The 72,089-nt window shown below is 43.2% G+C and overlaps 1 protein-coding gene and 1 long non-coding RNA gene across 2 annotated transcripts; one reads left to right on the forward strand and one right to left on the reverse strand.

Annotated features, from left to right (window-relative positions):
- Window positions 1-19,219: 19,219 nt before the first annotated feature.
- LOC132401297 (uncharacterized) lies at window positions 19,220-23,076 on the reverse strand. The gene is made up of 2 exons (XM_059983403.1): window positions 22,950-23,076; window positions 19,220-21,344 (listed from the first exon to the last, which is right to left on the reverse strand). The coding sequence occupies exon 2, from the start codon at window positions 21,176-21,178 to the stop codon at window positions 19,628-19,630; it is 1,551 nt and encodes a 516-aa protein (XP_059839386.1). The 5' UTR covers window positions 21,179-21,344; window positions 22,950-23,076; the 3' UTR covers window positions 19,220-19,627.
- A 6,732-nt stretch (window positions 23,077-29,808) lies between these two features.
- On the forward strand, window positions 29,809-35,398 carry LOC132400394 (uncharacterized). Its single transcript, XR_009514238.1, has 3 exons — window positions 29,809-29,913; window positions 35,242-35,264; window positions 35,351-35,398. It is a non-coding gene; the product is annotated as an uncharacterized LOC132400394 (long non-coding RNA).
- Window positions 35,399-72,089: the final 36,691 nt, after the last annotated feature.

Below are 72,089 nucleotides of genomic sequence, written 5' to 3' on the forward strand. Positions count from 1 at the left end.
AATCTAATCTTTTTTTGCATTAGTACTTGCTTTACTTCAGAGTATTCTTTGCGTTTCTGCATGACCGCAGGGAGGGGGCGGTATTCTTTGTTGAAATATATTAATTTATTGTCGAAAAACACTCTCTTCTTACCCCAGGCCCTTTGTAGAAACTGTGCCTTGGTGCTGTACCGAAGGAATTTAATTATTATTGAGCGTGGCTTTCTATCCTGGGTAGATTTCAGGATGAACGTGCATGTGGGCTCTTTTGACATCCAGCTTCATAGCCGAGGGCAGATCCAACGCGTCCCACAGGAACTTTTTGACAAACTCTATCACAGTCGAGCCCTCTGCTCCTTCGGGAATGTTGTAGATTTTGTTATTTTTTCCGCCGTGATCTTCCCTCCAGGTCAAGCAGTTTACCTTCTTGGTTATGTAATATTTTTATTGTCTTACTCAGTATCCGTTCCATGTTTTAAATGCAATCTTCCACCTTCTCAATTCGACTCTCTGCCACCGCTATTTTTTGATTGACACTGGTGAGCTATGACTTAATATCACGGAGCTGCTGCTCTATTTCTTTCTGGAACTCCCTTATCTCTTTCAGGATTTCGATCATACTCACAGCATTGCTAGCACGCGGTCAGGTAGGAGAGCCGCTCACTGCACTCCTCTCAGACGCAGGCTCCGCAGTGTTGCTTTTTTATTTCCATTCCTGTTCCCCATACTTGCCCCTCTTTTCAGTTCAAGTATTTTTCAAAAAATATTATATTTGATGGGATAACGGGGATTAATATGCGTTTTTCTGGAGGAGCTAGTGACTTAAGCTGCCATTCTCGACAATGTCATCACCGGAACTTCAGCTCAGTGGAAAATTTTATTCAGTCAGTCTATACCCCTCATAACCTGTACACATCTTGAGACCAGGTGATGGCAAAGGTGAGTGGGTGATGGAAGCGAAATGAAGTAAAAAGCTGGGAGGTGATAGGGAGAAGGTAATCAGTGTAAAGGAATCATTTAGGATAGAAGTGTGGACCATAGGAGGGGAGGTAGCAGAGGAAGGCAAAGGGAATTAAAGATTTTTTTTAACTGAACATTCAGGATTGTGTTGGCCATTTAATCCTAGTGTAATCATGGGACAATTTACAGTGACGAATTAACCAACCAACCAACAGGTACATTTCTGGAATGTGGGAGGAAAGCGGAGCACCCGGTGTAATCCTGTGCAGTCACGTGGAATCAGTGGATATTGTGTACTTGCATTTTCACAATGCCTTTGACAAGGTTCTGCACATGCGGATACTTGGCAAGATGAGAACCCATTGTATTACAAGAAGGATACAGGCATGGAGCATTGGCAGGAGGCAAAGACTGGGAATAAATTGAGCCTTTACTGATTGGCTGCCAGTGACATGGTGTCCCCTGGGGTTTCTGTTGGGATCCATTTTACATTATACATCAATGATTTGTTTGATTGAATTGATTGCTTTGTGGTGAAGTTCGCAGATAATATGAAGATGGATGGTTGGGCAGATAGAGGAAGCAAGTGTTACAAGATTAACCTCTTGTAATAATGATCAGGAAGGTACAGAGAGAATCTACAATTACTGATAAGTACCTTTATTGTCTCAATGGAAAAATTATGAACTGACACAACCAAATAAATACCTTTGTGTGCACAAACTAAGTTTTCCTGACCTTCCATGAACAGCTAAAGAACAGAAAATAGATAAAAATGAGTTTCTGCTGCTGGCCACATGTTCCTCGCCATCCTGTTTCAAATCTCCTTGTCTCCATCAGGCACTTCACATCAGCAGTAGTTGTTCCCCTTCAGAGTTACCCCCGCCTGCAGGCTTGAAACATCTGATTTTATATTCATTTCTTACCAATTCACATGTAGCATTCCAGTGTCATTGGCTGTCGTGCAATGTGGGACGGGCCTCCACAACCAACAGCCAATGACACTAGAATGCTACTTTTGTATTTTTAAGTACCCAGTGATCTCATCCATACTAATTGACTCCAACATCTTCCCAAACACTGAGCTCAAACTGTTGACTCCTTCCCTTCTTGAAGAGTGGAGTGACATTTGCAATTTTAGACTGCCAACTCCCTTTGCACATCTGATTCCTCAGTTTGCTACACGTTATGACATTCCTGGATGACGTCCTGCCATGTTTACTTAAATGACTTACTGAAGAGCAGGAGTGGGGGAAGTGGGGGAATACAGCCCAGTCCTTCACAGCAAACCTCTCCACACCATCGAATACATTCACATGGACCACTGGCACAAGAATGCAGCATCTATCATCAAGGACTTCCACCATTCAGGTTATGCCCTCTTCTCATCACTACATCTGGGATTGGGATACTGGACCCTTTTGGTCTGACACCATCAGGTTCAGGAACAGTTGTTACCCTACAACCATCAGGCCCCTGAACCAGTGTGGATAACATAAATCACCAACAAACCTCAACTTGTTCCACAACCTACACACTCACTTACAGAGTCTACAACTCAATGTCATTTACACTTTTTCTTTTATTTGTGCCCTTCATTTTCCCTTTACATTGGTTGTTTCTCCATCTTTGTGTCCTGCTGTGTAGTTTTTGATACATTTTGTTGTGGTGTTTCTCTTCTGAACAGCTGCAAGAAATTGCATCTCCATGAACTGTTACGAAGGATGAACAACTCTGATGGGCAGAAGGGTACAGAGTTGCCCATGTCCCCCTCCCCTGGGAGAATTACAAACCGTTACTGTAGCCATGCTGCTAATGAGAGAGAAAGAGATGGAACAAAAACATGCCAGAACATCTGTTACTAACAAGAGAGGGGAGAGAGACTTGTTGTTCCACCATTTTATGACTCCTGAAAGACTTATGGCTCCGGAGAGGGCTGTTTACTTGGTACCATTCTGTTCATTAAAATTCCTCAGTGGACAGCCGGAGTGGGCTGGTTTGATGGACTAACCCTGTGAGTAGGGATAAAAGTGAGGTCTGGGGAGACACCCCTGAGACACCAGGAGACGCACTAGTGAGCAGTGCTTAAGTGTTGGAGCCCACAAGAAGGTGTGGGGACATCGGAGACCGAACAAAGGATTGGTCAATTTTAACTCACAGTATTTATAGCGAGGCCGGTGGGGGCTTGTGTGTGTGTCCACCCTTGCCTGGGTGACGAGTCCACCATAGAGAAACGGTCTAGCTAAAGGACAGAGGGGTCATACCTGAATGGCCACAACACATCGATGGATCAAGAACGTAAAGGAAGGTTTGACTGACTGTAGCTGTCACTGTTTGCTCACTCTCCCTCTCTCTCTCTCTCTCTCCAACAGTTACAACAAAAGAACCAACAACTACCTCAGCCTACATGAACTGAACTGAACTTTATACTTTCCCATGATAATTCATTATCCCCTAGACAATGATAGAGCTTGTTTATTATTGATTATTATTATACCCACACTTTTAGGTTTAGTATTGCTATCGTGTATTATCTGTATATTTGCATTGTTGATATTGATTTGTACATTTTACTAATAAACATTGTTTTGAAAATAGTACCAGACTCCAACGGATACTTCTGTCTTTCCTGGTAAGACACCCTGTTACGGGGTATGTAACAGAAGTATGTGGTGGCATATGCAGGTTGTGATAATGAATTTACCTGGAACTGTCAAGAAAGGTTTATAGGTTTCATTTACTGTTATAAGTGTGAGATTAGTGATGAAGATTTCACAAGAACTGATGTAATCAGCTGGACTTGCTGTATCCAGTCCAAGGGTGGAACAACATTCCAATGAACATTGAACACTGAGCAATACAGTCCAGAAGCATGTCAATAATTTATCTTTTAAAACCCCACCAAATTCTGGCAATACAATGTCCCCACTTGTCCATTCCCTGCACCTGTTTTAGAGCAGCTTGATCCCCTCTGTTGTATTCACCTCGACTGTCACCCCTGGAAGGGCATTTCATGCACCCACCACAATGTGTCAACAAAAACTTGCTCGCACATCTCCTTTCCACTTAACCCCTCTCAGAGTAAATGCATGCCACCTAGTCTGTGAAATTTCAATCCTGGGATAACAAAACTAATTGTCTATTCTATCTATGACTCTGCAATCTTACAAACATTTGTTAATTCTTCCTTCAACCTCTGCAGCTCTGGATAAAATAACAAAAGTTTGTCCAATCCACGTCAGATCTCAGTAATTGTTACACCTGCCCATTCAACAACTCACGTACCAATATTCATATCCCAAACAGTCCCCTGTGAGTTTGTATGGGTCACTGACTCTTTCCAGTCACCTCTGCAGTGACCTGTCCTGACACCTATTGGGGAACTCTTTCTTTAGTACTTTTGCTTTCTCCACCACCACAGATGATTCCGGGTGATGCTAGGAATACAGTGGTTAACATCTGAAGAGTGTTTAGCAGCCTTGGGCCCGTACACACTGGAATTTTGAAGAATGTGGGGTGATCTCATTGAAACCTACTGAATGTTGAAAGACTAAATAGAGTGCATGTGGGAGGATGTTTCTGATGGTGCAGAAATCCAGATCTAGAGGACACAGCCTCAAAGCTGATGGGAGATCTTTTAGAAAAGAGTAAAGGAGGATTTTTTTTTTAGCTAGGGCGGGGGTCGGCAACCTGCGGCTCCCGAGCCATTTGTGGCTCTTTCACCTCTGTGCTGCGGCTCCCTGTGGCTTTGGGAAATAATTGGTCAGTATTTAATTAAAATGTATTTTATGTTAGTTTGTTAGCTTTTGAAATGTAATTATGGTGATCTTGTACATTTCCTGCCACATCCGAAACGGCTCACAATTAGCCGGCATTCCGGCTAAGGGAGATAGCCTACGGGGGTTTGTGAGTACGCGTCTTTTGCAGCATCTGCGTCCATGGGGGCTGGGTTGAGGGAGGCTTAAAAGCAAGGCTGTTTAGTTCGAATAAAGCTATCTTTGACTGCAGTTTACTGACACCGCTACAACGTGTTTTTATTGCTGGCTGTCCAGACGGAAGGTGCTGAAACGCTTTGTCGCGTGTCTGGAAGAAGTGAAAACTTTCCTGGGCAGCAAAGGGCTCACCTTTCCTGAGCTGGAACAGCCAGAGTGGCTGGAAAAGCTACACTTCATGGTAGACATGACAGCGCACCTGAACACGCTGAACACAGCTCTTCAACGGGGTAAGGACGTACAGCCCTGCACATGTTGGAGGATGTTTTGGCATTCGAGCGCAAGTTGACAGTGCTTGCCAGAGATTTACAGAAAGGCACTTTGTCTCACTTCCCCAATTTGAGAGAGTTCAAACAAGGTCACGACATGATAATTTCGGAGTATTTACATTCTGCAATCATCGCAATGCAAACATCGTTTGGGAAACGCTTCTGTGAGTTCAGAGAGGAAAAAAACACATTATCCTTCCCGGTCACTCCCTTAAGCATCGATCCTTCCCTACTGAATACGACTGCATTGGCAGGTGTGAGTCAACCTGATCTTGAGATGGAACTGGCCGACATGGCCGACAAAGACATATGGGTGTCCAAGTTTAGACGCTTGACAGCAGACCTTGAAGATGTTGCCTGTCAGAAGGCCGTTCTTGCTCAGAAACACAAATGGAGTGATATTGAAAACCTCACAGATGACAGCTTGCGATCCTGTGTAAAGATGAAGGTGACATCATACAGCCCTGATGTGCAGACGCTGTGCGCTGAGGTCCAGGAGCAGAAATCCCATTAACCAAGTATGATAAATATTTTAATTGCCTATTATTTTACTTATATTCATATTTTTTCATAGTTCAGTGAAATAGTCCTTTCATTTTTCAGGTTGACAGCTGGCTGACGTTATTTTTGGTTTGCTGCTGGCGGAAAATTTAAGTTCGGCGTTTTTCATAAATACAAGAAGGACTCAAATAGACATTGAATATTTTACTTAAAAGTAACTTTCAACCCAACGTCTTTTTTTCGGAGTTCAAAATGTTTTTGTTGCATGCAGAAATGTAATTTCGTTTTCTCTGCAGGAGTTCATCAGTTTCATAAATGCAACACATTATAGTTTGTTTATACATAGCATAAAGGCAAAAAAAAACGTTGTATGCAGTGTTATTTCATTTTAAATGTCAAACGGGTTTTGCGGCTCCCAGTGTTTTCTTTTCTGTGGGAAACGGGTCCAAGTGGCTCTTTCAGTGGTAAAGGTTGCTGACCCCTGAGCTAGGGAATAGTGAATCTGCGGAACACTCTTTGAGATGTGGTGGAGTGCAAGTCAGATTTAAAGGGGAAATTGATAGCTTCCTGACTGCTCAGATCATCAAGGGATATGGTGAGCAGGCAGATGTGTCAGGTTGAGTGGGATCAAGGATGAGGCATCATGGCTTGGTGGAACAGACTCAATGGGCTGAATGTCCTAATTCAGCTCCTTTGTCTTGTGCTCTTAAGGTCTGGATATCCTGCTGGCTATACATTGTAATTTCACAGCCCATTCCCGTTCAAACGTGTCTGTCCATGGCCTCTCCTAATGTCATGATGAGGCTATATGTTGAAGGAACACCTCGTGTTCTGGCTGCCTAATCTCCTACCTTACAGCATGAAAATAGATCCACGACTTCCAGGAACTTCCTGCACCCCCCACCCCCCACCACCTCCCATTCTCCATTCCGGTTTCCCTCTCACTGCCTGTCTTCTTCTCACATCTCCATCATGTACCCGTCCTCCTTCCCATACTCTCATGAACCACGCTCCTCTCCCATCAGATTATTTCTTCAGCCATTTATCTCTTCTCCCTAATGCCTCTTAGCTTCTTACTTATATCCCCTCCCCCACCCACTCACATTTGACCTCACCTGTCAGCTGCCCACTTGTACTCTATCCCCTCTCACCCCATTCTTACTCTCCCTTCAGACTCACTATTTCCAGTCTGCAAGAACAGTTTTGACCTTAACCATCGACTCATGCGGCATGATTTGCTGAGTTTCTTCAGCAGTTTGTGAGCATTTCTGTTATAAAAATTGCAAAGAGAAATGATCTAGCGCAGTTCCATAAAGAACACCGCATGTCACTGCCCTCCAGGCAGGATACTGTCTATCTACAACCACAGTCTAACTTTTCTGAACAAGCCAAATCTGTATCCAATAGCCCAAGATCTGGGGAAGCCTTTTGGGTCACCAGCAGATTCCCATGGAGCGGTGGGGGTCCTGTGACGTTCTGATCCGTGAAAACCGCATTCTGGTTCACGGTCTGGTCCATGTTCCTGATTCCAGGGTTTCCAGTTTTCCTCAGTTTCTGTTGATGCAGCTGATTCTCGTTTGGGCTGCATTCATAAATAGCTTCAAGATTCAGCCTTGGCTGCTGGATTGTTCCTGTCCAAATCACTTGTCTGTATCCCTTTCCTTCACCTTCCTGCCTGCAGCTTTGCCTTGTCTTGCCTCGCCTCGCCTCATCCTACCTCTGCCTGGAGCCTCGCCTCCGCCTGGAGCCTTGCCTCGCCTTGACTCTGCCTGGAGCCTTGCCTTGCCTTGCCTCACCTCGCCTGTGCCTGGAGCCTTGCCTTGCCTCGCCTCGCCTCAGCCTGGAGCCTTGCCTTGCCTCGCCTCACCTCGCCTGTGCCTGGAGCCTTGCCTTGCCTCGCCTCACCTCACCTGTGCCTGGAGCCTTGCCTTGCCTCGCCTCGCCTCAGTCTGGAGCCTTGCCTTGCCTCGCCTCGCCTCGCCTCAGCCTGGAGCCTTGCCTTGCCTCGCCTCGCCTCGTCTCAGCCTGGAGCCTTGCCTTGCCTCACCTCGTCTCGCCTCAGCCTGGAGCCTTGCCTTGCCTCGCCTCACCTCGCCTCAGTCTGGAGCCTTGCCTTGCCTCGCCTCGCCTCGCCTCAGCCTGGAGCCTTGCCTTGCCTCGCCTCAGCCTGGAGCCTTGCCTTGCCTTGCCTCGCCTCAGCCTGGAGCCTTGCCTTGCCTCGCCTCGCCTCAGCCTGGAGCCTTGCCTGGCCTTGCCTTTCCTCAGCCTGGAGCCTCGCCTCGCCTCGCCTCAGCCTGGAGCCTTGCCTTGCCTCGCCTCGCCTCAGCCTGGAGCCTTGCCTGGCCTTGCCTTTCCTCTGCCTGGAGCCCAGCCTCGCCTTTCCTGTGTCTGGAGCCTTGCCCTGTGTGGTACTGTCTGTCCATGTACATGCCTTCATTAGGTAGGTCCGGCAGTTTTGCCGCTACCTAACATTGGGAACTGTCTCGTCGTGCTTGGTGTTCTGTGTAATGAATCCCGGCCCTACGTCCTGTACCCAAGGAGGGGTCCTGACTCGGTGTTCGATGTCCCTGTCTCTCCATACGTCACGTCCATGTGCCTCGCCCAGCACAGGAGTACCTTGCCTAGCCCAGTGCTGGGATTCCCTCATCCTGTGCTGGGGTTCCCTTGTTCCATCCAGGATTCTCTTGTCCTCGTCCTGTAACCTCGTCATATCCTCGCCTGGTTCTGGACTTCGAGCTCAAGTCAAAACCCAGATTCTGGGTCCTTGTCTAGCCTCTGGCTCAGAGTCCAAGCTCTGTCTCCTAGTCCCCAATTCCATGTCCTGATTCCCTATCCTAGTCAGGTCCTAGCCCAGGCCAGGAGTCCATCTCTCATCTGGGGCTGGTGTCATGTCCAGCATCTTTTCTTCCTCTCTTCCCTGCTTCCTTCTCACGCCTAGTGCTGTTCCTGGTAGTTCGGTGTCTGTGACTTGCATTTGGGTACACTCTCTATGCCCCCCATTATGACAGGAACCTTATCAAATACCTTGTTAAAATCCAAATACACCACATTTTCTGCACTAACTTCATCAATACACTGTGACATGTCTTCAAGAATTCAGTCCAGATGTTTACAAAAGTGTTACAAATACTGAAATACCTTGGTTCTAAGGAAAGATTGCTTGGGATAATTTGAGGTCAAGAAAGGTGGGTTGATAGATGTGTATAATTTATCAGGTGTCTAGATAGGGTGAATAAAAGCTTCCACTGAGCTTGGTTCAGCGACAACTGCAGATGACAGGATAATGGTAAAAGGTGAACAAAATTAAAGAAACTTCTTCACTGAGTGTATGGTGAGTGTGTAGAATGAGCTGACAGCATAAGTTCAATTTCAACATTGAAGGGAAGTTTGGACGATTGCATGTGTGGGAGATATATGGTCCAGTAGACGTCGGTGGGACCTGGCAAAATAACAGTTTGACAAGACTAGTTGGACTGAATGGCCTGCTTTGTGTTGTGGTGCTGTAATCAATGGTGTGAGTGTGATGAGAAACTTCAGGTAAAATCTAGAAGTAGAAACATGGATTGGAATAGTGACGATAACCAAGTTTTAGGACCTTCACTAATGATATTATAGTGTGCACTGGTTGTTGTCATAGAGATTTGGTTTTGCTCTTAGACCTCAGCCTAATTATTTTATTGAATCATCAGGACCTAGGCTGTTACTTCATGAATTCTTTCTTCTATCAAAATGGAGCTTTACTGGTAATTTTGTCAAGTAGGAATGTAAAAGCTGTACTACCTTCATACTCAGGTAGATCAGCTTTCACTGTTCTCCTGATGTGCTGTGGTCTGCATTAGGGAACCTTCCTATTCCCACAGGACTTCAGAGGTTTCCTGCTTACATCAACACCATTCCTTACAGTGTCTGCAACTTCAGTTCCCCGTGACTGTGTCTCAAATAAAGTTGGTTCAATACTTTTGTCCAAAATCAATTAGAGCACATGACCATACGACATAAGAGCCATTTCATCATGCTGATTTTTTTATCCCTCTCAACCACATTCTCCTGTCTTCTACCCATAATCGGTCACACAGTGAGCAATGAGGAAACTATCACCTTTGCCTTAAATACATTCAATGATGGGAAATAATTTCATGGATTCGACACACTCCTCATAAAGAAATCCCTCCTCATTTCCATTCGGAAGGAATGTCTCTCTATTTTGTGGCTGTTTCATAGGTTGCCATGCTAGAAGTGTCCTCTCCACATCAACTTTAGGCCTTTTTAATATTCAGCGTGTTTCAATCAGCACCACTCAGTCTTCTAAATAGTGGTGAATATCGACCCAGTGCTATCAAACTCTTTTCATGTAAGCCTTTTATACCTGAACCCGTTTTGTGAACCTCCACTGAACCCTCCCCAATATCAGCATATCCCTTCCTGTATAATTAGCAAACGGTACTCCCAATATTCCAATTGGGGCATCACCAGCACTTAAAAATCCTAACGTTACATTCATTGTATATGTTATATATTCCTCTTCAAATGGACACAAACAGTGCATTGTCCTTCCTCACTACTGACTCAACCTGCAAGATAACCTCAAAGGAATCCCTCAGGAGGATTCGAGTCCTATTATGCCATGGATTTTTGAATGTTGTCACTGATTTGAAAAAATGGTCTGCACTGTTTTTCCTCCCAAAAGGTGTGGTCATAATCTATCTAATTTCTTCTGCAGCAACTCTGCTTCCTCAGCACAACCTGTACCCACCCCACATACCTGCCTGCACATTGTCTGATAATTTGGCCACTGAGGCTTTAATTCCATCATTAATTTCATTGACTAATAATATGAAAAGAAACAATCCCAACAGAGAAGAACCCTGTGGCAGCCAATCAGGAAGAGCTCCTATTATTCACACTCTTTGTCTGCTGCCAACCAGCCAATGCTTTATCTGTGCTAGTATTGCTCCTGTGACATGCACACACCTATCTTGTTTAGCGGCCTCACCTAATCAAAGACCTCCTGAAAATCCAAGTACACAAGATTCACTGATACTAACTTGTCCATCTTGCTTTTTATTTCTTTAACAAATTCCAGCAACTTGTCAGGAAAGATTTTCTCTAAATAAAACTGTGCAAAGATTGGCCTAGTACACTTAAATCTCATTCTTACTAATCAACACCAACATCAACACTGACCTCAATCTACTCAATCTTTCCCTTCTTGATGAGTGGAGTGACATTAGAAATCTCAGATTTACACACTTTTGATCAACTCCCAACACCCTTTGTCACATCCGATTCCTCAATTGGCTACATGTTATGACATCCCTGGATGGCTTACTGCCATGTAGATATCATAAACCCTCAATAAATCTCAACTGATTCCACAACCGCCAGACTCACTTTCAAGACATCTACAGCTCAATGTCATTGTCTTATTACTTTTATTTGCAAATTTTATTTTACCTGCACTTTGGTTGTTTCTTTGTCTCTGTCTCTTCCTGCAAATTTTTAAATAAATTCTTTTGTGTTGTTTTCTTCTTTAAATGGCTACAGGATATTGAATGTCATGAAGCATGTTTTAAAGTATACAGGCTTTGATAATACATTTATCTGAAACTCTCGAGAAAGGATTGCAGGTTTGATTTATTGTGAAAAGCATGAGAATGGCGATGATGATTTCACAAGAACTGATATAATCAGTCAGAAATGATGTATCCAGTCCAAGTGTGGAACAACATTCCGATGAGCATCAAACATGAAACAATACATTCAGGAAACATCATCATTTCATCATTTAATGTCCCACTAAAATGCCATCTGACAATACAGTGTCCCCACTTGTTCATTCCTTGCACATTGAAGAGAATCTTGATCTCTCTGTCATATTTACCTTGAGTGCCACCCCTGGAAGGGTATATCTTGCACCCACCTAATGTGTCAACAAAACCTTGCTCCACACATCTCCTTTCAACTTATCCACTCTCAGTGTAAATGCATGCCACCTAGTTTGTGATGTTTTAATCCTGGGACAAGAAAACCAATTGTGTATTTTATCTGTGACTGTAATCTTACAAACATTTGTTAAACCTTCCTTCAACATCCTCAGCTCTACAGAAAACAAGAAGTGTTTGTCCAATCTTGCTTATAATCTACGTTGGGTCTCTAAAATTGTTACACCTGCCCATTCACCTGCTCACATATCAATAAGCAAGGCCCTAGACCAGGGGTTGGCAACCCGCGGCTCCGGAGCCGCATGCGCCTCTTTGATCTCTGTGCTGCGGCTCCCCGTGGTTTGTTAGTTTGTAATTCGAAATTTGAAGATTATGGTGATCTTGTACAATCTAAAAATGTTGTGGAGACCCCATTTCCTGGCACATCTGAACCGGCTCACAATTAGCCACCGTTCCGGCTAAGGGAGATAGCCTACGGGAGTTTGTGAGTACGTGTCTTTTGGAGCATCCGCACCCATGGGGATGGGTTGAGGGAGGCTTTAAATCAAGGCTGTTTAGTTCGAATAAAGTTACCTTTGACTGCAGTGTCTTTATTTTAGCGCTGTGTGTAGCGCTACACCGCTACAACGTGTTTTTAATCGCTATTAATATACATCACCACTGCCAATGCCTGACACCCGCCAGTGCACGCTTTCTTTTAATTCTTCGATCCAAGGTAGGCTACCTATGGAGTAACCTTCAACCCAACGTCTTTTTTTCGGAGTTCAAAATGTTTTTGTTGCATGCAGAAATGTAATTTCGTTTTCTCTGCAGGAGTTCATCAATTTCATAAATGCAACACATTATGGTTTGTTTATACATAGCATAGAGGTAAAAAAAAACGTTGTACGCAGTGTTATTTCATTTTAAATGTCAAACGGGTTTTGCGGCTCCCAGTGTTTTCTTTTTTGTGGGAAATGGGTCCATATTGGCTCTTTCAGTGGTAAACGTTGCCGACCCCTGCCCTAGACACACTTCCTCAGAGGATGTGTCACTCCTCCCTTGAGTTTGGCAGTGACCTGTCCTGACCCCTACTGGGGAACTCTTTGCTGAGTTATTTTGCTTTCTCCACTAGCACAGTTGATTCTGGGAATGAAGGGGTTGGCATATGGGAAGCATTTAGCAGCTTCGGCCTGTAGTCACTGGAATCTCATTAAAATTGACCAAATGTTGAAAGATTAAATAAGGTGGATGTGGGAGCATGTTTCCTGTGGTGCAGATATCTAGAACTAGAGAACACAGCCTAAAAAATGAGGGGAGTCTTTTTAGAAAAGAGTCAAGGAGTTTTTTTGAGCCAGAGAGCAGGGAACCAGTGGAACACTCTTTGGGCTGTGCTGGAGTCCAAGTCCATGGGTAGATTTAAAGTGGAAATTGATAGTTTACTGACTGCTCAGAATGTCAAAGGATATGGTGAGCAGGCAGGTGTATGAGTTTGAGTGGGATCCAGGGTCAGCCATAATGCCTTGGTGGGACAGATTCAATGGGCTGAATGGCCTAATTCTGCTCCTATCTCTTGTGCACTTAAGATCTGGATCTCCAGTTGGCTATCCATTGTAATTCCACTCCCCATTTGCATTCAAACATGTCTGTCCATGGCTTCTCCTACAGTCATGTTGAGACTATATGGTGGAGTAGCACATCATATTCTGGCTGCCTAGTGGCCTACCTTACAGCATGAACAATGACTCCAAAACTTCCAGGAACTTCCCCAATCCATCTCCCATTCTCCATTCTGGTTCCCCTCTCACCACGTGTCTTCTCACATCTCCATCATGTACCCGTCCTCCTTCACATACTCCCATGGAACATGCTCCTCTCCCATCAGATACTTTCTTCAGCCATTTAACTCTTCTCCCTAATGCCTCTCAGCTTCTTACTTACTTTTCCTTCCCCACCCACTCACCTTTCCCCTCATCTATCAGCTGCTCACTTGGACTCCATCCCCTCCCACCGCATTCTTACTCTCACCTCTGCCCCTCCCTTTCCAGTCTGCAAGAAAGGTCTTGACCTGAACAATCGACTCATTACGTTTGCATCTCCATAGATGGGGCCTGATCTGCTGAGTTTCTTCAGCACACGCTGTTATAACAATTGCAAAGTGCAATGATCCAGTGTAGGTCCATGCAGAACACTACAAGTCACAGACCTCCAGGCAGAATACCCTCTATCTACAACCACCCTCTACCTTCTCTGAACAAGCCAATGCTGTATCCATGCTGCCTTGTCTCCTTGCATCACATGCCTCATGCCTCCTGACTTTCTGAATGAGCCTACTATGTGGAAAGTTATCAAGTGCCTTGTTAGTATCCATATACACCACATCCTCTGATTTAACTTCATCAATACATTTTGTCACGTACTCCAAGAATTCAGTCCAGATGTTTACTAAAGTGTTACTAATACTGAAATACCTTGGTTCCAAGGAAAGATTGACTAGGAAAATTTGAGGTTGAGAAAGATGGGAGATTTGATAGATGTGTATAATTTATCAGATGTCTAGATAGGGTGAATAAATGTTTCCACTGAGCTCGGGTGAGCTACAAGGTGAGATGACCGGTTAATGGTGAAAGGTGAAAAAATTAAAGAAACTTCTTCACTGACAGTATGGTGAGTGTGTAGAATGAGCTGACAGCAGAAGTTCAATTTCAACATTGAAGAGAGGTTTGGATGATTGCATGTGTGGGAGGGGTATGGTCCAGTAGAGGTCGGTGGGACCAGGCAGAATGCCAACCATCCGACACTTTAGCCATGCTAGTATTGCTCCTGTGATTCCCACACTCTTATCTTGTTTAGCAGCCTCACTTAATCAGAGGCCTTCAGAATATCCAAGTACACAACAAACACCAATACTACTTTGTCCATCTGGCTTTTTATTTCTTTAACAAATTCTGTCAACTTGGCAGGAAAGATTTTTTCTTAAAAAATTGTGCAGAGATTGGCCTTGTATGCTGAAATCTCATCCGTACTAATCAAGGCCAACATCAACACTGAGCTCCAGCTACTCACTCTTTCCCTTCCTGACAAGTGGAGTGACATTATCAATTTTGGATATTTTACTTTTAATCAACTCCCAACACACTTTGTCACAACTTACTACATGTTATGACATTCCTGGATGACATCCTGCCATGTTTCCCTAAATGACTTACTGAAGAGAAGGTGTGGAGATAGTGGTGGATACAGCCCAGTCCATCACAGGCAAATGTCTCCACACCATTGAATGCATTCACATGGACGACAGGCAGAAGAAAGCAGCGTCTGTCATCAAGGTCACACAACAGTCAGGATATGCTCTCTTCTTACCATTACATCAGGGAAAGGTATACTGGACAAAGTTGGTCTGACACCACCCGGTTCTGGGACATTTTTTACCCTACAAACATCAGGCTCCTGAACCAGTGTGGATAACATAAATCCCCAAAAATCTCAACTGATTCCATATCCGCGAGACTCACTTTCAAGGAGTCTACAGCTCAATGTCATCATCTTATTATTTTTATTTGCAAACTTTATTTTCCCTGCACATTGGTTGTTTCTCTGTCATTGCCTCTTCCTTCGAAGTTTTTAATAAATTCTGTTTTGTTGTCTTCTTCTAAATGGCTACAGCATATTGAATGTCCATGAAGCATGTGTTAAAGTATACAGGCTTTGATAGTAAATTTACCTGGAACTGTCGAGAAAGAATTGCAGGTTTGATTTATTGTGAAAAGCTTGAGAATGCCGATGACGATTTCACAAGAACTGATATAATCAGTCAGATTTGCTGTATCTAGTCCAAGGGTGGAACAACATTCCGATGAACATCGAACATAGAAGAATACATTCCAGAAACATCATTTATTTATCACTTAATGTCCCACTAAAATGCCATCTGACAATATAATGTCCCCACCTGTTCATTCCCTGCACATTGACTGTTGATCTCTATGTCATATTTACATTGAGTGCCACCTCTGGAAGGGTATTACATGCACCCACCACAATTTGTCAAGAAAACCTTGCCCCACATATCTCCATTCAACTTATCCCCTCTCAGTGTAAATGCATGCCACCTAGTTAGTGATATTTCAATCCTGAGAGTTGGATGAGAGGGGTATGATGCAGTATATGTCAGCGGGCCCAGGCAGAATAATAGTGTGGCAAGCGCTAGAAGGGCCGAATGCCCAGTTTGGTGCTGTATTGCTCAAATAAAAGATACTGATGTGAAGGGAAACCACAAACAAGGTCTTGGTGAAGAGACGTGGATCACAGCCCGACGACACCTACATTTCTGGAACTTCACTATTGGTATAATAATCTGCACCGGTTGCTGTCACAGAGAATTGGTTTTGCTGTTTAACCTGTGCATAATCATATTATTCAGTCATCGGGACCTAGTCAGTTACTTCATGAATTCTTTCTGCCATCAAAACGGAGCTTTACTGGTAACTTTGTCAACTGGGAATGAAAGGCTGTACTAACTTCATACCCAGGTAGATGAGATTTCACTGTTCTCCTGGTGTGCTATGCTCTGCAGGAGGGACCCTTCCCATTCCCACAGTACTTCACAGGCTCCCTGCTTTCCACAAACACCATTCCTCACAGTGTCCGTCATTATATTTCCCTGTGCCTGTGTCTAAAAGACAGTTGGTTAGGCAATTGATTTCCAAAGTCAATTAGATCACAAGAGCATAAGACATAGGAGCAGAATGAGGCCATTTTGTCCATCACTGTGCCATTCCATCATGGCTGATTTATCCCTCTCACTGACATTCTCTTGCCTGCTCCCCATAATCTTTCACACATTGACCAATCAAGAATCTATGGGCCTCACTAACATCCTGTCTAATTGTATTTCTAAATGGTGTCTTCAAAAGGTTTAGGATTTAGTAATACACAAACAGCTTCACAAGTCCTGCCAGCGAGGCGGCCCGAAAAGTCCATTCTGCCTGGCCTGCCGAGTTCCTCCAGCAATTTGTGCGTGTTGCTTTGATTTCTAATATCTGCAGGAGCTTTCTTGCTTCCTCTAACAATACCTCGAGCGGGCTAAACAAACACACAGGCCGGTATCCTAGCAACAGTAAGGACTTGCAGCCGACTCAGACAAACAGGTTTGGTAAAACAATGCCGAGGGCTGTTGGGGGTTGGGCAGAATACTCCGGGAGCGGGAAGCACAGATTCCCAATGCAAATCCGACAGTAGATTCCCTTGAGAAAGCGTTGGTACCGGGTTAAACTGTAGAGGTTCTCCCAGTCTACAATTAATAACCTGAAATTACAGGTACCATTAAACTTTAAAATGAGTTTCACAGGAAGAAGATTCCAATAAAGGCAAGTGGGGACTGGATTATGAAGACGTAGGCCAAATCAAAGTGGCAGGGTGAAGTGATGTGGAATCTCCAGTACAAAATCAACAAACACTGGTGGGATATATTTCACACTGTCCGCATAATTACATTTTTACAGTGACTCTGGTCGGGTGTTGAAGTCTGCGTCTGGTGTGCAGGCCTTCATTAGTCGGGGCTTTTAACTCAAGAGCCTAGAGATCATGTTGCAGCTCTCTAAACGTTTAATTAGATGATGCTGAGAATTGTGTTCAGTTCTCATCTCCTGATAGGAAAGATGTGGAAGTTTTAGAGAGGGTGTGTATAAAATTTACCAGGGTATTGTTTTTTTTTAGCTTTATGGTGTTGTGTTGCTGAATGACGGTAAACTGAAACTTGAAGCGGTTGGGGAAAGGCTGCTGGAATGTAAACATGCCTCGCTGTAGACGAGCCAGCTCTACATTAACCCTCCTTTTCCTTCTGCAGATTCCAACAGTTCTGAGTGTGAAGACATTGGAGGATTCTGTCCCATGGGACCGTGTGTATACTGCTGTTGTGGACAAAAGCTTCTGTGATAATGAGCTCGATTGAGGAGACTGGCCACATTCAGGGTGGACAACTAGTCATCAGCAAACATCCTCCCATCATGATTTAGGAACTATACATGTTCAAATGACAAAAAAACAAAGTACGAAGCAAATAAAAATAGCCAAATCTCTGATACATGTTGGTTACTGATTCATATCCGCTTTACCTTTGGCAAATCGTGGTGAGAGGGCAGAAATGAGGGATCCACTGTTACAGAGCTGATGCTGGCCAAGAACATAGAATAATAGAACCGAAACAGGCCATTCAGCCCATCTATCTGGTGCCAACTACCATGCTGCCTCGACCTTTCAACCTGATGTGTAACTCTCCAAAGCTTTCCCCTCCATTACATGTGCAGATTTCACAGACATGTTGAAACAGAACCCGCGTCCACCACTTGCGCTGGCAGCTCGATCCACACTCTCACCACCTGAGTGCAAATTCCCCACCTCACTTTCCCTTTCAGCACAGCAATGAAAATAATTGGCTGAAACCACTCCTTATATTTTTGTAAGAGTGACGAGCACCACCTATGAGGCGGCAAAACACATCATCCTTAATTACCCACAAAGTTAATTTAAAACTGCCCATGTTAGAATATGATCCACTCAAACATATAGTTACAATCATGTTACAAAATAAACACAATTATCCATTTGTATCCAGTATATCCAGTGACTAGTGGTGTTCTGCAGTGATCAGTGTTGGGACCCTTTTTATGCTGTACGTAAATGATTCAGATGTACATAAATGACTCAGGTAGTGTTGAGGAAACAGGTAGGACGCAGAAGGACTTAGATGAGGAGAATCGGCAAGAACATGACAAATGAAACACAATGGTCATGGTCCTACCTGTTTCCTCAACACTACCTGCCCCTTCACCAATCTTCTCATCATCTGCAAACTTGGCAACAAAGCCCATCTATTCTATCATCTGAATCATTTACGTATAGCATAAAAAGGGTCCCAACACTGACCACTGCAGAACACCACTAGTCACTGGATATACTGGATACAATGAAACACAATGGTCATGCATTTTGGTATTAGAAATAAAAGTGCAGACTATTTTCTGAAAGAAAAAATACAGGAATCTTAGATGCAGAGGGACTTGGGACTTGGGAGTCTTTGTGAACGTTAACTTGCAGATTGATTCGGTCATAATATGAACAGTCTGCCCCCCTCATCTTAGAAAGGATCGGCTGGAATTGAAGAGGGTCCAGAGAAGGTTCACAAGGATGATTCCAGGAATAAAAGGGTTATCATATGAGGAACGTCTGATGGTTCTGTGTCTATTTCTGCTGGAATTCAGAAGAATTATGGGGATGTAACGTTCTCCTTCGCGTGTACTGATAATGTCGAATTTAACGTCGAGATAAACCAGTTAATAAGAACCAGATCGCAGTAAGATTAACCAGTTACTGTTCACTCTTCGCATTAACATATGGTGAAGACTGTTGATAAAACAATACAAGATTGATACAGTATTTGTTCCTTCCTTAATATCACATTTCAAGTGTAAATACTTGCAAAGGTGACTATAACTACATTACACTAAGGTGCAGTATACAGGGAGAGTTTACCTGCTCCATTGACTACTTTAAATACACTTCCATGCAAACTATCCGCAACTCTTTAACTAATGAAAGCATAAACATTATCTACCGTCGTTACTTCTAACAGGATCGGCATTAACATCTTAGTTCAATATATCGATTATCTATTAACTTACAGCGTTGCTCTCACTGTGATTTCTCATGCCTGCAAAACTACTTCTGCTCAGGTGAGCCTCGTGGAAAGCCCCCACGCTCGCGCTAATTTCAAACCGGTATTTTCCCACAAGACGCGGCGAAACCGGATGTGACGTCATCGCATGCCGATATATTTTACATGCAATGAATATACTTTAAACACTTCTAATTCTAACTAGAAAATACTATTGAATGAATTACTAAGCGAAAATATTATAAACTAAATAACTGTCGTAAAGACAGCACACTCCCCGCTTGACCTTCGTAAGGTCACAATGAGCAGAGTACAAACTTAGTCTCTTAATCAGTCATTGGGTAGAAGTAGAATAACTTCTGTAACTGGCCTTTGGTAAATTTTCACATCGCCTTGGTCGGTAGTCTTCAATTCGATCTTCCTGACATGTCCATCCTCGCTAGGGAATGTAGCAGTGATTCTGGCCGTTGGCCAGCTGTTGCGGGTGGCTTGCTTGTCCCTGAGCAGGACTAAGTCTCCAACTTGAAGATTCCTGTGGGGTTCTGTCCACTTTTGTCTCTGTTGCAACAAAGGTAGATATTTTTGTCTCCAGCGAGGCCAGAACTGATTTGCCAGAGCCTGGACTTGTCTCCATTGCTTTGTGTACAAATCCTTGTCTGAAAAGTCTCCTGGTGGAGGAGGTGCTCCTGCCTTCTGTGTAAGGAGCATTGATGGCGAAAGGATGAAGGGGTTTTCTGGGTCAGAGGACACAGGCAGGAGTGGTCGTGAGTTCATAATGGCTGTGACCTCTGCCATTAGGGTGCACAGTACCTCGTGGGCCAATCGGGTGCGTTTCTGCATCTCAGGTTTCCTTTTCTGGGTTTTCCGTAAGGACGTGAACCGTTTGACTGCCTGCTCTTTGTTATCTGGTGAGCGCTGGCGTGGTTCTCTGAAAGGCAATGGGGCAACCCCATTATTTGCTTCATCTCTGAAGACCTTGGTGTCTTTGGGTTTTAAAGAAATGGTATCTTGAGCTGATTGTGCAAGTTTGTTTCCGTGCTCGGTTTGAACGAAAACTGACTGGCCTAGCGTCTCGTCGGTTACTTTACGCTTGGTAATGTCTTGTTGTGCTTCTTTAGGGTACACCTCAGTGAGGCAGATCTTGGAACAAGAACGGCTTGACTGAGTTTGACCGCAAACTTCTGTACAGTTCGAGCTGACAATTGTTGTCCTGGAGTGAACCTCTCCCTCCCCGCCGTCCTGTTGTGGGGGTGAAGGAGCGTTGACGGTTCTTTCATTCTTGACTTCATCACGGAGCCGTGAGGGTAAATTTCCTTCCTCGTATGGATGTGATGCAATCGTGACTCTCTGAGGTTCCTCGTAGCTGGGGAAGTTATCGAATACGTATGGAGAGGGGAGACGAGCCTGCCTGTCTATTTGAGATTGTACATAGTCGCTTGTGCGTTCCAGTCTGGTCCTTTCTAAAGTAGATCTTGCTGCGGTCAGATCACGCGACCCTTCAGCTTCTTCTATGTACTTTGCTTCCGCCATGGCAGCTTCTTCTTCTCTTTCTAGCTGCAGCACTTGCAACTCTGTCGATATTTTTGCCATTTCCAACTGGATTTCGGCTTCTCGGGCGGCCGCTTCGGCTTCTCTGGCAGCCTTTTCTTTCTGGATTTCGGCTTCTCGGGCGGCCGCTTCGGCTTCTCTGGCAGCCTTTTCTTTCTGGATTTCGGCTTCTCTGGTGGCCTGTTTCATTTTCAAAACTGCTTCTTGTCTGGCGTAACGCAGTCGCACCTTGGCGGCTTCTGCCTTGGCTCTTGCCTGGGTGGACTTACTTGATGTCGGTTTACCGCCCTTGTCGCTGGGCGGCGTCGACTTGATGGTGGATTGAGCTGACATTGCAGCACTTGAAACACCTGATAATGCCGCTTTTTCACTGTAACGTTCTCCTTCGCGTGTACTGATAACGTCGAATTTAACGTCGAGATAAACCAGTTAATAAGAACCAGATCGCAGTAAGATTAACCATTTACTGTTCACTCTTCGCATTAACATATGGTGAAAACTGTTGATAAAACAATACAAGATTGATACAGTATTTGTTCCTTCCTTAATATCACATTTCAAGTGTAAATACTTGCAAAGGTGACTATAACTACATTACACTAAGGTGCAGTATACAGGGAGAGTTTACCTGCTCCATTGACTATTTTAAATACACTTCCATGCAAACTATCCGCGACTCTTTAACTAACGAAAGCATAAACATTATCTACCGTCGTTACTTCTAACAGGATCGGCATTAACATCTTAGTTCAATATATCGATTATCTATTAACTTACAGCGTTGCTCTCACTGTGATTTCTCATGCCTGCAAAACTACTTCTGCTCAGGTGAGCCTCGTGGTGAGCCCCCACCCTCGCGCTAATTTCAAACCGGTATTTTCCCACAAGACGCGGCGAAACCGGATGTGACGTCATCGCCGATATATTTTACATGCAATGAATATACTTTAAACACTTCTAATTCTAACTAGAAAATACTATTGAATGAATTACTAAGCGAAAATATTATAAACTAAATAACTGTCGTAAAGACAGCACAGGGGATCTCATTGAAACCTTTCGAATGTCGAAAAGACTAGACAGATTAGATGTGGAAAGGATGTTTTCCATCGTGGGGGAGTCCAGGACAACAGGGCAGAGCCTCAGTATAGAGAGGCACCCTTTCAAAACAGAGATGTAGAGTAATTTCTTTAGCCAAAGAGTGGTGAATTTCTGGGATTTGTTACCATATTCAGCTGTGGAGGCCAGGTTGTTGGGTATCTTTAAGGCAGAGATTGATAAGTTCTTGATTGGACATCTTGATCCTATAGATGCCAGGTGGGGAGTGTTCTGGCCTCTAGAGACACAGTACGTTTTGTATGAACATCACTTCCTGTGCATAAGCTGCTTTTTAGGTAGAAGGCCAGGAACTGGAGTTGAGGAGGAGATAGAAAAAAAGGATCAGCCATGATTGAATGGCAGAGCAGACTCAATGGGCCAGATGGCCTAATTCTGCTCCAATGTCTTATTGACTGACGGTCTTATATTAAACAACATATACACATTGACACATCCCCTCACCAGAGACATTGAATATTCTGCTGTATCTGTCAGCAAGACACCAGAAAGCTGATCTGAGCATATAAACCAGGTGAAAATACACCGGGAAGACACCGAAGTGTGTACATTCAGCTGATGGACAGCAGAACAAGACAATATTTGAGTGTGTAAGGAGTGTGTTTACCGAACGCTTTCCATGACAATCTGAATGGCAGAATCCTGCTCCTGTAAGTTAAGTGTGTAATCATCATAGATGTTGCTGCGCAGGTTCATTGACCGAAGGACCATGAGATAAAGGAGCATAATTAGTCCATCTTATACAACTTATTATTAAAAACTGTTTTCCAGCAGTCTCCCATTTTGATTCTTTATGAGACATAGGCAGAATTACAGCTCAAATTTCAGTGCAATTGCTGTTAATCCAACACAAACAATGTAGATTATGATAATAATGTCTAATAATTATATTTGTGCTGGAAGTCTTCCCACAGTAGTTGTCTAAATCTGTAGTCACTTTAGCTCACGGGTAGTGGCTAGGGTGTGTCCACTTACTTTTAACTCTTACCTTCCCTGCTGAGCTGATCTCCCAGGGTCTCCTTAGGCAGTTTCATGACCAGGACCCACTCGCCACGAATCAAAGTGTGTTCTTCTTCTGATGGACCACTCAAAGCAGCAAAAACCTATTGAGAATCGGACTGAACAGCTTGTGTTAGTTTTGCAAAAGAATCAACTAAACTGTCTAACAGAACATCCATATCAGCCTCTCTCAGATCAAGAGCTTCCAGTAGTGACATAGGTCATCCCGTCATCACTTCAAATGATCTCAAATTTTGTTCCCTGATGCTGCATAACACTAGGGTGTGTGGTAGGACATGGCACTCCTTCCTCATGACTCTTAGTCAGCCATTGACAGATGATACCATTTATACTTTCATCTTGTCCCGATGACTCTGGACAATATGGACAATAAAAAGACCACTCAAAGTTCATCATTTGAAATAATTCTTGACATACATTTCCAGTGAAATGTGTCCCTCGTTTAAAGTCAATGGGACATGGTCATGCCCATCGAGGAATATATTCCTTAATCCGAGTTCCGGCTGTGTATGTGGCAGGTTTTCTTGCTGGAACAGCTTCCCCCATCCTGAAAATGTATCCACTACTACTAACACATGTAAATCCTTGGCACTTTGGTAATGTAATCCACTTGCAGATATAAAAATGGACCAGGTGGGGCAGGAGTGCTCAGTTGAGGTAGCTTCCTCATTGATCACCTCCACTGGGGGAAAAAAACCTCTTGATCACCTTTTGCACTGGACTGTGTCCTCAGGAGTGTATTAGGCGTGTCAGACAAGGAAGCAGCTCAGCTGACACTACCAGACTAGGAGTCTCACCAAATCTCCAAATCCCATTGTCATTTAATAATCCACCATTTTCCATCCAGTATCACTTCTCTTCAATTGAGTACTGATCATTCATTTCTTGACTATCTCGCATGTTGGTCTATCACACAGTGTTTAACTTGGTTTCAGTTACCGAGTTTTCTACAATTGTCTTTATTCCGTCTCTTGCTGCCTTCTTTGCAGTTTCATCTGCAAATGCTTTTCTATGGCTTTCCACTGTGGTTATGTTAGACTTTTACAGTTTAACACGGAGATGTCTGATGGTAGTTGCACGATTTCCATAAATTATCCTTTTCGTTCGTCATTCTAGATTGGAATTCCTACAGCTTTAAGAATTCTTCTTTGTCTCAACTCGGAAAGAATATCGAGAATCTTTAGATAGATATCTTTAGTTAGATATGGCCCTTGTGGCTAAAGGGATCAGGGCGTATGGAGAGAAAGCAGGTACAGGGTTTTGAGTTGGATGATCAGCCATGATCATACTGAATGGTGGTGCCGTTCAAAGGGCCGAATGGCCTACTCCTTCCCCTATTTTCAATGTTTCTTGTGTTTTTAATGTTTGTCGATATTGGCTGACCTTCCTTCTGCTGAATGACAGGCTTGAAGTAAAGCTTTCAGCTCTGCCTGTTGTGCCGAGGTACAAGGGCCCATGTTTCCTGAGGCCCTGCCTTCATTTTCCGATACAACAGCCCGAACAGCCATTCAAATTCCTGTCCGAGTGGATGAGGAGCAATCAATCCTGATTTATATTCTTTTTCATTCTGCTCGTTTAGAATGTTATGTGTTTTTCCCCCTAAATCAGTGATTTTGCATTTCAAATTATTGATCTGCATTTACAATTCAATACGGTCTCAAGTTAAAGTTGCCCGTGTCCAAGCTGTCATTTTGGTTCCCTGCCACATCCTTTTGATTTCACAACACACTTCTTCAACATCACTGTCAAGCCCGTCCCCACCAGTGAGCATCGATAGCAAAATCATTCCGCAGTTCTTTACCAACGGTGTCGAGTTTATCTGCATGACTTATGTAAGCGTTTAAAATTCAAATTAACGTTTCTCTCTCAGGTTTCGCCATTGTCTTAGTTTTCATCTTAAGGAGTATTCTTCACTTTTGTATGTCAGAAATCTCACAACCCCATTGTGACTATAATTTGCAACCAAAGACGCACCCATCTGTCTGAAACAACTGGCCAGGTTGGATAGTGCTGCTCGGTGGGTTTAAAATAATTTAGCAGAGGGATGGGAATTGGAGTGATAGTGCTCAGATGAGGTAGCTTGTTTACAAACAGAGGCAATGTGAAGACAGGAGAGGCTGATGATAGGGAAAATTACAATCAACATGTTGATTTGCAAATTAAAAGGTGGAAAACTGGAAGAAGGTGACGACAGTACTGAAGGTGCTAAGTTTAAATGCCCGGAGTATACTGTACAGAACAAGGTCGGTGAACTTGTAGCATAGTTACAGATTGGCGTGTATGATTTTGTAGGCATCTCTAAATTATGGCCGAAAGAAGATTATAGTTGGGAGTGTAATGTCAAAGGATACACGTTGTGTCAAAAGGACAGGCTGGAAAGCAGAGGGGGTGACGTTGCTCTGTTAGTAAAAAATGAAATCAAACTATTAGAAAGATGGTTGGAAGGTGTTGAATCATTGTGGGTAGAGCTACAGGAAAGACTCTGATGGGAGTGATATACAGATCCCCAAACAGCAGTAAAGGTGTTCTACAGTTTAGAAAACGCATGTCAAAACAGCAATGTTACCAGAGTCATGGAGGATTTCAAAATGCAGTTAGATTTTCAAAAATCAGATTGGTGTTGGTTTCCAAAAGGGGAATTTCTAGAATGCCTATGAGATGATTTTTAGATCAGCTCCTGGTTGAGCCCACGAGGGGATCAGCTATTCTGCACTGGGTGTCACCCTGTGACGATATTGCCCAAGTGCGGAATGAGAGACACTGAAGCAAGTTGATAGTTTACAGACTTTTTGCGAACAGTGTTAAAGGGAAAAGAAAACAATAAATGCTAGGCTAAACAGGGCTGTTAACTAAACTGTCACATGGAAAACAAAACCAACACTGCGGCTAAAAGAACAATTAGGAACAAAACGAATACCTCTAGTATTCAGAGTCGGTTGACTCGGCAGTCCAATTTCTCAGGCCAGGCGAAGCATAGCTTTACACGTCTCAACAAATATTACTATGGAATATTACCATCACAATGAAAAAATAATTAGCTGACATGTGCATATTCATAAGTGCAATTGCCGAATCTGCTCTGCTGCCAAGTCCGTGGTTCTGAAAACATCCCCCCACCCCCCACTGTGCCCAGCCCCTGAGTCACAACAGACCTGTGTCCGCTGGAAGTCCTGAATGAGGGACATGCCCAAGAGATCCTTGTTCCTTGTCCTTGTAGAGCAGTGGACTGAGCAGGCATCGTTGAGGCGTGACAGTGTTGATTGTCAGCAAGGAGGAGGTGCTATCTCTGATCCACACAGTAACCCTATCAACAGTAGTTTTAACCTCTTGATGAAAGCCATGGTACAGACTGGGAGAAATTAACTTTCATGCAGCAAATCAAACAGATCTACAGTGAACCAACTCGCTAAGCAATGACAGAAACCTGTCCAAAACAAAAATTTGAAAAACTAAACACTTTGAGCAAGATTTGAAAAGGTCCTTAATGATGCATTTCTGGGAAACTATCTTGGGCCCAACATATTGATGCAGTTATAATGAAGGCACAACATTGTCGATATTTCATTCGGAGATTGAGGGGAACTGGTCTGTCACTAAAGACACTTGCAAATTTCTACAGATGTACTGTGGACAGCATCCTAACTGGTTGCATCACTGTCTGGTGTGGAGAGGCCACTGCACAGGATCTGAAAATGCTGCAAAAAGTTGTAAACTCAGCCAGATTCTTCACGGGCACTGGACTCCACAGCATCCAGGACACGTTCAAAGATGATGCCACAAAAGGTGGGATCCATCATTATATACCGCCCTCACCCAGGACATGCCTTCCTCTCATTGCTACCATCAAGGAAGACAGACAGGACTCACCGTTTCAGAAACAGCTTCTTCCGTCCACCATCAGATTTCTGAATTGACAATGAACCCATGAACATTTTCTTAGTATTTTCCCTCTCTCTTTGCACTACATTTTACTTTTAATTTTAAACATACCAATTGTAATTGATAGTTTTATTACTGTGTATTGCAATGTACTGCTGTCACAAACAACAAATTTCACCACATATGCCGGTGATATTAAACCTGATTCTGATACACAAACACACACAGCTGGGCTCAGACATACAACACTCCCACATTCCTCCCTTTGTGACACCCTGCTTGCTCCGTGGCCCCTGGTATGAAGCTCAAACTGTTGCAACACCTGTCCTCAAATTCATGGCTGAGAGCGTGTTGCGTCTTTTCACTGTTTGAGCTTGATGTTAAATGAACAGCATTGAATGGGAAGGAAGGTTTGAATGCAAGAATGCAAGATCTCCTCTGAAGGTATATGGGGTCCTGGTGAGAGTGTGCATGGAACACTGTGCACGGGTCTGGTCTCCCTCCCAGAGTCAGCCTGTGGAATGAAGGGAATGGTGTGAAGGTTTCTCAGATTGGTTTGGTGTGGGGGAGGGGTGTGGTGAGAGTGTACAAGGTCTGGTCTCCCTCCCAGAGGCCTGTGGGATGAAGGGAATGGAGTGAAGGTTTCTCAGATTGATTTGGTGTGGGGGTGTGAGGTGAGTTTGTGGTCTCTGACAGGCCACACTGACTGGGAATGTCTCAAATTTAGATAAATAAGAAGTGGTCTGACTGAGACAGACACAGTCTCACAGGGTATTGTCAGGCTGGAGGCAGGAATGATGTTCCCATTGGTTGGGGTTTGGAGCCAGGGTTCACAATATCCGAGATCAGCTCAGCAGGGCAGAGATGAGGAGAAATTTCTTCACCCACGTTGCAGTGAAACATTGGAATTTTCTGCACAAGGTTTCTAAATTCAAAAGGTAAATTTAGGGGCTCAGCGATGTTGCGAACGTTGCAGGAAAGTGGCGCTGAGGTGAAAGATCAGCCATGTTCTGAATGAAAGGTTCAACAGACGCAACGGCCCGAATGGCGATGCCTGCTGCTGTTTCTATTTTTTTTATTTTTTAAAGCACGAGTTTGCCTTTGTGCCTTGTTCTTCATTCTATCAGATTGCTGAGGGGAGTGGCGGGAGCACTGGAAATCCATCAGCCGCTGAGAAAAAGGAAAAGAAACTCCTGGAGGAACTCAACCGGTCAGGCAGCATCTGTGGACAGAAATGGACAATCCGCATTTCGGGTTGAGACAGGCCAGATGAAGAATCTCAACCCGGAAAGTCGATCATACACTTCTCTCCCAAGATGCTGCCCGACCCGCTCAGTCCCTCCAACATCAAGTTTTTTACTCGAGATTCCCACATCTGCTGTCCCTTGTGCCTCTCTTTTCAGAACTTGCCCCTTCCAGTCCCGCCTCAGACTGAACCAGGCTCTTCTCTCTGACCTCGTTTCTGTTCTGCTTCTTCTTTAGCCCATCACGCCTACTGGGACACAGGTCGCCAACAGCTCATCAGAGTCCCCTGTCCAGGGCTGATCGGGTCTGTGGCTTCTCCTTTCACCACACGACTTCAATTGTCTTTCAGGGGAAGGTCCTTCCGTCCCCCGGGGTGAGGCATTTGGAGATTCAGTTGTTGTTTCTGTGCACTGTTTTTTTTGTGGGATGGGTTTGTTAGCCCAATGCCCAATGCTCCTCCTTTCTCAGTCGGGTTTGGGCAGTCCATGGCTGAGTTTTTGTTTCTGTTCTGACCTGTTTAACGTGTTTCTGATCCCACACTGATATGCAAATGTTCACAATTATTTCACAATAAACACATCCAGCAACATAACGTTCATTCCTTGAGACTGCAGTGCATGTATTGTACTTCAGGGGACAAGCAGCTCCCTGACAGTGAAATTATTCTGAATCAGGAAGTGCTGGGAGTTAACATGGCTTCGAAAGGACAGGTCGAGAGTTTAACCCAGGAGGTAATCTGTCCCATCTGCCTGGATTTCTTCACCAATCCGGTATCACTGCAGTGTGGACACAACTTCTGCCGCTCCTGTATCACACGGTATTGGGAAATGGAGGAGAGAAACCCCTGCCCGGAATGTAGAGAGGTGTTTGCTGACCACACCCTCAGGGTCAATCGGGCCTTAGCAAATCTAGCCGAAAAAGCTCGTAATCTAAACCTGAATCCGAAAGTGAAGGAAAGTAAACATCACTGCGAGGAACATGAGGAAGAACTGAAGCTGTTTTGTGAAACGGACAAGACACTGATCTGTCTGATCTGTAGAGATGCGCAGGAACACAGAGAGCACCGCTTCATGCCGATTAAAGAAACTGTAACAATCCACAAGTTAAAACTAAGCCGAATTCAACCTCGACCCCATCTTCAACTTAATCTCCAAGATACTACCTTCCACAACACAAGCCTCCATAACCAACATATCATTCTCTGCATCTTTCCCGCTCTCTCTGGGGATCGCTTTCTACATAAATCCCTTATCTACTCATTCCAACCCACTGATCTCCTTCCTGGCTCTGACACCTGCAAGCGGGACAATTGCTATACCTGACTCCTACACGTCCTCCCTCATCACCATTCAGTGCCACAAACAGTCCCAATTCCTCCCGTTTCTTCCATGGTTGATTGCCCTCTCGTATTAAGTTCCTTCTTCTCCAGCTCTTTGCCTCTTCCCTCTCACTTCTTACTTCATCAACCTCCCCCATGTTTCCCCTCACGTTGCCTCACCCATCACTTGTCAGCTAGTTCTCATCCCCAACCATTTTATTCTGTCATCTGCCCCATTCCTCCCCATTCCTAATGAAAGGTCTCATCCCGAAACGTCGGCTGATAATTTCGCCTGACTCACTGAGTTCCTCCGGCATTTTGTGCGATAATCGGATTCGTTCACCTGTTTCTTTTGATGCATCTTTGTTTCTATTTCCTTCACTCTGACGTCCAGGATCAGCTAAAATCTTCCTTAGACTCTCTCACAAAAAAGAAATCAGACTTCCTGAGAAAGGAGCAGCAACAGAAACAAAATATTTTTGGAGTTCAGGTGAGGCTTGTTCATTGGAATTTCTGATATTACTGTACAGTTTTGCTCCCTTTAATGAGTATTTGCAGATTACCACAACTCCAGTGACTTGGGTTCAATCCTGACTTCTGGTGCTGTCTGTGTGGAGTTTGCATGTTCTCCCTGTGACGGCAACAGTTTCAGACACATCCCAAGAATGTGCTGAATGAATAGTTAATTACAATTAACCAAGTGAAGGTGGATGGTGTATGTGAAACAGGTGTGAGTTAATGAATCAATGACGAGAATAGGTTTCAGGAAAACGTGAGGGAATGGTGTTGATGGGAATGCTCTCAGAACTAGCATGGACCTTAATGGACCGAATGGGCAACTTAATGCCATAAGGAAATACACACAGAAATACAGTAAATTAATCTTCATCTTTCATTCGACAGAAACAGTTAGACAGCATTGAGTCGTACATCATATCCCATTTTACTGAACTGCACCAGATTATTACTGAGAAAGAGCAGAGCTTACTCTGGGATCTCAGGAAGGAAGAGGCGAGGATCCTATATCCAATGGACAATAAACTTCGAGAGATTCAAAAGAATATAAATATTATTCAGAAGGAAATCTCACAGTTAAAGGAGCAGATTGATCAAAAAGACAGTGTGACATTTCTCAAGGTGATCCATTATATTTCAATTTGTTTCCATCAAACGCACAAAATGAACAGAGGTGTATTGAAATAAACACAACACAGTGGCCAATTCTAACATATCAATTGCTGCTGCTGGCGACCTTGCAGAGATTGTTATATTTGTATGACACGCCCTCCGATGACGACAATAATGTCATTCCAAAATGTCGAATATTTATATCCCTCATTAACATAGAATCTTGAAGCAAAGAAACTTCAGCGTAATTAATCGTAAATTAAGCTGCAATGAAACAGTCAACAAAAATATGATATCCGTCCGTCCCCAGCACAAAACTGTCCTTTGCTTTTACTCATGTGACTAATTACCACCATAAACACGCAACACACAATACAATGCAGACTGAAAGTGTTGCTTTCACTTTGTTCCTACGCACGGCATTTAGAAGTGGCAGTAAACGGCCTTCCACCAGACAGTTGATGCATCTGTTCAGGGTTGTAATTGTACCAAAACTGGACTTCCACAACTTCTGTACATCCCAGTACAGAATGCAATCTTATCTGAAATGATTTATTTTGATTATAAAACAAACACCTGATTGTGTCCTTAATTACCACATTAAATATCCTGTTGTTGTTTATCCATTGTCGTCGATGAAGGTCTTGACACCGTTATGATGATAGTGTCCAGACTAGCGCTTGATTTGGATTTAAGTGAGGGAGAGTTCCGCAGCATCAGCCTCACTCTCTTTGCCCACTTTCCATCTGGATCCAGTGGCAAGAGAGAGTCAAGACGGCTGGAGATGGGACTGGGTGCAGAGTGTGACCAGGACGCCTTCTGTGTCTTTTCATGTTCTGCACGTTCCACGATGCTTGCAGAGACCACCTTCCTTACCGTTGGAACTTCCGTTGGTCTCGTCCACTCAATCGGCTGGAGTCTGTCTTCACATGCTGGGACTGACAACTCCCTATCTCACAGGGGGTTTGAGACCTGTCGGCCACCCTCAACTGGTTTAGCCGGCTTGTTGAGGCCGTTGCCCCTGGGTGTGGCAGCTGTCACACACAAACAGCTACGGGGAGCCACAATTGAGAGCTGAGTGCCAGGTGGGGACCAAAGGTGGTCAAACCGCCTGAAAAGGACATGACCTGTTCCCCCACCAGAAGAGCTAACCCTCCCTGACACCCATACACCCCAAATATCCTCCAAATCTCCCATTAACACCCAGTTCCAATCAGAGACTGTGAGTGTGTTTGGTGCGGTGGGTGTGAGGGTCTCTCTGTCAATCAGTGAGAGCAAAGAATGTGACCCACACAACAGACATCCTCCGTATCTAGTCTATATCAGATAAGGGACACTTTCATAGTCTTGTTACTTTAAACAGGCCATTCAGTCCATCTCTCCTATCAATTTTCCTGTTTCACAAGCCTCCCCCCAGCTACTCACAATTCCCAGCAACAATGCTGGGAACTCAATGGTCCCTCAAGTCTTCATCCAGAATTCCCAATGAATTCCATCTCTGCTGTTCTGCTTCAACCTCTCCTGTGGCAGTGAGTTCCACATCCTCTTCAGTGAATTTCTTGTGGGATTTATTAAAATCCATCTCCACACAAGTTTTCCCCATAAATAGAGGTAATTTCTCCACCTGTACACAACCAAATCCATCACTGATCTTACATTCTTCCATCTTATCATCCTGACGTCATATCCAGATAAAAATACACAACCTGTCCATTATATCCTGTAAATATAGGTGACAGAGAAGGGACACACTCAGACTGCTGGTTTGAGATGTGTCTATGTTAATGCGAGGAGTATTATAGATAAAGCAGATGAGCTAGAAAGTGGATCACCACTTGCAGCTATGATGTTGTGACCATTACAAAGACTTAGATGGCTCAGGGGCAGGAATAGTTACTTCAAGTGCCAGGTTTTAGATGATTCAGAAAGGTCTGGGAGGGAAGAAAAAGAGGTGTTGGCATAGCACTGTTGATCAGAGATAATGTCATGGCTGCAGAAAGGGATGAAATCATGGAGGGGTTTTTTTTTACAGATTCTCTGCGGGTGTAAATTAGGAATAGGAAGGAGTCTGTAACTCTACTGGGTGTATTTATTGATGATCCAATAGTAACAGGGACATCAAGGAGCAGATAGGGAGACAGATTATCAAAGAGGTAATAATAGCAGGGTTGTTGTGGTAGGAGATTTTAATTTCCTAAATAATAATTGGCATTCCCCTACAGTGAGGGGTTTAGATGGGTTAGTTTGTTAAGTGTGTTCAGGAAAGTTTCTTGACACAATATGTAGATAAACCTACAAGAGGAGAGGCTGTACATGATCTGGTATTAGGAAATGAACCTGGTCAGGTGTCCTGTCTCTCAGTGGGAGAGCACTTTGGAGATAGTGATCATAATTCTATCTCCTTTAAAATAGCATTGGAGAAGGATAGGAGCAGACAAGTTAGGGAAATGTTTAATTGGAGTAAAGGGAAATATGATGCTATCAGCCAGGAACTTAGACGCATAAATTGGAAACAGATGCTCTCAGGAAAACGTATGGAAGAAATGTGGCAAATCTTCAGTGGATATTTGCATGAAGTTTTGTGTAGCTACATTCCAATGAGACGGGGAAAGGATGGTAGGGTACAGGAAGCATGGTGTACAGAGACTGTTGTAAATCTACTCAAGAAGAACAGAAGAGATTATGAAAGGTTCAAAAATCGAGGTAGTGATAGAGATCTAGAAGTTATAAGGCTAGCAGGAAGGAACTGAAGAACTGGAAGGGTCCTTGAGAAGGCCTTGGCAGACTTTAAGGAAAACTCAAAGGCATTCTACAAGTATGTGACAGCTAGAGAATAAGATGTGAGATAATAGGACCAATCGAGTGTGACAGTGGAAAAATGTGTATGGAACCGGAGGAGGTGGCAGAGGTACTTAATGAGTATTTTGCTTCATTATTCATTACGAGAAAGGATCTTGGTGATTGTAGGGATAACCTTCAACAGACTGAAAAGCTTGAGCATGTAGATGTTAAGGAAGAAGATGTGCTGGAGCTTTCGGAAAGCATCAAGTTGGATAAGTTACCGGGATTGGATGAGATGTACCCCAGGCAACTGGCGGAACCGAGGGAGGAGATTGTTGAGTCCCTGGCGACGATCTTTGCATCATCAATGATGATAGGAGAGGTTCCAGAGTATTGGAGGGTTGCGAATGTTGTCCGCTTATTCAAGAGAGCAAGTAGGGACAGCCCAGGAAATTATAGAACAGTGAGTCTTACTTCAATGGTTGGTAAGTTGATGGAGAAGTTCCTGAGAGGCAGGATTTATGAACCCATGGTGAGGCATAATATATGATTAGGAATAGTCAGCATGGCTTTGTGAAAGGCTGGTCGTGCCTTATGAGCTGATTAAATTTCTGAAGATGTGAATAAAGACATTGATGAAGGTAGAGCCATAGATGTAGCATTTCTGGATTTTAGCAAGGCATTTGATAAAGTAAGGCTTATTGAGAAAGTAAGGCATGCGATCCAAATGGACATTGCTTTGTGGATCCAGAACTGGCTTGCCCACAGAAGGGAAAGCGTGATTGTAGAAGGGTCATATTCGTCATGGAGGCCAGTGCCATTCGTGTGCCTCAGTACTCTGCTCTTGGATCCCTACTCTTTGTGATTTTTATAAATTATCTGCATGAGGAAGTAGAGGGGTGGGTCAGTAAATTTGTTAACATCTCAATGGTTGGGGGGTGTGATGGATAGTGTGGAGAATTGTCAGAGTTTACAGCAGGACATTGATAGGATGCAAAACTGGGCTGAGGTGTGGCAGATGGAGTTCATACCAGATAAGTGTGACTTGGCTCTTTTCGGTAGGACAAATATGATGGCAGAATAAAGCATTAATGGCAAGACTCTTGGCAGTGAGGAGGTTCTTGGGATCCAGGTAAATAGGACACTCAAAGCTGCTAAGCAGGTTGACTCTGTGGTTAAGAAGGCTTTCATCAATCGTGGGATTGAGTTTAAGAGCCGAGGGTTAATGTTGTAGCCATATAGTACTCTGCTCAGACCCCACATGGAGTACCTTGCTCAATGCTGGTTGCCTTACTACTGGAAGGATGCAGAGGAGATTTACAAGGATGTTGCCTAGATTGGGAAGCATGTCCGTTGGGAGTAGGTTGAGTGAACTTGGTCTACAAGACCAAGATAATGAGAGGCATTGATCGTGTGGAAAGTCAGAGGCTTTTTCCAAGGGTTGAAATGGCTAGCACTAGAAGGCAATTTTTTAAGATGCTTGGAAGTAGGTACAGAGGAGATATCAAGTGTAAGCTATTTATGCAGAGGGTGCTAATTGTGTGGAATTGGCTGCCAGTGATGGTGCTGGAGGCAGAAATGATAGGATTTTTAAGAGACTCCTGGATGGATACATGGAGGGCTATGGGTAAACCTAGGTAATTCTAAGGTAAGGACATGTTCGGCACAGCTCTGTAGGCTGAAGGGCTTGTAATGTGCTGTAGGTTTTCTATCTTTTTAAATTTCACCCGCTCAGTAATAGTCTGAATTTCAGAAACTTTTCCTGTAATTTATCCCATGGTTCTGTATTGTTTATTTGTGTGTGACTGTGGGATTGGAAATTTTCAACAACTTGTAATGACTTGGATGAAATTCAGGACGTGGACAGTAAGTGCAAGTCTAATCAGATTTGTGTTTTTATTTATTTCAGATGGAAGCTCATCGGAACAGGAGGTAAGACATGCTCTTTACTGAAACCCTGTATGAATTTTTAAAAATGGTTAAAACTTTGTTTGTAACCAGCATTTTAATATTTACAGGACTAATGACAATCTCCAGGAATTGTCAGTAACAGATGCAGCCCATCCATTTGAAAAATTTGATCACCCCTACCTGTTGAACAAATGGCTGAGTGGATGCCGTTAATCTAGGTAAAATTACAAAGATTAATTTCTCTTTGCTGGATTAAGTTGTAGTTTGAAGCAAACATTAGCTGTAATACTGTGCTGAAGGGGAACTGAATTTTATTCCACATCAACTCTACCGACTGGGAAGCATCACTGTCTCATGGTCAGCTTGAGATGTCAGACCCCTGAACTCACCAGCACAGGGCCACAATACAACCAATACACTGGACTGGCTGATGAACCACTGTGTCCTGATCCCAGGCCACTTCACTAACACACCAACATTAGTTCGAATCCTACTACAGGTGCTGGGAGAATAATACTGACTTGATGATATTGCAGGGAATAAAAGCAGGTATCAGTGTGGTGACCGGGATTGTCAGAAAAATACACAAGCCCATTGTGTAAGGCAAGGACAAGGCACGGACTGGGTATTGATAGTGAATGATCAGCCATGATCTCAGAATGGCTGTGCAGACTCGAGGGGCCGAATGGTCTACTTCTGCACCCATTGTCTATTGTCTATTGTGTGCTGTGAGTGCAGACTCTTATTGACGCAGGGCTTCCCCCTTCTGGATCCACAACTCTCACTGTTGTTAGAGGGAGAAGAGGGGATTGGTAGTGATTGGGGACTCAAAAGTCAGGGGAACAGACAGGAGAAACTATGGATGTGAATGGGATCTCGGATCGTGTCCACAGCATTTTAGAGAGGGAGGGGAAAGAGCCATCTATCTTGGTACATATTGGTACCAATGACATCAGAAGCAAAATCAAAGAGGTCCTGAAAATAGAATTTAGAGAGCTACGTAGAAAGCTGAGAATCAGTAACTTCAGGATTGTAATTTTTGAATTGCTGCCTGTGGCACATGCCAGTGAGGGCAGGAAAACGTGTGGCTGAGAAGCTGGGGCAGGGATCAGGGTCTTGGATCACTGGGATCAGTTTTGGGGAAGGCATGACCTGTGCAAAAGGGACAGGTTGCACCTGAACCCGAGGGGTTTTTTTAGAGCTGGTGGGAGGTTTTCAACGAATTCAGAAGGTGGGGGATGGGAACAATAGTGAAAGGACCTTGATAAGGACTGCTGGCAAAAAAAAAGCAGAGATAGCATGCAGTCAGACTGTCAGGGAGGACAGGCGGATGCGAGGACAAAATTGTAGCCAGCAGGATGAGTAGTAGTGTATCAGGGATGCAGAATCAAAAAGGGTAACAAATACACTACTCAAAGTGTTATATCTGAATCCATAGAGTATGAGAAATAAGATAGATGATCTTGTTGCTCTTTGACAGATTGTCATGTATGCTGTTGTGGCTATCACAGAATCATGGCTGAAGGATGGTTGTAGTAGGGAACTGAATGTTCAAGGTTACACAATGTTTTGGTGGTATAGCAGAGGGGGTGGCGTGACTCTGCTGGCAAATCAGTACAAAATCATTTCAATTGGAAGATGTTGAATCCTTCAAGTGTAGAGTTAAGAAACTGCAAATGTGAAAAGAACCCTGATGGCAGTTACATACAGGCATGCCAACAGTAAGACCATAAGATACAGGAGCGGATGTAGGCCATTCGGCCTATTGATTGAAGTCATGCCCTCTTGTACTAGAATCCCCTGCCACGGGAAATAAGTTTGCCATGTTTAATCTGTTCAGGACTTTTAACAATCTGAATGTTTCTATGAGATTCCACCCCCACTCCCCCATTCTCCTGAACTTCAGGGAATACAGCCCAAGAGCTGACAGACATTCCTCTAATGCTAACCCTTTTATTCCTGGAATCATTCTCGTGAATCTACTCTGAACCCTCTCCAATATCAGTATATCCTTTCTAAAACAAGGAGCCCAAAACTACACACAATACTCCAAGTGTCATCTCACAAGTGCCTTATTGAGCCTTATATTCTACTCTTATATTCTGTACGTGTAGAAATGATTGCCAATATTGCATTCACCTTCTTCACCACTGACTCAGTCTTGGAGATTTACCTTTAGTGTATCTTGCACAAGGACTTCCAAGACCCTTTGCATCTCTGCATTTTGAATTCTTTCCCCATCTAAATAATAGTCTGCCCATTTCTTTCTTCCACCAAAGTGCATGACCATATACGTTCCAACATTGTATTTCATTTGCCACTTCTTTGTCCATTCCCCTAAACTAACTGTTTCCGCAACACTACCTGCTTCTCCACCAATCTTTGTATCAGCGGCAAATGTAGCCACAAATCCATTAATACTCTAGTCCAAATCATTGACACACATCGTAAAAAGCAGCGGTCCCAACACCAACCCCTGTGGAAATCCACTGGTAACTGGCAGACAGCTGGAATAGGATCACTTTATTCCCTCTGTCTGTTTTCTGCCGACCAGCCAATGCTCCACTCACGCTAGTAAGTGAGTGTAATACCATGGGCTTGCTAAGTAGCCTCATGTGCAGCACCTTGTCAAAAGCCTTCTAAATATTCAATACACCATGTCTTTGTCTACCCTGCTTGTAATTTCCTCGGGATTTTCTTTCAGGAAACTATGTTCGCTTTGGCCTACCTTGTCATATCTCATCTCTAACGATCGATCCAACAACATCCCAACCACTGATCAGTCTAACACGCCTGTAGTTTCCTTTCTGCTTCCTCCATCCTTCTTAAATAGTGGGATAACATTTGCAATTTTCCAGTCATCTAGTACAATTCCAGCATCTATCGATTCTTGAAACATCATTGTTAATGCCTCCACAACATCTTCAGCTACTTGCTTCAGACCCAAGGGTGCATTCCATCAGGTCTGGGAGATTTATTCACCCTCCAACCACTAAGACTACTGAGTGCCTTCTCAGTCGTAATTTTCACTTCCCTGTCACTCTCCATCACACAACTAGGAGGTTTGCAGTAGTGCTCGCTGGCATACCAAATCTCCTCAGACTCCTAACAAAGCAGAGCTGTTGGCATGCTTTCTTCTTAATTGCATCAATTTGTTTGGCCCTGGAAAGATCCTCTGAGATGCAGAAACTTGAAGCTGCTCTACCTTTCCACTGGAGTCCCCTCAATGAGGACTGCGGTGTGCTCTCCCAACTGTCCCTTCCTGACGTCCAGAATCCGTTCCTTGATCTTTCAAAGAAAGCTGCTGGGCTTTCCTTGCTATGGAGCTGGTGTTGAGGGACCTGGTGAGATTCTCCCAGGTGATCACCAAGAAATTTGGTGCTCTTAACCATCTCTTCGATGTTCATTGGGGTGTGGTCGCTCCATGCCCTTCTGAAGACAACAACCATCTCTTTTGTTCACATTCAGAGACAGGTGGTTGGCTCTGCACCAGTCCATTAGCCATTGCACCTGCTCTCTGTAGGCTGACTTGTCATTCTGGCTGATGAGACCCACTAGCACCGACATTTGACGTGAAATTTGTTAATTTAGTATCAGCAGTTTAATGCAATAAATAATCAAGCACAGAAATAAAATGATAATAAGAATAATTAAAATAGAAAATAATAATAAGTAAATCAATTACAGTATACTTCCATTGAATAGGTTTTAAAAATTTGCAAAAACAGAAATATTGTATATTAAAAAAAGTGTAGTAGTGTCCAAAGATTCAATGTCCATTCAAGAATTAGATGGCAGAGGGGAAGCAGCTGTTGCAGAATCACTGAGTGTGTGCCTTCAGGCTTCTGGATGCTGGAGGTCCTTTATAATAGATGCTGCATTTCTGAGACACCACTCCCTGAAGATGTCCTGGGTACGTTGCAGGTCAGTATCCAACATGGAGCTGACTAGATTTACAGCCTTCTGCAGCTTTTTTCTGTCCTGTGCAGTCGACCCTCCATACCAGACAGTGACGCAGCCTGTGAGGATTGTCGCAACAGTACAGTTATTGAAGCATTGTCGGACTGAGACCGGACTCATCAATCAGCATTGACATTGGTTAGGATTTTATGTCCTCGTTGTCCACGGGAATGGTACCGGAGGATTGGAGGGGGCGAATGTTGTCCCCTTGTTCAAACAAGGTAGTAGGGATAGTCCGGGTAATTATAGACCAGTGAGCTTTATGTCTGTGGTGGGAAAGCTGTTGGAAAAGATACTTACAGATAGGATCTATGGGCATTTAGAGAATCATGGTCTGATCAGGGACAGTCAGCATGGCTTTGTGAAGGGCAGATCATGTCTAAGAAGCCTGATAGAGTTCTTTGAGGAGGAGCCCAGGCATATAGATGAGGGTAGTGCAGTGGATGTGATCTGCATGGACATAAGGCATTTGACAAGATTCCACATGGTAGGCTTATTCAGAAAGTCAGAAGGCATGGGATCCAGGGAAGTTTGTCCAGGTGGATTCAGAATTGGCTTGCCTGCAGAAGGCAGAGGGTCGTGGTGGAGGGAATACATTCAGATTGGAGGGTTGTGACTATTGGTGTCCTACAAGGTTCGGTTCTGGGACCTCTACTTTTCCTGATTTTTATTAACGACCTGCATGCAGGGCTAGACTAGTGGGTTGGCAAGTTTGCAGATGACCCAAAGGTTGGTGGTGTTGTGGATAGTGTAGAGGATTATCGAAGATTGCAGAGAGACATTGATAGGATGCAGAAATGGGCTGAGAAGTGCCAAATGGAGTTCAACCCGGAGAAATGTGAAGTTTGGAAGGACAATCTCCAAGGCAGAGTACAAAGTAAATGGCAGGATACTTGGTAGGGTGGAGGAGCAAAGGGAACTGGGGGTGCATGATCATAGTTTCCGGAAAGTCACCTCACAGGTAGATAGGGCAGTTAAGAAACCTTATGGGGTGTTAACTTTCATAAGTCAAGGGACCGAGTTTAAGAGACACGATGTAATGATGCAGCTCTATAAAACCACACTTGGAGTACTGTGTCCAGTTCTGGTCACCTCACTATAGGAAGGATGTGGAAGCATTGGAAAGGGTACAGAGGAGATTTACCAGGATGCTGCCTGGCTTAGAGAGTATGGATTATGATCAGAGATTAAGGGAGCCAGGGTTTTACTCTTTAGAGAGAAGGAGAAGGAGGACGAGAGGAGACATGATAGAGGTATACAAACTGTTAAGAGGAATGGATAGAGTGGACAGCCAGCACCTCTTCTCCAGGGCTCAATACAAGAGGGCATGACTTTAAAGTAAGGGATGGGAAGTTCAAGGGGGATATTAGAGGAAGGTTTTTAACTCACAGTGTTGATGTATGGAATGCACTGCCTGTGTCAGTAGTGGAGGCAGATACACTAGTGAAATCTGAGAGACAGTCAGGAATTTAATGTGGGAGGTTATAGGGGAGGCAGGTGTTAAGGGTTGGATCAACATTGTGGGCCAAAGGGCCTGTACCGTGCTGTACTACTCTATGTTGCTCTGTGTTCTATTACATCTCGGGAGAAGCACACACAGCATAACAGGCCTGGCAAGGCTCCCTCACTCACATACATATGAAAGATTGGCAGATTGTAGTCAGAGTCTCAGCAATGTACGTTGTTATTTCCCTCAGTAACCTGGAAAACATTCTCTTCAGACATGGTATTTTAAAAAATTTTAAACAACTCAATCACATGTAACGCATTGTCAAAACACACCAGACGATAATGCACTGTAACAGACAAATACTTCAATGTGCACACTTTCCTTCAGTGGACACACACACACGCACACACACAAAACAAAAGTGTGACACACGGACAAAGAGAGAGGCATAAATTCCCATTTAGGAATGAAATCTGCCGTCCTTACCCAGTCTGTCTGTTCTGTGGCACTGAGCTGACCTCTGACGTGACGTCACATCAACAGTTCACAGACCGACTCCAGGGTGAGATTCCTCAGGAGGATGATCTGGGAAGGGTTTGACAGATGTTTAACCCATGGCTCACTTCATCCATCTGCAAGACTAAGATGTCTTTTTGAGCATATCTATGTGTGTGTGTTTGTCCCATATCCCTCTAACTATTTCCTATCTGTGTAACCGTCTAAACTTAATTTAACATATTTAAATTATACTTGTTTCTACAACATCTGCTGACAGCAATTTCCATCTGTCCACATCCCGCTGTGTGAGCGTCACCCCATAGATCCCAATCATCTTCAGTCTTTGCCTTCTGGTTCTGTACTCCCATGGTCTGAGAAAAAGACACTCAGCTTATCTAAGCCACTTTTGAATTTAATTTCTTTGATAACGGGTCATTCTTCAACCTCCTGCATCCAGGGAAATAGACCTAGATTATCCACTCTCTACTTTTAAGCCAACCTCCAGTCCTGGTAACAGTCCTGAAGCTTCCTCTCCAGTGTAATGACGTCTTTACCATAGTCAGAGAACCAGAATTGCAGACAATACCCCAAGAGTGGCCTATCATCGACATCAAAGACCTTGTTTCAGTTCCTGTGGACAGAGTCGGATATACTGATGAATACATGGCTGAATGTGTTATATTTGAATCCACCAGTATATGGAATAAGGTAGATGATGTTATCGAAATATACACAATACCCTCGGTGTTGTCTGACATCATGGTGATGGTGACATCAAGGGCCCTGCTTAAGTTCCTGTTCTGCAGCACAGGTAGAGATTGGCAGGTACAATGTTGTTGGCACCACTGAGTTGTGCTGGAAAGGAGATCCTAGCTTGAAGCTTAACATCCAAGGATACACCTTGGATCCTTCGATGGTCCTGGGGAGGGGCTGGGGAGTGTTTGTTGGTAAAAATTGAAATGAAATCCTAAGAGAGAGGTGACATTGGATTGGAATATGTAGAATCTTTGTGGATAGAGTCAAGAAACTGCAAGGGTCAGAAGACCATGATGGGAGTTATATACAGGCCTCCAAATAGTAGCCAGGATATGGGATACAAATTACACTAGGTGATAGATCGGGCAGGTAAAAGGTAAAAAAGGTGATGGTAGGAAAGAGGGATTTCAATGTGCGGTAGATTGGGAAAATCATGTTGATGCTGCCCTCTTGGGATAAGAGAGGGAATTTGTAGAATGCCTCTGAGATAGTGTTTTAGTACAGCTTGTGGTTGAGTCCAATAGCAGAAAGGCAATTCTGGACCTGGATTTGTATAATGAACCAGATATGATTAGGGAGCTTATCAGTTAGATGTATCTGTATTAAAGTGGAGTAAAGTTGGTTACAGAGGTATGAGGGAGGAGCTGACCAAAGTAGATTGGGAGGGACATGAGCAGGGATGGTAGTAGAATGGCAAAGAGGGGAGTTTCTGGGGACAATTTGGAAGGCACAGGATAGATACTTCCCAAAGATGAAGAATTAGTCTGAAGGGAGGATGGGATGACTGTATTTGACAATGGAGTCAAAACAGCATAAAAACGAAAGATGTTGCAAAAATATAGCATGAATTTGGAGGATAGAGAAGGATTTGACAACCAACAGAAAAGATTTAAAAGCAATAAAAGGGAAAAGATGAGATACGAGAGAAAGCTCTCCAACAATACACAAGAGGATGCAAAAATATAAAGAGCAAAAGAGAGGTGAGAGTGGATATTGGACCCCTAGAAACTGACACTGGTGAGATAGAGATGGAAGAAAGAGATATTGTAGATTTACTTACTTAGTATTTTGTGTCAATCCTCGCTGGAAGATACCGGCTGTTCGCCAGAAATGTGAGAGTGACAGGAGACAAAAATGAGTGTTTTTGGAATTACTAAGGATAAATTGCGTGAGAAGATGGAAGGTCATAAATCACCTGTACCAGATGGGCACTGTGTCTGGAAGAGTTAGCTGAAGAAGATGTGGAGACATTAGTAATGATCTTTCAAGAATCACTAGATTCATGATCATTCAAGACGACTGGAAATTGCAAAGGACACTTAACTCTTTAGACTGGTATAATTAAAGAGAAGCAACACACACAAAATGCTGGAGGAACTCAGTCGACCAGGAAGCATCTATGGAAAAGAGTAAACAGTCAATGGTTTGGGTTGAAACATTTCATCAGGACCTGTGTTGCTTAAGGGTCCCCGTAAATTCATTCCCTTTCCCCATGAGGGTCTGCTGATGATGGGGCTGTGGGAAAGGGGACAAAGGGATCCTCATCTCCATCCTTGTCACCCTCCACATTTTGTCATTATGTCTACACATACAGTTCGCCCACAGTCTTCCCCCCCTTCCCCACACCCCACAACCGGTTCTGTTTCAATCTGCCATTCATCTCTTCCCTGCAGGTTCCCATTGTCACCTCCTTTACTGTCTGGAACCTTCACATTCCTCACCACACTTCACACTCACAAATGAATGAAGGGCCTGTTCCTGTGCTGTCCTGTTCAATGTTCTCTGTTGCCCATTTAGAAGAATGAGAGGAGATCTCAGGCAGGATGCAGGGTGGATGGTTCCACTGTCAAGGGTCAAGGGTCAAGGTTCACTGTTTCTGAAATTATCTGCATGGGGGATGGGTGACTGAGTCTTTCAGTTGTTTGAGAATCACATAGCCAATTCTGTTCTGCATAGAAATGTGCCCTTCGACCCATCACCTCTGTGCTGAGCCATTTACCATCTACATTCATCCCAATGGCCGGCATAAGTCAGTCTCCTTCTGTGTCTTGCCTATTGAAGCGTCTCTCCAAGTGTCTCTCAAACTCAGTGGACTGGTGGTCTGTCCTGGGGCTGAGGTGTTAATGATTTGTGTGAGAATGTAGTTGACATAGTTAGTAGGTTTGTGGGTTTGACAATAAAATTCATGGTGCAGTGGACAGCGAAGTTTACAACGGGTCCTTGATCAACTGTATAGTTGGGTACAGTGTAAATGTTTTAAAATACATTTTGGCAGGTATGTGGATAAGAAAGGTGTAAAGGAATAATGGGCAAATGGGACGAGCTCATTAAAGCAAGTTGGTCGGCATGAACAAATTGGGCCAAAGAAACTCTGTGCCCTGGGTCACCACTTCCCACACTCGTTTCTACTGGATATCTCCCCAATTTATTTCTATTCTTGAGGAAAGATGTCGACCTGAAACGTAGACGGTCAGTCTCTTTCCATATATGCTACCTGACCCACTGTCTTGATCCAACATGAGTTGGTCGGGAAAACTCCCCTCTCTGACCCGCAGAAAAAACCCGGGGGAGATATTGATTGTCCAGCAGCTGTAGCTGGGTAAGACACTGGATACAATTCCTCTCGACTACCTGACTGTGCCTGAGGCGCAGAGGCCTTTAGCACCCGGGACGGCATTGCTGGAGTTCCCCCTTGATCCTGGGGCGTTGCTGCCAGAGTTGCCACCGCCCCCCCCCCACCCCCACCTCCGGTTCCAGGGGGATCTCTAATTCTCTGCTTTTCTCCCCAGACTCTGTCACCCTGGATGTGGAAACGGCGAATATGTGTCTCGAGGTGTCTGAGGATCGGAAGAGTGTGAGATGGACCGGGACCTGGAGGGATCTCCCTGACACGGGGAAGAGATTCACAGACTGGGAATGTGTGCTGGGGTCAGAGGGATTCACATCGGGGAGACATTACTGGGAGGTGGAGGTGGCAGGGAATTGGGGCTGGTGTCTGGGAGTTGCCGCAGAGTCTGCGCAGAGGGCGGTAGCATTCAATCCGAGTCCGGAGAATGGATTCTGGGTCATCAGGCGGTATTATGAAGTGAACCAGCCGAACTGTTATGATGGTTCATGGCACCATTATGTCGGGGTCAGGCAGGGTTACGATGTGATCAGTGTTCACACCTCCCCTGAGTCCCGTCTCCCTGCCGGTCCCATCCCCGGGAGGGTGGGAGTTTATCTCAATTACGAGTCCGGGACAGTTTCATTTTATAACGCGGAGACCAAGTCCCTTCTCCACACCTTCACTGGGAATAAATTCACGGAGAAACTTTACCCTTTCTTCCGGGCTTGGATTAAAAACCAGTGGCTGAGAATCTGCTCCGGTTCCGCTCCAGGTATGTAAACGTGTCGGGTTGTGGGACCAGCATCAGCAGCAAGTTGCCTGCAAATATAAATGTTCGGAGAGTGAAATAAAAATGAGATCGAATTATCGATGCATTCATTTTAACTCGTTCATCGTATCCGTCAACCGAACAGAAACAATGCAGGTTCAGTAGCACCCTCGGGCGCTGGGTCCTGAGCTCCTCTGTGTCCTAAAGTCAACTCGCATGGACATAGGTTAAACGAGATGTGGGGTTGGTGGTGACTGGAAAAGAGGGGTGGGTCTAACTGTATCTTGGCAAGACCATGTCAGGAGTAGAATTGAGCCATTCAGCCCATCGACTCCACTCCTCGATTCCATTATAGCTAATCTGGGATCCCAGTCAATCCCATACACCAGCCTTCTTGCCATACCCTTTCATGGCCTGGTGGATGTGAAAACTATTAACTTCTGCCATTAATATATCTACAGACTTGACCTCCACTGCAGCTTGTAGCAGAGCATTCCACAGACTCTGCACTCTCTTGCTAAAAATATTCCTTCTTGTCTCTGTTAAAAAAAAACTCCCCTCAATTTTGAGATTAAACCTTTTTCTGGATAGTCCCACCATAGGAAACATCCCCTCCATATCCACCCTATCTAGCCTTTTCAACACTCACTAGGTTGCAATGTGATCCTCGTGCATTCTTCTAAATTCCTGCGAGTACAGGTCCAAAGCTGCCAAACGCTCCTCATATGTTAACCCTTTATTCTCGGAATCATCCTCGTGAACCTCCTCTGAACTTCCTCCAATGACAAGACATCCTTTCTGAGATATGGAACCCAAAACTGTTGACAATACTTGAATTGCGGCCTGACTAGTGGCTTATAAATCATCAGCATGATCTCCTTGCTGTTATATTCAATACCCATTGAAAGTAATACCAACATTGTATTTGCCTTATTTACCACAGACTCAAACTGTAAATTAACCTTCTGCGAGATTTGAACGAGGACTACTAAGTCCCACTGCACCCCTGATGTTTGAATTTTCTCCCCATTTAGTCTGCAGTATTGTTCCTTTTACCAAAATGCATCATCATGCATTTCCCCACACTGTATTCCATTGGCCACTTTTTTGACCATTCTTCCAGTTTGCCCAATTCCTGCTGCAATTGCTTGCTTCCTCAGCACTACCTACACCTCCACCTATCTTCGTATCATCCGCGAACTTTACCACAAAGCCATCAATTCCATGACCTAAATTGTACCCAATGTGAAAAGAAGTGGACCCAAAACAGTCCCTTGAGGAACTCCACTGGTCACTGGCAGCCAAGCAGAAAATGCCCCTTTGATTGTCACTCATGTCTCCTGCTTGTCAGTCATTTCTCTATTTATTCCAATATCTGTCCTGTAATACCATGAGATTTAACCTTGTTTGGCAACATTAGCATCATGTGTGGCACTTTATCAAATGCCTACAAAAAATACAAGTAAATGACATCCACTGCCTCTCGTTTGTCCACCCTGATTGTTAGTTCTTTGAAGTACTCTAACAAATTTATCAGGTACGATTTCCCTTCACAGAAACTATGCTGACTTTGACTTATTTGATTGTTAGTCTCCACGTATCACAAAAGCCCATCCTTAGTTATAACACTCCAACATTTTCCCGACCATTGAGGTTAGGCTAATTGGCCTATAATTTCCTTTCTTTGCCTTCGTCCTTTCTTAAATATTGTAATTTTCAGTTTTCCAGTACTCCAGCAATACCACAATCATGTAATTCTTGAAAGATCGTGACCAATACATCTGCTACCTCTTCAGTCAGGACTCTGGGGTGGAGTCCATCGGGCCCAGCTGACTTGTCCACATCAAGACTTTTGTGTTTGCTTCGCAGTTTTTCCTTTGTAGCAGCTAAGGCGCATATCCCTGCTCCATGGCACTCATGGACTTCTAGTACATTGCTATTGTATTCCACAGTGAAGACTGATGCAAAATATTCATTGTCCATCTGCCATTTCTTTGCCCCCATTACTACCTCAACAGCATCACTTTCAATGGTCCAATATCAACAAACACCTCCCTTTTACTCCTTATGTAACTGAAAAAAAATTGTATTTTGCGTTATATGATTGGCTAGCTTGCCCTCATATTTCATCTGATCCATTCTCATAGCATTTTAAGTTGCCTTTTCTTGGATTTTAAAAGCATCCCGATGATCCAACATCCCACTCACTTTTGCTACCTTATATGTCCTTTCCTTGGCTTTTATGAAGTCCTTTACTTCCTGTGTCGGGCACGGTTGCCTATGCCTGCCATTTGAGAAATTTTTCTGTAGGACATGACTATCCTGTGCCTTGTAAACTATTCCTAGATACTTCAGCCACCTCTGCTCAGCTGCCATCCCCACAATATCCTCAAATTCACCTGGGAAAACGCCTGCCTCATGTCTCTTTAATTCTGTTTATTCTGTTGCGATACTGGTAGATGTGACAGTCTTTTCCCTCTCAAATTGCAGTATGAATTCAATTATATTATGATCACTGGCTCCTAAGAGTTCCTTTGCTTTAAGCATCCTAATAAGATCAGGGTAATTACACAACACCTAATCAAAGTTGGCCTTTCCCCCAGTAGGCCCTAGCACAAGCTGCTTAAAAAAGCTGTCTCGTGGGCATTCAACAAATTACCTCTCTTGCGATGTGACACCAACCTGATTCTTCCAGTGCTTTTGCATATTGACATTCCCCAATACATTGTGACATTAACGTTATTACATGCCTTTTCCAGCTCAATAATGTGAATTAACTTAAAGTCATTCCCATAACTTAATGAAGTTTTTACATGAAAATTATAAACCCCCCAAAATTGTAATGAAGACTGTATTTGATATCTTCCAACCTTGTACATTTCACACTGAAATCATCTGTGTTTAACTGTTTCAAAATGACTAAACATAAATTACACAGGCAGACTTTTTCCAACTAGATACAAGGTATAATTAAGCCTAGTATGGGCAATTTTAAGATCTCTCTATATAATTCCTTCCTTTCTTGTTTCAAGGCCTTCTTTGATAAACCCAACAGGTTTATGTATTCGGTAAAGGTGTCTGTCCTTATGTCCATTATCCTGCAAGTCTTACCATAAGCCCCTAATTCCGAACCCTACAAACCCCTTCGCTTCGGATTTGCCAAGTGGAAGGTCTATACCCACAGTTGAACTTTTAACAGCCTTTGTTGGTAAAGAGTCAATCCCACCATTTCCCTCAACAGTACTATGTACAGGGCCCATAAGGTGCAGACATATAAACCAAACTCTGTGTATAGAATACTGTTTGATAAGTTTCCAACAGTCAATCTGACCTAGTGCTACAATGGCCTGTTTTAAGACTCATCAAATCCAAAAAGGGTTCTGAACAAATTACAAGTGTGTATGGACCAATTTCCTCCACCCACTGTAATCCTAAAATGATGGCACATGAATCTGCTTCATAAGCCGATAAATGTCTGCTGTCATTTTTTATCATTATCTGCAATTCAGGCACAAATAAAGAACACACCCACGCCAACATTCCCAGTTAAATTACCTTTTGATCCATCTGTAAAAATTGTTACCGTAGGATAATAACTTTCATTAATATTCTGATAAACCTACAGACCCTCAGACAGAACAGAATCCAAATGTGTAATCTGAAATCAATTAAAGTCATTGGGAAAAAATGAGGTGGGGCTATTGAGAAAACAACAGAGGGACATATTGTATCACCCAACACAACAATATTACTAGCGTGCTAAGAACCCAGCCACTCAAAACTTACCTCTTGTGATGTTCCCAACAATTTTCTAGAGCAACTTTAACAGGATAATCATTTCTTTGCCCCAACAAATTAATCCAGTGTGTTGACATAAACAGACAGACAGACATACCATATTGATCACGAGGGAAATTGGGTTTTGTTACAGCCACACCAAGAATAATAAAGAAATATAGCAATATAAAACCAGAAATAATTAAATAATAATAAGTTAATCATGCCAAGTGGAAATAAGTCCAGGGCCAGCCTATTGGCTCAGGGTGTCTGACACTTCTAGGGAGGAGTTGTAAAGTTTGATGGCCGCAGGTAGGATGATCATTTCCTTGGCCCATCAAATTATTCCAGTGTGTTCACATAAACAGTAACCACTGTCATTGTAAAGGCAATTGTCACATTTCAACCAAAACAGGGTCCGACCTTACTGTGCCACAAGACAATCCTAAACCCTGTTCTTGTATCACATCCACCATTTTAAAGTTGAACATGACGCTAAGCTGATCTATAAGTCACACAGACCTAATGAAGCACAGGTAGGATCCAGAGCAATAGAGCAGTGAAAGAAGTGCATGGAGTAAAGCCAGATCTAACATATAGAGAGACTTTGAGGAAAGAACAGCAGAATAAAGGGTATAAAGGTAATAAAGTTGAAGGGCTAAACTGTGTGTACTTTAATGCAAGACGCATCAGGAACAAAGGTGATGAACTGAGAGCTTGGATACATACATGGAATTATGATGTAGTGGCCATTACGGACACTTGGCTGGCACCAGGGCAAGTATAGATTCCCAATATTCCTGGATTTCTGTGCATTAAAAGGGATAGAGAGAGTGGAAAAGGGGAAGGAGCGGTGGCATTACTGGTCAGGGATACTATTACAGCTGCAGAAAGTGTGGATAATGTTGCAGGATCCTCTTTTGAGTCAGTATGGGTGGAAGTCAGGAACAGGAAGGGAGCAGTTACTGTACTGGGGGTATTCTATAGACCCCTGGTAGCAGCAGAGATACCGAGCAGCAGATTGGGAGGCAGATTTTGGAAAGGTGCAAAAATAACAGGGTTGTTATCATGGGTGACTTTAACTTCCCTAATATTGATTGGCAATTGATTAGTTCTAAGGGTTTGGATGGGGCAGAGTTTGTTAAGGGTGTCCAGGATGGATTACTGTCACAGTATGTTGACAGGCCAACTAAGGGGAATGCCATACTAGATCTTGGACTGGGTAACAAACCGGGTCAGGTCAGAAATCTGTCAGTGGGTGAGCATCTGGGGGACAGTGATCATCGCTCCCTGACCTTTAGCATTAGCATGGAAAAGGATAGAATCAGAGAGGACAGGAAAATTTTTAATTGGGGAAGGGCAAATTATGAAGCTATAAGGGTCGAACGCGGGTGTGAATTGGGATGATGTTTTTGCAGGGAAATGTACTATGGATATGTGGTCGATATTTAAGGATCTCTTGCAGAATGTTAGGGATAAATTTGTTCCGGTGAAGAAGATTAAGAATGGTAGGGTGAAGGAACCATGGGTGGCAAGTGAAGTGGAAAATCTAGTCAGGTGGAAGAAGGCAGCATACATGAGGTTTAGGAAGCAAGGATTAGATGTGTCTATTGAGGAATATAGGGTAGCAAGAAAGGAGCTTATGAAGGGGCTGAGGAGAGCAAGAAGGGGCATGAGAAGGCCTTGGTGACTAGGGTAAAGGGAAACCCCAAGGCATTTTTCAATTATGTGAAAAACAAAAGGAAGACAGGAGTGAAGGTAGGACCGATTAGAGATAAAAGTGGGAAGATGTGCCTGGAGGCATTGTAAGTGAGCGAGGTCCTCAATGAATACTTCGCTTCGGTATTCACCACTGAGAGGGAACTTGGTGATGGTGAGGACAATGTGAGTGAGGTTGATGTTCTGGAGCATGTTGATATTAAGGGAGAGGAGGTGTTGGAGTCGTTAAAATACAAACGTACATTAGGACAGATAAGTTCCCGGGGCCTGACGGAATATTCCCCAGGCTGCTCCACGAGGCAAAGGAAGAGATTGCTGAAACTTTGGCTAGGATCCTTATGTCCTCGTTGTCCATGGGAATGATACCGGGGGAGTGAAGGGAGACTAATGTTGTCCCCTTCTTCAAAAAAGGTAGTAGGGATAGTCCAGGTAATTATAGACCAGTGAGCCTTGCATCTGTTGTGGGAAAGCTGTTGGAAAAGATTCTTTGAGATAGGATCTCTGAGCATTTAGAGAATCATGCTTTGATCAGGGACAGTTAGCATGGCTTTGTGAGGGGCAGATCGTGCCTAACAAGCCTGATAGATTTCTTTGAGGAGGTGACCAGGCATATAGCTGAGGGTAGTATAGTAGATGTGATCTACATGGATTTTAGTGAGGCATTTGACAAGCTTCCACATGGTAGGCTTATTCAGAAAGTCAGAAGGCATGGGATCCAGGGAAGTTTGACCAGGTGGATTCAGAATTGGCTTGCCTGCAAGTTCAACCCAGAGAAGGGTGAGGTGGTACACTTTGGAAGGACAAACTCCAAGGCAGAGTACAAAGTAAATGGCAGGATACTTGGTAGTGTGAAAGAGCAGAGGGATCTGTGGATACAGGTCCACAGATCCCTGAAAGTTGCCTCACAGGTAGATAGGGTAGTTAAGAAAGCTTATGGGGTGTTAGCTTTCATAAGTTGAGAGACTAAGAGTTTGAGAGACATAGAGTTTAAGAGATGCGATGTAATGACGCAGCACTATAAAACTCTAGTTCGGCCACACTTGGAGTACTGTGTCCACTTCTGGTCACCTCAGTATAGGAAGGATGTGGAAGCATTGGAAAGGGTACAAAGGAGATTTACCAGGATGCTGCTTGGTTTAGAGGGTATGGATTATGATCAGAGATTAAGGGAGCTAGGGATTTACTCTTTGGAGAGAAGGAGGATGAGAGCAGACATGATAGAGGTGTACAAGATATTAAGAGGAATAGACAGAGTGGAGAGCCAGCGCCTCTCCCCCAGTGCACCACTGCTCAGTGCAAGAGGACATGGCTTTAAGTTAAGGGGAGAGAAGTTCAAGGGGGATATTAGAGGAAGGTGTTTCACTCAGAGCGTGGTTGGTGCGTGGAATGCACTGCCTGAGTCAGTGGTGGAGGCGGATACATTAGTGAAGTTTAAGAGACTACCAGACAGGTATATGGAGGAATTTAAGGTGGGGGATTATATGGGATGCAGGGTTTGAGGGTTGGCACCACATTGTGAGCCAAGGGGCCTGTAATGTGCTATACTATTCTATGTTCTAGATCCAATTAAACAAATATCAATGATCATAAAAGATTTCCGTGTTTCACCCCAAGAATACCCACAGACAGATGCCTGAGGAGATTTAATGCTCCATTATATTTATCAATCATTTTACCGATATGGTGCTTCCATGCCAGCTTATTATCCATCCAAATGCTTGGAAATTTTACTGTTGACACTTCCTCAAGAATTTAATAATATAATTTCAAATCAGGTGCATGTCTATTAATCCTGTTTGTAAAACACATAACATGTTTTTGCAACTGAAAGGTCAAATCTTAATCCATTTGCCCACTGTTTGACCCATTAATTGTAAATTGCATCCTATGTGCAGTAGAGTTTAAATTACTACCTGTAATCAATAATTCTCCATCATTTGCATGCAGTGATTTACCCAACAGAGTACTTATGAGAGGAAAATATCATTAATCACAATATTAAATCCAAAATGACTGCAAGTACTGCCATGGGGTCCCATTCTCTGTGTCATTGAAATACAAAAATGACGTAACCACCTGTACATAAACAGTCTGTCGAAATAAAAAAAAACTTAAGACAAATTCTCGAAACTGCCACACTCCTTATTACCCTAATTTAATCAAAAGCCATTCCTTCTGTAACATATCACTCTCTTCAATAATGAAAAATACTGCTATTACAACATCTTTACTTAACTGTGCTTTCTGATACCATTTTCCAAACCTAAAACTGAATCTAATGTCATCCTACAATCTGATTAATACAATCTGATTAAAAATCTGATTAATACAATCTGATTAAATTAATACATTAATACAATCTGATTAAAACCCTGTATCACCTTTCTTTTCCAAAAGCGCTCAAGCACTCGATTACCACTCAATCAGTTTACATTAATTAGACATTAATGATCTAAGCCAATAACTAGAAGGATCAGACGGGGATCTCCCAGGTTTTAGCACAGGCACTACTGCTGCCATTTCCCATGAGGAAAGACGATGGCCCAACTTTGAAATATGAATCAAAAGTATTTATATTTTCTTATGGGAGTTGTCAGTTATATGTCAGAACATACAAAAACATATATCACCGCATCTTGGGGACGGCTAAACTGCATTAATAATAGACTTTGTAAATTCACATAAAGAAAACTCTGCATCATTGATACTATTATTGCTACAGCTGATTTTCCACACATCACTGTATTCACTAAGAAACTTAACCTGATGTTTAACTTCTTCACTTAAATTATCTTGATTATTAATGACCCAGTTAGTAACAGAAACTCCCATTTCAGTAACAATCATTTTGACTTCATTAATCAATTTTATGTTCCTTACAAACCTCTCCATTTCCTTAATCATACCACAAGTTTAATATCCCTTCAACTATTATGTTAATATGACTCCAGTAAATCACTGCCTTTCTCACTACGGCCTGTACCCTTTTATTCTGGTAAAATTCTTTTATTTGGAGACTGATACATCATCACATAAAACATGAAGTTCCTCCCAATTTGCTTTTCCAAAAATGCCGACTTCAAAAAGTAGCCCTCTATCTCCGATAGAAATCCAAGCTCAAGCTTATAACGATCGGAAACTGATTACTCCATAATGTTTGATCACCCATAACATCCCACACAACGTCCCCAGTATGTTCGAAACTGAAGTTAAATCTATAGCCGTTTCAGAACTATTATGAACATTAAATTCGGTAGTGGCATCCAGGATTTCTGAATACATATAATATCAAGGGGAGTTGACCAATCAGAAATAATCTTTTTTCAAGTTCTGACCATTCGACACCAGTTTGACAATATATTCCTACTCAGGAGAACTTCAAAGTGAAAATAATCCCATTCTGTACCTTCACAAGTAGTCTGGGGTATTCCACCCAAGAAAGTTTCATTTACAGCTTCCCACATAACATCACTTACAACATGTTTGCTTTTTTGCAGCTTTCCCAATAATTTTAACTTCCTCAGTAGGACGTGATGTCTGATCAGTAATTCACCACATCCGTTGTAACATCACAAACTTAATTTTATCCAGCAATAAAATATCTTTAGTTAGAGAACTGTGATGTCAACATGTATTCACTGACGTCATAGTCTGTTCTCTGACTTCATCAAAATTCACTTTAGCTGTTTGCAAGGCTGACTGACGTTCAAATTAACTAATCATCGTGTAAGTTCTAATTTCACCGACAGGCACCTCAGTCGCTGACAGAAGGGGACAGAGGTAGGTCTGAGCTAGGATAGGACGGGTGGAAATCTGTCCCATATTCAGCCCCTCATGTTCCGACCAAACAGCATGGTGGATTTAAGTGAATTGTTGCAGTCGGTGCTCGCCGGCCTCAGCGTTCACAAGGACAGGCGCGGTTCTCCTTCAACATATAGGTGAGTCTGTACCGGTGATGGTTCTGATGGCCGAGGAAGAGTATGGAAGCAGGAAGCCAGTGAGTAGGCGAAAGTTGGACTACAACTCCCAGATGGCCCATGGACCCGCCTGATCAGCAGTTTCCACTGACTGAGTGTGGTGCCCAACGGGAGTGTAGTTCTTATGTGTTATGTACCCGTGGGTATCTAGCGCCTGTCACATGACCAAGATGTAATTGATACTATGCTGGGCACGAGTAATTGTCTCGTGATTGTGGAGTGACGTAATTTTCCGCCAAAGGGAGGTCATGTGATGGTTTTTTCAACAGGGTATAAAAGGGAAACCCCTCCCTGTGACGTGGGTCAGTTCATTGTTGAATTCGCCAGTGACTCTGTTTTGCTGCGTATTCGATGTTATGATGCAGTTTTGTTTTAAAGGGGAGCCTTACTTTCTGCCTTAAGTCCCAAAGGTTATTGCCGGCAGTTTTGCTGCAATACTGACAGTTCAGTCCAGTGGAGAGTGATGATTTATCGAAGTTCGGGAAGCTGAAGTATCGAGGCAAGTTGATGTCGGCCGTGAAACAGGTTTGCCTTGTTTTATCCTCATTCGGAAGGAATTAGTCACCTGTACCCATGTTAGTCCCTGCTGTAAGAGCAGAAAGGACTGGGGCAGTGAGTTTCACCAAAGAAAGGGCAGTGCCTTTAAGCAGTTTTATTTTCTTCATCGTAAATCCACCGGGCAAGGCATACTTCTGTTGGTAACACCACGAAAGAGGATTTATCACTCCAAGGAAAGTCTCTCCAAAGTGACTGTGTAAAACATTTGGACTTTCGCATTACTACTTCTAAGAACTGTTTTTGCATTATCATTTTAAGAAATGTTTTCATATTATTGCTTTAAGAACTGTTCAAGCTGCCGCATAGCAACTGACTTCCGGTTAAGTTAGTCGTTTGTTTACTTTTGGGTTTTTTTTTTAGCAGTGTTTAATAAATGTTTAAACTCGAGGAAATCTGCAGATGCTAGAAATTCAAACAACAACACACACAAAATGCTGGTGGAACAGAGCAGGCCAGGCAGCATCGATAGGGAGAAGCAATGTCGACGTTTTGGGCCGAGACCCTTCATCTGGACTATTTAATAAATGTTTCATTTGTTATAAATACCTGTTGCTGAATCATAACACTAAGCAACATGTATGTTTGTTAATTATGTACAGAAGTTTATATTATAAACAATTTGTGTCATTTGTCACCTTTTACATTACCTTACAATTACCTTGTAATCGGGGGGCCTGTGGTGACAGATGGGAGAATCAGCGTTGCATCACCATCAGCTTTGGATCAGTTCACAATCTCTATCCATTCTCCTTCTGACTTGAGTCCTCCAGTCCCGGCAACAAAATGCGTGAATCCTTAATCACGTCCTTCCAGTGACGGCGCTGGAGATGCACACATTTCTTAAGCCGTGGTCTTAACAATTTTCAGATTCAGTTTATTGTCATTTATAAACCACAAATAAAATGCAGTTAAAAAATGAGACAACGTTCTCCGGAATGGTATCACGAAAAAGCACAAGACAGACCACACAAGAAAAAAAACACATAACGTCCGGAGAGGCTGCTGCGTATTGATATCGCGCTACCGTCTTAGCACGTTTCTCAGAAATGAACTACAAACCCATCAGACAAACCTAAAGCTACAAGACCTACACAAAACCACATAGTTATATATAGTTATAGTTAACATATAGTTTCAACAGTGCAAAGCAATATGGAACATTATAGCATAGAACAGTCCTTTCTGCTCATAGTGTTGTTCTGAACCAACAGAACTGGTCCTTTCATACCTTACTAAACCAATCCCTTGTGCCTACACAAAGTTCACAAGCCTCCATTGTCCACACATCCGTGTAGTATCTCATGCCCTCTATCATATCTGCCTCCACCACCACCCCGGCATTAACTCCAGATACCCGCCACTGTGAGAATGAAAAACAGAACTTGCAATTCAAATTTCCTTTAAACATCCTGAGTCAGATTTAACATTACAGTCTAACATCAGATGATCTTATACAGCGGTTGTGCAAAGAAAAGAAGTAAAATTTCATGAAATTAAAAATACATAATTAGTGCAAAAATAATAAAGAACTACTTCTCCCCGCTTCACCTTATCTTCATGCCCTCTGCTGAAAAATGTCTTTAACATGTATCTCAGTACAGTACCACGAAAGGATTTTGGTAACTTAAAGAAAATTAAGATGGATAACTTCCCCAGGGCCTGGCGGGTAAACTATAGATTATTGGAGATGCAGGAGATGATATCACTAGGGATTTGACCAATATATTTGTGTTCTCTCCAGCCACAAACAAGATTCTAGAAAAGCGATGGTCAATACGAATCTGTCAGAAAAGAAGGGGATGCATAATCCTGGAAAATATAGACTGGTGAGTGCCATATCAGGGGTAGGACTGATTCTTAACGATAGGATGTAGAGTTATCGAGCACCACACACATAAATTGGCTCTTGCAAAATGAGCTAAACTGGTTTATGGCCTAGCTTCATCGACATGTGTGATGAGATCTGAAGGATTATTCTAGGTAGACTGTTGCTTTAAAAAGAGAGAGAGGGAGCGAACATAATGTATGCTATTTCAGCAACAGAGAGAAAGTCTGTGAGTTGCCTTGGAAATTGAAAGGCAGAGCTACATGATGGACAGCTCGTGTTTAACGTTTGTGGAGTATATACAAGGTCAGTTGGCTTTGTAATCAGACATGCCAGACACCAAGGAAGACATTGGTTGAGCTTTGTGTGCCCATGACAAAGATGGGGTTCTTGCTCACAGTGTGGATAAAGGGGTGACTGGTGGAACGCTATTGGTGTGTTTAACCCTCGCCTGTGTTGATAGCGGTACCACGTGAAAACGGCATCTGCTTTTTGTGATCACAGTCAGTGACTGTAAGTTTTAGGAGCAGGAGGACAATGCGGAAGATCGACGGTATCGGCACTGGGAAGACAAAACAACTCTCTCTCCCTCTCTTTCTACCCCTCTTTCTACCCCTCTTTCTCCCCCTCTCTCTCCCCCTCTCTCTCCCCCTCTCGCTCTCCCCTCTCTCTTCTCTCTCTCTCTCTCTCTCTCTCTCTCTCTCTCTCTCTCTCTCTCCCTCTCATTTTACTCAATTCAAATTCCAGAACTGAACTGACTACTTAACACACTATTGTAAGACTGTAAAATCTAATCACCTGAGCAGGGAGAAGCTTGGGAGCTTTATTTACTCATATGCATATACTTTGCTAACTTGTTTACCTTATCTTGTTTTATATTAGTTTGTCACATAGTTATTAATACAATAGAGTTTATAAAGGAAGACTCAGAATCCAGGTGTGCCCATTTCTGCTTGTCCTTTTTAACTCATTACGGCTTATGTAATAAAATTGGGGCCTGTGTCCGGGTTGTGAATACATGGGAACCATTGTAAAACTTGTTGCGGGCCTGGATTGAATAGCTGATTTGATTGGGGAAATTCACTTTCGATTTGTATAAGTAGATTATCAGCAGAAATACAGTTTGATGTTAATAAATTTGTGCTAGGCCCAACCGCTGAGGCGTTGGATGATGCTAAGAGGGATGTGCCGTTGGGAATTGCTCTTAAGTTAAAAGTTAAGGTGACCACTCACATGAAAAAGGTTCAGATACAGCTGTTAATATCACAGCATTATGTAGCCGAGGGAAGATTCGAAGTGGAGGTGTTGGTAATGTATGCTGAAGGTAAAGTATTTACTGAGGCTGAGGTACAGCTTCAGGCAGTGAAGCTGAAATATGAGCATGAGTTGCAGTTAAAACAGCTCGAGGTTGACGAAGCAGAAAAGCAGAGGGTACATGAGGCTGGGGAGGCAGACAGGCAGAGAGATGAGGCAGAAAAACAGAGACAGTTTGAGCGTGAGAAACTTATGTGCTTCAATCGCTGGTATACATCAGAAGGAGTAACTGAGGATTTGGACAGCTTGAAAGAGCTGGACTTTATTGAATAATTTAAGAAGTGGGCTCTCGATGATGTAAGGGAATACCGAGATGAAAAGGATGCCGCTTCCTTGCGGGAGTCTGCTAGGTTAGCAGATGAGGTTAACCCACAAGGTGGAGTTTACTCCAGATGAGAGCTTACAAGGGAGTAGCTGGGAGGATCAGGGTTACCTGGAATTTGAAACTGGGACTGGTATTGAAAGCCTAGAAAAGGCAGTTGTCCCGATTGCCTGTGTTCAGGTTGTTGAAGCACCTGTGAATTTCGAGGGCGCTGAACATTGTGTTGAATCTCAGTTGTCTGATGTGTCTGACTCGGTTGAAAAAGAATGCAGTCCTTTTGTGTCAGATGGACTTGAAATTGTGGAAATTGAGGATTCTCAGTCAATTGTTTTAGACAGTGTTCTAAAAGTTGGTGATGAGATGAAAGCTGGTGATGTTAATGTTATTGAAAATATTGAGAAGGATGCTGTCTCTGAGTTTTTAAAGAAAGAACTTGTAAAGTTTGGACTGGTTTTGTGTCCTTTGACCTGCTTTCAGGACAATGACCTGTTGAAGTACGTGTCAGTTTGTTAAATTTTGTTTTAACGTTTGGATGTAAACACCTTCAAGGTTATAGAGTTGCTTTTCACGATTGTGAATTCCTGAAGAGAGAATTCAAGTGTTTAGTAGGAAGCTGAAAAGCAGGATGTCCAGGGTAGTAATCTCAGGATTTCTGCCTGTGCCACATGCTAACAAGTGCAAGAATAGCATGATCAGGCATATTACAGCGTGACTGAGATACTGGTGTATGGGGCAGAGTTTCGGGTTCCTGGATCCTTGGGGTATCTTCAGGGGAATTGAGGCCTATGTAACAGGATGGATTACAGCTGAATCCAAAGCGATCCAAAGTCCTTGAAACACACACAAAATGCTGGTGGACTGGAGCAGGCCAGGCAGCATCTATAGGAAGAAGTACAGTCGAAGTTTGGGGCCGACACCCTTCGTCAGGACAAACTGAAAGAAGAGATAGGAGGAGATTTGAAAGTAGGAGAGGGAGGTGGAGATCCAAAACCATAGGAGAAGACCGGAGGGGGTGTGATGGTGCTAAGAGCTGGAAAGGTGATTGGGAAATGGGATACAGAGCTGGAGCACGGAGAGGATCATGGGATGGGAGGCCCAGGGAGAAAGTAAGGGGGAGGGAGCCCAGAAGATGGGCAAGGAATTATAGTGTGAGGGATGGGGAGAAAAAAGACAGGGGGAAAAATGAGGTAAGCAAACAAACAAATGGGTACAAATGGGAGGTGGGGCATTAACAGAAGTTAGAGAAGTTCATGCATCATGTCGGAGGCTACTGAGAAAGAATATAAGGTGTTGTTCCTCCAACCTGAGTGTGACTTCATCTTGACAGTAGAAGAGGCCGTGGCAGACATATCAGAATGGGAATAAGACGTGGAATTAAAATGTGTGGCCTTTGGGAGATCCTGCTTTCTCTGGCAAACAGAGCGTAGGTGTTCAGTGAAACAGTCTCCCAGTCTGTGTCCGGCCACACTAGAGCACCGGACGCAGTATACTACTCCAGCCGACTCACAGGTGAAATGTAGCTTCACCTGGAAGGACTATCTGGGGCCCTGAATGGTGGAGAGGGAGGAAGTGTAAGGGCAGGTGTAGCACTTGTTCCGCTTGCAAGGATAAGTACCCGGAGGGAGATCAGAGGAAAGGAATGGGGTGGGGGGGGGGGGAGAATGGACAAGGGAGTTGCATAGGGAGCGATCCCTGCGGAAAGCAGAAAGAGGTGGGGAGGGAAATATGTGCTTGGTAGTGGGATCCCGTTGGAGGTGGCGGAATTTAAGTTGAATTATACGTTGGACCTGGAGGCTGGTGGGGTGATAGGTGAGGACAAGGGGGCACAATCCTAGCAGCTATAACGGAGCTGTTGGGGAGCCTATTAACTAATTTGACACAGGGATGGGATCCGGAGTGATAGCACTGAGGAAGTGGAAAAGAGAAGTAAATCAGAAATAGTGTGCAGCAGAGATGATAGAAAGAACAGGCAGGAGATGAGGCTTAATCACAGCCAGTGGGTTGAGTTACAGGGTAATAGAAGCATGGTGCAGTTAGAACAGAGGTCAACAAATACTAGACTGAAAGTGTTTCATCTGAATGCACGCAGAATAAGAAATAAAATGGACGATCATGAAATTCAGCTGCAGATTGGCAACTATGACGCTGTCAATCTCTAAAAATTGGCTAAAGGATAGCTTCCATTGAGAGCTGAACGCCGAAGGATATACGGTGTATCAGAAAGATAGGTTATTAGGCAGGTGTGTGGTGTATCTCTGTGTATAGAAGTTATATTAAATCATTAGAAACGGATAATATAGGATTGTAAGATGTAGAGTCCCTATGGGTTGAATTAAGAAATGGCAAGGGTAAAAGTGCCCTAATGGCAGTAGTATACAAGCCTCCAAACAACAGCCGAGCTGGGAATTACAAATTAAAGCAGGAGATAGAAAAGGCATGTCAGAACGGCAGTCATGATAATCTTTGGGGGTTTTAACATGAAAGTGGGTTGAAAAAACAAGACCTACAATAGACCTCAAGAGAGAAAATTTGTAGAATGTCTAAGGATTGGCTTTTTGGAACAACTTTTTGTCGAACCCACTAAGGGTTTTGTGCAATGATCTGGAGGTGATAACAGAGTTTCAGGTTAAGGAACACTTAGGGAACAGTGATCACAACATGATCGAGTTCACATTCAAATTTGAAAGGGAAAAGTAAAATCCAATGTGTCGGTATTTCAGTGGAATAAAGGAAATTACAGTGGCATGAGTGGGGAACTGGCTGAAGTTGACTGGAAAGGGACATTTGCAGGAAGGTTGGCTGGAGTTTCTGTGAAAAATGAGGGAAGTGCAAGACAGTCACATACCAAATGAGAAGAAATGTTCAAAGGTAAGAAGGAAACTACCGTGGCTGACAGAGACAAAGTTAAAGCAAAATAGGGGACATACAAGGAAGCCAGAGCAACTGGGAACATAGAGGATTGGGGAGCTTTTAAAAACTTGCAGAAGGAAACTAAGATCTTTCAGATAGAAAAGATGAATTATGAGAGGAAGCTGGTGACTAATACCAGAGAAGATACTAATAGTTATTTTTAAGTATATGAAGGGTAAACGAGAGTTGAGGGTAGATGGAGGACAATACAAAATGACGCTGGAGACATTGTAATGAGAGATGTAGAGATGGCAGAGGAAATGAATACTATTATGCATCAGTCTTCACAGTGGAAGACATCTGTAATATACAGGACATTCAAGAGTGACAAGGAAGTGAAGTTTGTACAGTGAAAATTACGACTGTGAAGCAGCTCAGGAGGCTTAAATGGTGTGAGGGTGGATAAATCTCCTGGACCTGATGGAATGCACACTGGGGTTCTGAAGGATTTCGCTGAGATGCAAAGGGACTTGAGAGTCCTTGTGCAAGATACCCAAAAGTTTAACCTCCAGATTAATCTGGTAGTGAAGAATGCGAATTCAATGTTGGCATTCATATCTAGAGGAATAGAACATAAGAGCAGGGATGTGATGTTGAGGCTTTGTAAGTCACTCGTGAGACCACAATTGGAGTGCAGCTTTCGGCTTATTTTAGAAAGGATATACTGACATGGGAGAGGGTTCAGAGAAGATTCACGAAAATTATTCCAGGAATAAGAGGAATACCGTACAAGGAATATTTGGCAGCTGTTGGGCTGAATTCCCTGGAGTTCAGGAGAATGAGGGGGATCTTACCGAAACGTTCTGAAAGTTAAAAGGCCTGAACAGTTTAGATATGGCAAAGTTACTTCCCATGGTAGAGGACTGTAAGACAAGAGGGCACAACTTCAGGATTGACGGGCGTCCGTTTAGAACTGAGATGCGAAGGAATTACTTTAGTCAGAGAGTGGTAAATGTGTGGAAATTGTTGCAATGATTGGTGTGGAGGCTAAGTCTTTAGGTGTATATAAGCCAGAGATAGATAGGTGCATGATTAGCCAGGGCATCAATGGGTTTGGAGTGAAAGCAGGGGTGTGGGAATGACTGGATGAAGTGGATCAGCTGATGATGGAATGGTGGAGCAGACTTGATGGGCCGAATGGCCACCTTCTACTATATCTTAGGGCCTTATGGTCTAACAGCCCGTGTCAGCATGAAAAGAATCCCTCTGTCCCGGTCTCTCCCCGCAGCTCTGTGTAATTAATTCTCAGAAGTGGAATTAAAATGCTCCCAGGCTGGAACCTCGGAGCATAAATCAGGAACGGATGCTGTCTGGGAAATGCACAGTGGAAATGTGGAAACATTGCTGGTATCATTTGCATGGGTTCCTGGATAGGTTTGTCCCATTGAGGCAGGGAAAGGATGGTAAGGTGAAGGAATCATGGTTGCCAAGAGATGTGGAACAATCTTGTCAAGAGGCTGATTAAAGGTTTCGGAGGCAAGGCTCAGACAGGATTGTAGAGAGTTACACAAGTCAAGGACGAACAGAAGAATAGAATTAGGAGCGCTAGACAGGATTTAGCAACTAAGATTAAGGAAACGCCCGTGACGCTGTTAATCGTGTGAAGAAGAAAAGGATGACTAGTTTGAAGATAGGAACTGCTCCAGGATAGAAAATGAAAATAATACATGAATTGGGGGCAGGAAAGGTAGGGCAGGTCCTGAACGAAGACTTTCCTTCAGTATTTACCGGTGAGCGGGATCATGAGGCTTGTGACAACAGTGTTAAACGGGCCGATGTGAGAGAGCATGTCGATGTTCGGAGCTGGAAATTTTGAAAATCATCAGGATAGGTAAGTATTCTGGTGTAGTCGCAATATACTCCAGGTCACTGTGGGAAGCATAGGATTGAGATTGCTGCACCCTTGACTTTATCACTGGCCAGAGAAGTGATGTCAGAGATGTGAAATGTGGAAAATACTATTACTTTGATTAAAAGAAGACGTAGAGATAACTGAAAATTATAGTCTAGTCAGTCTTACCTCTGTGTGCAAACTATTGGAAAATATTCTTAGAGACGTTATTTATGAGTGTTTGGAGACCCGATTTGAAGTAGTCATTATGGCTTTCAGAGGGGCAGGTCGGGTTTCAGAAATCGTGTTGTATTTTTTGAGGTTATGACAAAACACATTAATAAAGGTAGAGACGTTGATCTGGTAAAATGGATTTTAATAAGGCATTTCTCCCTCCCGGCACTTATCCTTGTAAGCAGAACAACAGCTAAACCTGCCTTTACACTTCCTCCCTCACCAACATTCAGGGTCCCAGACAGTCCTTCCAGGTGAAGCAACACTTCACCTGTGAGTCGGCTGGTGTGGTATACTGCGTTAGGTGTTCTCGGTGCGGCCTTTTATATAGTGGTGAGACCTGATGCAGACTGGGAGAATGTTTCGCTGAAAACCTATGCTCTGTCTGCCAAAGAAAGCAGGATCTCTCATAGCCACACATTTTAATTCCACGTCTAATTCCCATTCTGATATGTCTGTCCATTGCCTCCTCTACTGACAAGATGAAGCTACACTCCGTTTGGAGGCACATCACCTTATATTCCATATGGTAGCCTTCAACCTGATGGCATGAACATTGATTTCTCTAACTTCTGCTAATCCCCCTCCTCCCCTTCTTAGCCCATCCCTTATCTATCTATCTATCTATCTATCTATCTATCTATCTATCTATCTATCTATCTATCTATCTATCTATCTATCTATCTATCTATCTATCTATCTATCTATCTATCTATCTATCTATCTATCTATCTCTGTCTGTCTGTCTGTCTCTATCTATCTATCTACCTATCTATCTATCTATCGATCTATTTATTTATTTATCTATCAATCTATTTATTTATCTATCTATCTATCTATCTATCTATCTATCTATCTATCTATCTATCTATCTATCTATCTATCTATTTATCTCCCTCCTCTTTTTTTTCTCTCTGTCCCTCTCACAATCACTCGTTGGGTGCTCTCCATATTCCTCTGGTGCTCCCCTACCCCTTTCTTTCTCCCTCAGTCTCCCGTCCCATGATCCTCTCCTTTCCCCAGTTCTGTATCCCCTTTGCCAGTCAACTTTCCAGCTCTCAGCTTCATCACTCCACCTCCTGTCTTCTCCTATCATTTTGGGTCTCCCCCTCCCCCTCCCACTTTCAAATCTCTTACTATCTCTTGTTTCAGTAATTCCTGACGAAGGGTCTCGACCCCAAACGTCAATTGTATTTCTACCTATAGATGCTGCCTGACCTGCTGTGTTCTACCAGCATTTGATAGGTTCACCATGATAGGCTATTTCAGTATCCAGGGAAAATTTTCTGGTGTATTCAAAATTGTTTTTATTTTTATCCAGAGAAGGCAGAAAATAATTATGCAGCGAGTGTTTCCTGCCTGGAGGTTGTTAACCAGTGGTGACGTGCACGGATCTGTTCTGTGATTACTTATTTTTCACATTTTGTTTTATAAATGATTTGGCTGAGGAAATGGAAGGGTGGGATTCGTAAGTTTGCAGAAGATATGGAGATTGCTAGAGTTGTGGTTAGTGTCGGATTTTCGGAGGTCACAACAGGACATTGACCGGATGCAGAACAGGGATGAGAAGTGCCAGATGGAGTTCAACACAGAAAAGTGCGAAGTGATTCACTTTGGAAAGACGAATTTGAAAGCAAAATACACGGTTAACAGAAGGATTGTTACCAGTCTGGTGGAACACAGGGATGTTAGGGTCCACATCCACACAGATCCTTTAATGTTTCTTAACACGTTGATAGGCAGTTTAAGAAGATGGATTAGGTGAGGGGATTGAGTTCAGGAGCCACGAGGTCATGTTGTAACTCTAAAAATCCTGGTTAGACCGCACTTGGAATATTGTGTTCAGTTCTGAGTGCCTCATTATAGGAAGGATGTGGAGACGATAGAGAGGGTGCAGAGGAGATTTACCAGGATGCTGCCTGGATTAGAGAGCATGTGCTTTGATGATGCTTTGAGCGAGCGAGGGTGTTTCTTTTTGGAGTGAAGGTGCAGGAGAGCTGACTTGATCGAGGTGTACAAGATGATCAGAGGCATACAGTAGATCGAGTGGACAGCTAGAGATTTTTCTCCAGGGCAGAAATGGTGGTTATGACTGGAAATAATTTTATGGTGAATGGAGGAAAGTATGGGGATAATGAAAAGTACAGAGGGGAAACAAGCATAGACCTTGAGGGTGAGTATTAAACTGGAACAGGGATTGGGCAGGAAGTTAACAGGCAACAGCTGTTTTGGGCGAGTCCACATCCAACATGTGGAGGGTGTTTGAAGTCTAACTACACAGAGTACGGGACAGGTATGTTCCAGTCAGAAGGAAGGACAAAGGTGGCAAGGTAGAGAACCAGAGATGCTGAGGGATGTCATGAATGTAGTCCAGAATAAAACGGAAAGTAGGTAAAGCTTAGGAAGCTAGAATCAATCGGAGACTTGGAGGATTAATATGAAGGCAGAAAAGAACACCAAGAGAAAAAAATAATTGAGGAGAATTAGAAAAGCCATCACAACCCATAAGAACTCATTGGCAAGAATGATTAAACAGAATCTCAAAGAATTCTATCCATAGATCAGGGGCAAGAGGATAACAAGGGAGAAAGTGGGACCACTCAAGGACAAAGGGGGAGGGGAACATTTGTTTGGATACGAAGGATGTGGCTGAGGTTCACAACGAGTATTTTACCTCAATATTTACCAAAGACAATGATGTGGAGCATATGGAGATCAAGGGAGAGAGTATTAATATGCTGAAGTAAGAGGAGACAGGTTTGGGCTTTTAAATAGCATTAAGGTGGATAAACCCCAGGGCCTGATGGAGTACACAGATTATTGACAGAGACAAGTGCAGAGATTGTTGGAGCCTTGGCCAGTATCTTTGTGAGCACCTTAGCCACTGGCAAGGTCCTGGAAGACTTGATCTATTACTCAAGAAGGGAACCAGGGATAATCCTGGATGATATAGACCGTCAGTGGTAGGGACAGGATTTATGAGTATTTGTAAAACCACAGCTTTATTATGGGAACCAACATGGCTTTGTTTGGAGCAAATTGTGCCTTATAAACTTGATTGATTTTATTTATGTAGTGATGAGGATGATTGATGAAGCTCGAGCTCAGGAAGTTTTTTTCACACATTTTTGTGAGGTCTTTGACAATGTCCCACATGGGAGGCTTATCCAACAGATTAAAATGTACGGGATCAATGGAGAATTGGATTCAGAACTGGGTTACACATTGAAGACATAGAGTGGTGGTTGATGGGAGCAATTCTAACTGGATTTCTGGGTTAGTGGTGTTCTGCCGGGATCTGTACTGGGACCTCTGCCATCTGTGATGTGTGTAAACAACCCGGATGAATATATCGATGGGTGTGGATGAAACAGATGACAGTCAAAGAGTACAGCAGGATATCCTGTCCATCAGTTGCATATATGGGCAGATAAATGGCAGATGGAGCTTTAAACAGGCCAAATGTGAAGTCGTGCACCTCAGTAGGACAAATGTAAGCAGACAGTATAGCAGTGGGATTTTGGAGTCCAAATTCATCACGACTGTAAAGTGGCTACACGGATTGATGGGGGGGGGGGGGCGGGGTGGTGGGGGGTGGTTAAGAAAGCAAATGGCATGCGTGACTTTATTAGCTGAGGCACTGAGTTCAAAAGTCAGGTAGTTATGTTGCAACTTATAAAACTCTAGTGAGACTGCATGTGGAGCATTTCATACAGGTCTGTTTGCCCTATTCTAGGAAGGATGTTGAAGAATTGAAGAGGGTGCAAAAGAGGTTTCTGAGGATAATTCCTGGATTAGAGGGCACGTGGTTGGACAAACCTGGGCTGTTTTTCTCTGGAGAGGTGGAGACTGAGAGGAAATCTGAAAGAGGTTTATCAGATTAGGAGAAATATAGACAGTTAAGCATACAGTACCACTCTTGAAGTCCAATACCAGAGGGCATGTATTCAATGTGAGAGGGGTAAGTTCAAAAGAGAAAGGCAACCTCTGTTGAAAGGTAAGTGCTTTTTCACAGATTTGTTGGTGGCTGGAATGAGCACCTGGGGTTTGGTAGAGGCAGATATAGTAGGGTCTTTTAAGAGATTGTTAGACAGGCACATGAATGAGAGGAAAATCAAGGGATATGGATATTGTGTCTGAATATTGGATTAGTTTAGTTGGATGATTAATTCACTTGGCCACTTTCAGGGATAAGACATTGCGGGTCGATGGGCCTGATCCTGTGCTGTACTGTTCTATGTTCTATGTCTATATTCTATATTCATTGTTAAGTCTGCAATGTTTCAATGCGATTTTCAGTTTATTGTACCGAGCTCCAGAATGTCGGTCAGCATTTTGTCCAACTTTGCCAGCCCATTCCTCATTTCTACAAGGGACTCACACATCACTCCCTGGGTCTGGGAGCCTTTCCCCATCACCAGGCTGAGGAAGAGCGGGGAATCCTCTGTCAGGATTCCCTTCTCTGTGAGTTCTGTGATGTCCTGTAGACAATGAACTTGTTGAATGACAGACTGAATGAAAGAGAATGGAGAAGCCAATATCTGCTCAGTGATGGGACGTCCCAGTGAATTTGAGCACAGGGACAGTCACTGGGCAGTCTCTTCACCCACAGAGTAAATTTCTGCGCTCAGTCATTAGTAGCAAAGCACGGACTGTGGAAATTACAAATCAGAATATTAATAGAGTCACAATGCCAAGCGGCACTGAAACAGGTCCTTAGGCCCTTCTCGTCAATGCCGACCTGTTTTTGTTTCTACTGCCTATTTCCAGCTACCTGCACCAGCGGCTCCATACACCTTCCGTCCATGTCAACACCCAAATTTCTCTAAATCGAAACCACATCCACCACTTCCCCTGGCAACTCATTCCACACTAATCAACCTCTGAGTGAAGAATTCCCCTTCAGATTCCCCTCAAATATTTCAGCTTTCACCCTGAAATGTCCAATGTGGGGTTAAGTGGGAAGTCAGGGTGGAGAGGGAAGGCCGAAAAGAGGGGGCGATGCTTATTGGGGACAAGGAAACAGAGGGAAGTGATAATACATATTGTTTTTCAAAAACATTTAATTGTTTGAACTTAATTGCTGCAAAATTACTATCCACACCCTGTACCTTCTCAAACTGAATTATTATTTACAGATGACAAGCAACACAAAGAGCAGTGTGAGCTGTCTTAATCACCTTCATCCAGTGGCTCTCACACCTCTGGTGATGAAATGTTGAGGGGTTGGTCATGGTGAGAATGAACTCCTACCTCAGCAAAGACGTGGACCCACTGAAATTTGCCCATCACCACAATAGGTCTACGGCAGATGTGATCGCAATGGCTCTTCACACGGCCTTAGATCACCTGGACAATACAAACACCAAAAGGGTTCTGCTGAACAACTGACAACCGCACCTTCCCCAACTGCTCACTTGAGACGACTGTCTATACCCGCGGCAGAGGAAATCGCATCACTGTCACCCTCCTGATACTGTGTCTGACCTGCTCACCTCCGGGTATCCTCCATCACCAAGCCTCTTCCTCAGTCACCATCTGTGAGATTATATGAAACAAAAACAATTAAAACGATCTATCAGACATCTCCTGTACCCCTCCACCCCTGGCCACGCTTCGCTGGTTAAATCTCTCCCTTTTCATCCCCTTCCTTTTTCCCTTTCCCATTGTAACTGCAGATATGCCAACAGATCCGAATCCGCTCTAAAAACCCGTGTCCTTCCTTGACGCAGCAGTCACAGGCCACCCCCAACTCCCCACCCACTTCCTAATCTTCACTCGCAGCCATTTGACGGTGACAACTGTTTCCAATACTGGGGCTTTGAAACTGGTATGATAGAGCAGCAAGGAATATAGAATTGAGGCAATTTAAAAAAAAGAACAAATACACATTTATTTAAACTCTGCTCAATAAAAATGAAAAGTAAACAAATGATTAACTTAACTGGAAGTTATCTGTGTCATGAAACCAAATACGCAGCATAACGGAGTAACGGACGACTGAAACGACGTCCCAACAAGAACACCTGCTTCACAGTAGGCTTTCCCCGTTTTATACCTGTTGGAACAGGCCATCACATGATCCCAAATGGTGGCAAAATTACATCATGTGACTTCATAATGGCGGGAAAATACATCACCCCACCATCACAAGACCAGATACTCATCACGCTCACCAGTTTCTGAATACATCATGGTCATGAGACAGTCACAAGATATCCACAGTGTATGTCACACCTCCCTCCAATAAAAATGATCTTTACAAATTAATGCATATGTATAAAATCTACAACATACACAATATACATAGTATTATCATATAACAGCTTACAAATTACTGTACAGTAGGAGTGTTACAGATGTTAAAATACAAGCCCATAAAAATATATTGTACATTCAACATCTGGATAAACAGTCAGTAATCACATTATCTTTGCCTTTAATATGAGTTATCAAAATATTAAACTCTTGTAACATCAAATTTATTGCTAAATTGGAGCTTGATTTATTTCCTTAACCATTTTCTTAACCAAGCCCGGACCTACAATATAACGAAGGATAGTCTCAGTGGCATGACCAAATTCACTTTCAGCTAATTCAATAGTTAAGTTAGCTTTTGAAAGCCTTTCAAATAGTTTCTCCACCGCAGTTACATGTGTTTTCCAAATATCATTCCCTGTATATAAATCGTCAATATAGGCATTTCCAACATTTACATCATGTGAAGCTACTGTGGTTCTTTTAGGAACTCCTGGAAATAAATCCCTATATTTTAAAATTAACTGCTTCATCTGCTGCTTCTGCTCTGGCTGTAAATGAGCCAATTTATCATCAATATTTTCCAGAATTGTTGTGATTTGTATTCCAGCAGAGATAATATTGGATTTAGTATGAGTTTCAGATGAATCATCTATTAAGTTCCTAGTGAGATCAGATTCATTATTATTGACCACAACCGTCATAGTAGCAGACTGTTTCTCATAATATGATTTTATCATATTTATATGACAAAGCTGGGTTCGCCTTCTTCTATCTGGCATTTTTATCACATAATCCACATCATTAAATTTAGACACAATTTCATAAGGACCATGAAATCTAGCTTGTTAAGGGTTCGTTTGCACCGGGAAAAGAATCAACACCTTACCTCCAGTCTTAAATGACCTCATTCGAGCTTTTTTGTCATACCAGGTTTTCATTTTCTCCTGAGCCGATGTAAAATTTTCCCTGGCCAAGCTACAAGCTTTATGTAATCTATCCTTAAATTTTAAAACATTGTCCAGCAAATTAGTGTGCACCTCTTTATTTGCCAAATATCCTCTAACTCTATACCAAATACAAGTAGAAAATGGACAAAAACCTAAAGATTCCTGAAGACTCCTGTACTGCAAATAGAAGTAAGTATATACCCTCATCCCAGTCATTTTCATTTTCCACACAATACGTCCTAATCATAGTCTTGAGGGGAGAATGAAACCTCTCCAAGGCTCCTTGCGATTCTGGATGGTATGCAGACGAGGTAATCTGCTTAGCTCCCAGTTTATAAGCTACCTGTTGAAACAAGCCAGATATTAAATTACTACCTTGATCAGATTGTATTTCCTTAGGCAACCCAAAAATAAGTAAAGAATTTTATAAGAGCCGTTATTAAAGTTTTAGCTGTTATATTCCCAAATGGTTTTGCCTCTGGAAACCTAGACGCAGTCCCCATTATGGTCAATTAGTATTGATGGCCAATTTTAGTTTTTGGAAATTGGCCTACACAATAATTTTAGAAAACAGTTCACCAAGTGCGGGAATAGGTTGCAGTGGGGCCACCGGAGTAACTTGATTATGTTTACACACAATTTGGCAAGTATGACACGTTCTGCAAAATGTTGCCACATATTTTGTAAAACCAAGGCGGTAAAAATGTTCAAAAACCTTGTTCACAGTTTTCTTCTCTCCTTGATGTCCACGCAAGGGCACATTATGAGCTAAAGTTAAAATCTCATACCAATAAACTTCAGGAACAATTACCCGGCGAACAACGTTCCATTCATCACTTGCATCAATTGTAGTCGATCTCCACTTCCTCATTAATACTCCTTTCTCAAAGTAAAATCCTACTGACACCTTATCAATTTCACTATACGGGCGAGCTTGTTCCTTTAATTCGACAATTTCAGGGTCTCTTCTCTGCTCTGCTGTCATCTCCTTCCTGGACAGAGACAAATCTGCATGGTCAGACTTACTCCAAGAATCTTGTTCAAATAAGGAAGGTAAGAAAGTTTCTGACACATTCTCAAAATTCGAATCGCGAATTGTCCAGTCATGGGTAACAACCTCATCCTGCACA

The sequence above is a fragment of the Hypanus sabinus genome, chromosome 10 (assembly GCF_030144855.1).
Source record: "Hypanus sabinus isolate sHypSab1 chromosome 10, sHypSab1.hap1, whole genome shotgun sequence".
Classification (NCBI taxonomy): domain Eukaryota; kingdom Metazoa; phylum Chordata; class Chondrichthyes; order Myliobatiformes; family Dasyatidae; genus Hypanus; species Hypanus sabinus.

Coding starts and splice junctions, on each gene's coding strand:
- LOC132401297 (XM_059983403.1), bottom strand. CDS start 21,178: ATGTCAGCTCAATCCACCATCAAGTCGACGCCGCCCAGCGACAAGGGC.